At 36.5% G+C, this 70,237-nt stretch overlaps 7 protein-coding genes across 15 annotated transcripts in view; 2 read left to right on the forward strand and 5 right to left on the reverse strand.

Moving 5' to 3' along the window:
- Nucleotides 1–7,042: 7,042 nt before the first annotated feature.
- On the reverse strand, nt 7,043–9,779 carry LOC103927991 (B3 domain-containing transcription factor NGA1). Of its 5 annotated transcripts, none has more exons than XM_009336993.3 (3): nt 9,095–9,779; nt 8,758–8,878; nt 7,043–8,611 (listed from the first exon to the last, which is right to left on the reverse strand). In XM_009336993.3, the coding sequence occupies exon 3, from the start codon at nt 8,595–8,597 to the stop codon at nt 7,323–7,325; it is 1,275 nt and encodes a 424-aa protein (XP_009335268.2). In that variant the 5' UTR covers nt 8,598–8,611; nt 8,758–8,878; nt 9,095–9,779; the 3' UTR covers nt 7,043–7,322. The 5 variants fall into 5 exon arrangements, with proteins under 5 accessions (XP_009335268.2, XP_009335266.2, XP_009335264.2 ...); XM_009336991.3 differs by having other exon boundaries at nt 8,746–8,878; nt 9,095–9,778; XM_009336989.3 differs by having other exon boundaries at nt 7,043–8,644; nt 8,746–8,878; nt 9,095–9,777.
- Nucleotides 9,780–27,214: 17,435 nt separating this feature from the next.
- LOC103927990 (endoribonuclease Dicer homolog 1) lies at nt 27,215–36,810 on the forward strand. Its single transcript, XM_009336986.3, has 20 exons — nt 27,215–28,857; nt 28,977–29,090; nt 29,734–29,944; nt 30,070–30,464; nt 30,544–30,775; nt 30,886–31,058; nt 31,179–31,301; nt 31,401–31,561; nt 31,757–31,990; nt 32,079–32,229; nt 32,312–32,494; nt 32,611–32,772; nt 32,851–32,946; nt 33,054–33,685; nt 34,146–34,246; nt 34,333–34,532; nt 34,609–35,520; nt 35,683–35,847; nt 35,965–36,335; nt 36,458–36,810. The coding sequence occupies exons 1-20, from the start codon at nt 27,736–27,738 to the stop codon at nt 36,633–36,635; spliced, it is 5,916 nt and encodes a 1,971-aa protein (XP_009335261.2). The 5' UTR covers nt 27,215–27,735; the 3' UTR covers nt 36,636–36,810.
- A 616-nt stretch (nt 36,811–37,426) lies between these two features.
- Nucleotides 37,427–40,433, reverse strand: LOC103927989 (soluble inorganic pyrophosphatase 1). Of its 2 annotated transcripts, none has more exons than XM_018642756.2 (9): nt 39,959–40,433; nt 39,326–39,446; nt 39,044–39,072; nt 38,853–38,918; nt 38,641–38,748; nt 38,441–38,506; nt 38,239–38,359; nt 38,050–38,131; nt 37,427–37,925 (listed from the first exon to the last, which is right to left on the reverse strand). In XM_018642756.2, the coding sequence occupies exons 2-9, from the start codon at nt 39,438–39,440 to the stop codon at nt 37,883–37,885; spliced, it is 630 nt and encodes a 209-aa protein (XP_018498272.1). In that variant the 5' UTR covers nt 39,441–39,446; nt 39,959–40,433; the 3' UTR covers nt 37,427–37,882. The 2 variants fall into 2 exon arrangements, with proteins under 2 accessions (XP_018498272.1, XP_048421953.1); XM_048565996.1 differs by lacking the exon at nt 39,959–40,433 and adding an exon at nt 39,594–39,809.
- A 4,987-nt stretch (nt 40,434–45,420) lies between these two features.
- Nucleotides 45,421–48,539, reverse strand: LOC103927988 (soluble inorganic pyrophosphatase 1). Its single transcript, XM_009336983.3, has 9 exons — nt 48,468–48,539; nt 47,966–48,104; nt 47,813–47,841; nt 47,656–47,721; nt 47,441–47,548; nt 46,565–46,630; nt 46,346–46,466; nt 46,138–46,219; nt 45,421–45,677 (listed from the first exon to the last, which is right to left on the reverse strand). Exons 2-9 carry the CDS (start codon nt 48,102–48,104, stop codon nt 45,635–45,637), a joined length of 654 nt encoding a protein of 217 aa, XP_009335258.1. The 5' UTR covers nt 48,468–48,539; the 3' UTR covers nt 45,421–45,634.
- An 826-nt stretch (nt 48,540–49,365) lies between these two features.
- LOC103928004 (probably inactive receptor-like protein kinase At2g46850) lies at nt 49,366–53,030 on the reverse strand. Its single transcript, XM_009337002.2, has 3 exons — nt 51,637–53,030; nt 50,570–50,653; nt 49,366–50,471 (listed from the first exon to the last, which is right to left on the reverse strand). Exons 1-3 carry the CDS (start codon nt 52,415–52,417, stop codon nt 49,399–49,401), a joined length of 1,938 nt encoding a protein of 645 aa, XP_009335277.2. The 5' UTR covers nt 52,418–53,030; the 3' UTR covers nt 49,366–49,398.
- Nucleotides 53,031–59,986: 6,956 nt separating this feature from the next.
- LOC103927987 (serine/threonine-protein kinase ATG1a) lies at nt 59,987–64,907 on the forward strand. 2 transcript variants are annotated; one of them, XM_009336979.3, is made up of 13 exons: nt 59,987–60,665; nt 60,765–60,882; nt 61,202–61,260; nt 61,406–61,473; nt 62,034–62,124; nt 62,216–62,296; nt 62,499–62,610; nt 62,778–62,832; nt 62,986–63,146; nt 63,228–63,568; nt 63,766–64,057; nt 64,138–64,211; nt 64,323–64,907. In XM_009336979.3, exons 1-13 carry the CDS (start codon nt 60,420–60,422, stop codon nt 64,557–64,559), a joined length of 1,935 nt encoding a protein of 644 aa, XP_009335254.2. In that variant the 5' UTR covers nt 59,987–60,419; the 3' UTR covers nt 64,560–64,907. The 2 variants fall into 2 exon arrangements, with proteins under 2 accessions (XP_009335254.2, XP_009335255.2); XM_009336980.3 differs by having other exon boundaries at nt 59,988–60,665; nt 64,141–64,211.
- Nucleotides 64,908–66,213: 1,306 nt separating this feature from the next.
- The window catches only part of LOC103927985 (protein LATE ELONGATED HYPOCOTYL), a 7,082-nt gene continuing 3,058 nt past the window's right edge, over nt 66,214–70,237 (reverse strand). For all 3 annotated transcript variants that reach the window (XM_009336977.3, XM_009336976.3, XM_018642749.2), the window contains 4 exons: nt 68,659–68,892; nt 67,303–68,565; nt 66,971–67,180; nt 66,214–66,870 (listed from right to left, as the gene is read on the reverse strand). In XM_009336977.3, coding sequence (XP_009335252.2) covers nt 66,457–66,870; nt 66,971–67,180; nt 67,303–68,565; nt 68,659–68,892 — 2,121 coding nt within the window. In that variant the 3' untranslated portion in view covers nt 66,214–66,456. The remainder of the gene's footprint in view (nt 66,871–66,970; nt 67,181–67,302; nt 68,566–68,658; nt 68,893–70,237) is intronic.

The following is a 70,237-nucleotide window of genomic DNA, read 5'->3' on the forward strand; positions in this document are numbered from 1 at the left end:
GTTCATTATGTTTATATAGGGTCAAGGAGTGTAGCTGTAAAAAATCATCAAAATCGAAGTTGAAATTAAATCATAATTTTTCGTTTATAACCGTAAAAACGTTTTGTCTCATTCCTTGATCTCTGAATGTTTGTTTTTTGCAATTTTTGGCGTATATGATCTTGAATTATATACAAACAAGTTTGAAAATTGGATCGTTGAAACTAGTTTCGTAGAATGCGTATCCCATCAAAACAATAGATTCACTAACACTTAAAAGTTTATTTATACTTTCATTTCCACTAATGTAAATATTTTAAATTGAAGATCAAATTTAGTCATTGTATTCATATAGGGTCAAGGAGTGTAACTATAAAAAATCATCAAAATCGAATTTAAAATAACCGTTAAATCGTGATTTTTCGTTTATAATTGTCGAAAACTTTTGTCCCGTTACTTGATTTCTGAATGTTTATTTTTTGTGATTTTTGGCGTATGTGATCCCGAAGTATATATAAACAAGCTTAATGGTTGGATCATTGAAACTAATTTCGTAGAATGCGCATTCCATCAAAAGAATAGATTCACTAACACTTATAGTTTATTTATACTTTCATTAAGTATAACATAAGATTTTGTGGTATCCATTAGTGTAAATATTTTAAATTGAAGATCGAATTCATTCATTGTATTCATATAGGGTCAAGAAGTGTAGCTGTAAAAAATCATCAAAATCGGAGTTAAAATAATCGTTAAATCGTGATTTTTCGTTTATTCATATAAGTGTAGCTGTATACATGCATCGCACAAACCAATTTATTTTTTTTATTTTATATTATAAATTTTAAAATATAGTTTTTTTCATAAGTTTTTATTATTTTTTTAAAAATTTGGGCGACAAATATCAATATTTCGTCGCCTAACCGTTATTTACTTATTTTTATATTTTATATTTTATATTGTTAAACTATTTTTTTATTTTTTATTACTTTCTTTGTGCGATGAATACACATTTGGTCGCCTAAACCTTATTACTTTCTTTGTGCATAATCCTTAAATTTGGATGAGAGCCAAAAATGAGAAGTGGGATTTTTTTTTTTTTTTTTTTTTTTTAAGACTTTGCTTGACCAATTTTTCATCGCGCAAAACTCTAAAAATTTGGGCGGACACCAAAAATGGGACGTGGGAAGTTTTTTTTTTTAATTTATTTTTTTAAGACTTTCCACGACCAATTTTTCGTCGCGCAAAACTCTAAAAATTTGGGCGGGCACCAAAAATGGGACGCGGGAAAATTTTTTAAGACTTTGCGCGACCAATATTTCGTTGTGCAAACTTGTATCCTTCGTCACGCAAAGTGATACGACTTTTAAAACCAAAATAACTCCTCCACCATTTTCTTAATGTCTTTCTCTACTCTTACCTCTCTTCTCTCTTTCCCTCTCCCCAAACCCAACCTCTCTCTCTCAGACTCATTGTCACATCCCAGTCTCGACTCTGCCGTAGCATGATATTGTTCGCTTTGGGCCCCGGCCACGCCCTCACGGTTTTGTTTTTGGGAACTCAGATGAGAAATTCCCAGTGGGTTACCCATCCTAGGAATGCTCTCGCCCGAACTCACTTAACTTCGGAGTTCCGATGGAATCTGAAGTTAGTGAGTTCCCAAAAGGTCTCGTGGAGGTGGGCATGTACATATAAGGCACATCATTCCCTCTCCATTGGTCAATGCGAGATGTTACAATCCACCCCCTTAGGGGCCCAACGTCTTCGTCGACATACTCGCACACACAGCAGAATTGCTCTGATACCATTCTGTCACATCCCAGTCTCGACTCCACTGTAGCACGATATTGTCCGCTTTGGGCCTTGGTCACGCCGTCATGGTTTTGTTTCTAGGAAATCAGACGAGAACTTCCTAGTGGGTCACCCATCCTAGGAATGTTCTCGCCCGAACTCGCTTAACTTCAGAATTTCGATGATTTTCGAAGCCAATGAGTCCCCAAAAGGCCTCGTGCTATATGGAGGTGGGCAAGTACATATAAGGCACATCACCCCCTCTCCATTGATCGATGTGGGATGCTACACTCACTCCTCTCACTTAATCTCTCTTCTCTTTCTTCACTTTCTCTTTCATCTCTCTCTCACTATCTCCTTTAATTCTCTCACACTCACTCTTTCCTCTCATTCTCACTCACTCTCAATCTTGCCAAAAGGTATAGTTGTAACGCCCCGCCCCGAAATATTTATTTTGGGAAATAATATTGGTGATAGGCCCAAACTAAACTTCGTTTTATTTAGCTACTATTAATCACGATTCTTTACTTAAATTCCTTAATTCCTCATAACACTATAATCATATTTTAATTACCAAAGCATATGTTTGGATTACCAATTAAATCTCCATATTTCTTCTATTAAATCAACTTCTCAACAAAAGTTTAATTCTTGATTATCCAATTATGAGGTACTCCCAAAATATATAACCCAACTCATTTACCAAGAATATAAGGTAAATTTTGTAAATTAATCACCCAATTACTCTTCTTAGACAAATTTCAACGAAATATTAATCTCGGTTATGTTAAGGCTGCATCTAACCCCCGTTAGACTGCCTACGTACCCTTGAACGGGATCAAATCTTTCGTAGTTCACCATTCCATTTCCTAACTCATTTCTGAAAAATATTTAAGTAACTCACAATCACTAACTAGGTTCAAACAAGTGAATCACACCAAATGTATATTAAATATGGATTCAAAACATCAAAATTAGCGTAAAAAGATGGCATTAGCTCACTGGCCATGCACCGCCGCACATGGGGGTCGGCCGCCTTGACTGGTCGAAACATTCAACTATTTAAATAAAATTACCAAATTTTACAGGAAAGTAGATCTCAATGAGAGGAACAACTTTCATACCTAGGTCGAAATCCAATTCGGCTGGGAAAAGCCCCAATTTCACTCAATTTCACCAGAACCCTAGAATTTAGGTGTCCTCGATTCAACTCCATAACAACTCCAATGCCCCCAAATTTGTTTGGGCTTTGTTCCTGGGCTCAAGAGGAGGGTTGTGGTGGTGGAAATTGAAAGAAATTGTTTCAGAATTGGTGGTTCTTTGACAAGGTACCACCGCACCCACTAGTGTGGGTTTCACCAATTCAAGGCCAATTCTTCTCATTTTTGGGGTGGAAATGGTAGATGGGTCGATGGGAAATGTTTTCCTGATGGTGAGTGGTGTCAACTCGCCGGAAAACACCATGGATTGCATCGGAAATCATGGATGCCTCCGGGTCGGGTTACTGGGGTCAAAGGGAACCCGGTTCCCTCATTGTCCCCTCTCTCCTTTCCCTCATTTCCTCCTCTCCTTCCCTTTTCATCTTAGCCACCCACGTGGCACTCCCATTGCTCCAGATTTTCTGGAGTCTTCTAGTTCAAGTCAAAATTACAAAAATGTCCCTAACTTTAAACGTTAATAACTCTTTCGTTATAACTTTGTTTTCACGAATGGTTTGCGCATACACGTTCGTGAGATCGAGTTCTATTCAAAAATATAAATTGTGACCTCGAACGGTCGATGGATTTTAAACAATTAGTTTCCAAAACTTCACTCTTTATAACTAGTTTTAATTAAAATCTAAGTTCAAATAAATTAATATAAATTCCTGAAAAATAATATAAAATCTCAATTCAATTTTTCATAACCTTACATTTCTTTCTTTTCAATTTTTCTCCACATTTTCGTATATTTAAAATTTCAAGGTATTACAATATTTTCCCCAATTTTTTTTTTTTCATTAATATGTGTGTTTGGAGTTAGTTTTGACTTTGGTGCGGGGTTTGGGGTCGAGTATAAGATGAGAAGTGGAATTTGGGGTCGGATTTGGGGTATACCAATTTTAGGGGAGATTATGCCAATTTTTTGTTATTTTTCTGTTATTTGACCATTTTTTTTTTTGTAGGGAATTGTTGAGACTTTGACAACTAAAGGTGAGGATTAGGACACTATCGAAACATATCCCCCACCACTAACACCACAATAGACTTGTATTATGATTTTATTAGTGTACTTTGTTAATTTATGTGTACATTTTGAATATATTATAAATATTAGATAATTTGATCACTAGTTTTCATATGTAATTTTATTTTGAATATGTCAATTTAAATTAAAGTAATTAAAAAAAATAAAATCATAGAAGTAAATTAAATTAAAAAAGTAAAAATTCGAAAAATCCTACGATCCCAAATATTTGTTGTGTAAACAATTAATATAAGAGAAATAATAAAACAAAAGTCAAAAACCTTGCGCAACAAAATATTTTGTTGCGCAAAATATTAAATTAATTTATTTTAATTAAAACAAAAATTTTAAATTTTAAATATTTCATCGTGCAAAGTTTTGCACGACGTTAATCTTTGTCACGCAAAGCTACTTTGCGAGACAAAGATTAATTTTCGTCACGCAAACTCTACCGTCACGAGCTTTGCGAGACGAACCATGCGCGACCAAACTTTCGTCGCGAAAGGTTTTGCGCTATGAATTTGAACTTTGTGCAACAAACTTATTTCGTCGTGCAAAGTGTTTTTTGTAGTAGTGTCTACCTTTAGCCATGTGACATGTTCATCACCATCATCATTGTGCCTTCTAATATTAAACCTCGATAACGTATATAGGATGGGCACTCTCAGACCATTGCTAGACTTGATTACTAGTTGGCATGGTATATGATCGTTCCAACAAACTCACCAATTGCTATAATTAAGCTTTTCCTTCTATACATAATGTCGATATATAGACGTTTAGTTGTGCTTCTAAATTTCATTTTTCAGGTTTGGATTGTTGTTGATGCATCGTTAAATTAACCAGCAAATTGCTAGGGTTGATTGCCAGTTGAATACATTACCAACAATTTAGGGTTTTTGCTTTCATAAGCAACCCAGTGACCCTTGTCCAAGTTGAAGTTGATCAGGAAGATTAACAGCAGCTGCGAACAATTGAGGGTAACTGCAGCTGTGAAAACAATCAACCATAATCCAGATTTTTCATGGCCGGCACCACAATCTTGTTTAGTTACACGAGAGGGATTGATATTATAACAATGGAAATCTGCAAATAAATCGAAATAAATAGAAAATAAATTACTTTATGCAGTTTTAGTTTGTACACAAAGGCGGATGCACACTTGGACCTAGGTCCTAGGACCACTCGGAGTTCAGAAAATATACATGTGACGGTCTTCTAAGATCCCTTAGATTGTTTTGTACGGGTCCTTTTGTACCTACCAAGTGTTTAATGTAATATCTGCTAAGCATATCTTGACAGGTTACATAGACAACACTTCACAAATTCTATCGATATCATTCATCAAGTGTTCGATAAACTTGAAAAAAAAATTGCACACTTCGTGCTCTATTTTTATCTAAAAAACTTGGACCTTTAACATTGGGACTGCCTAAGATTTGAATCCTGGATCCGCCACTTTGTACCGTTCCTTTGGAAAATATATATGTTGTATTATTTTCTAATTTTCTTATTGATTAGTAGTTACGAAGTTTGAAAACCCCATTTATTTGAACAAAATTTGAGTGTCAAACAGTTAATTAATAACTCATTTCCAGGAGGAGAACTGTTAAAGAGTACTAGTACTACTGTTACTGATAACTCAGAAACAGCATTTCTATTAATCAGCCCTGACATCAAACAATTTAATTTACGTTACATATAGAATAAGTTCTGTTAAATGAACCCTACAAGAAAAATGGCCTTTGGGTATAAAAGTAACGACACAAATGAGGAGTTTGTGTCTCAGCTACAAACGTACTTATACCAGTTTATAAATACAATTTTGGCAGGCCATTACCATCTGCAAACGTTCACATACCAGTGAAGAGAACAAGGAAACCTGTTAGAGTGCAGTGTTTATATTAATTTGGAAACTAGATTAGATATATAGCTAGAGCATGAAGTGATTAATGAAAGGAGATGGGATTAATTAGTAGTTACAAATTACTAATTAGGAAGCAAGAGTTATATAATTATATTATATGTATACATTCTCATATATCTATATATATAGATATATATATATATATATGACTGAATTGCACAAAATATAATTGATTCTTTTTGGCAAAGGTTATTACAAATACACTGTTTAATTTACAGAAGAAATTATTTAGACTAGTAGAATTTCTTACAAAAGGAATTACTCACATATATATAGAGGCAGACTGTATGTTATATTAATTTACACCTAATTAAACTCTATCTACCTGCAGGTTTTTGCAGTATCAAGACAAAGTCAAAACAGGCTGGATACATATTAAGAAAAATTAAACAGATGAATTACCTATTAAGGTGATAAAAAGTAGGGCAACAACAATATGTCCTTGGCCATATATAACACCGGAAGAACTTTGAATAAAGTTGATTAATTTGGACTAGTTAAGAACATAGATGATAGATGTACCTTTTTAACATCAATGAGCTTTCTGCACCTAGCCTTACCTGTAAAGGGTGCCTAATCTAATTAGCTGCAGCAGCAAATAGTAATACATAATAAAGAAACTAATTTTAATTAAATTGTTCATATATATCAAGGATGTTCCAGCTACTGCTATATATATATATATATAACAAAGTCATTAATTCAAACTAGTAAGTAGAAGAAAGTTTGAACCTCTAATTATCAATGTAATTACGAATTACTAGAGAATAAGTGTACAATTAATTTGTTCAGACCAAATAAAAAAGTACTATCTTTAACGGGCAAGCTATATCATCAAAGTGGATCGGCCTTTTCTTCCTTAAATTGTGGTCTAATATTGAAAATTAGGTGTGCATTGTGCAGTAGTAGTCAAAGTAAGGACTAAGTAGCTAGGGTGCCCTTAATATACAAAAATAGACGCACACATACACACATATATATATATATATATGTATGTATGTATACTGGAGAGCTCAAGCACGAACCAGTTATATATATAAGGAAAAAAGAAATGCAGTAGTAATAGTAGTAGTAGTACTCTGATCAATTTGAAACTGCAAATTCGGGTACTAGTGTAAATTGATGTAAAGAAAAATGCTTGTTCACTTTTGTTTATATATTTATTTTCCTGCTAATTCACGGCAAATGAACTCTTTTCTAGCGAGCTTGGGATCATCATATATGTCCAAATAAATCGACAAGTGAAGTAGATTGCTCCTTTATTTGGAAGGCAGCTGATCTACAGCTAGACCTGTGTCGCTGGGGGGACCATTGTCCATTGGGGTACCTTTAATTCAAGAGGAAATTGAACTAGTGAAGATCGAAAAGTCGTTATTGACACAGCAAACGATCAAACTCTCTAGGGATCCAAATAAAACGAAGTTGTAGATTTCCCTTTGTTTGAGGGGAAGTGATGATCTGGTGGAGTACTACTACTACTTGTATTGGGCAGCCTAATGAATTCGAGTGGAGGAAAAGCCAGTGAAGATGTCGATGATGGAAGATGATGATGATGAGGTTGATAAGGTATTGCTGTTGAAGACAATATCTGACATTCTTGATGATCATCCTCTTCAATTGGACTACTTGAGCATTCCATGTTCACACCAAAAAGCCTAAGCTTCTTACCAGCTGATGAAGCAACACTAGCACTACTGGTACTAGTAGCACTATTCTTATAATTACCATGTTGATAAAAAGGCACCGAATCGATCACCATTGGATATTGATGATGAATCACATGTTGATCCCTCCCACCTTGCAATTGATGAAGCTGATGCGGTAAATATTGTTGATTCATGATCTGATAGTTGTGATGCTGGTGGTGGTACGGATGATGAACATTGTTGTTCGAGTGAAGAAAATGCTCGTGGTGTCTAAGAGGCATAGATGGCATCACAGAAGAAGGCAGCGGCCGCTGCAGTAGCGAGTAAAGCCTGCCTCCGCCATAATGGTTATGAGGATGTAGTTGAGGCGGAAGAGGAGGGGGAGGACGGCGCCTCCAGTCAATGTACAATCTGTCCTTCCCCAATTCCCCAACCCCTCGCTCAAACGATACAATGTCACCGGCATCCAGCTTCTTCTCCTTCACAAAACGGCTCCACCCTTTTGTCATGACATAGCTCTGGCTGCTATTCCAATAAGAGTACCTAAACCGCCACGGCTTTCCCGTCCGGTCTTGGAAATTCAAAAGCAAGCCCTTGTCGTTCGATGAGGAGTCAAGTGGGAAGTACCGCTCCGCGTGCTGCTTCGGAATGACCAGGCGGTTGAGCTTCCCAACATCGCTTGGCGTCACAACCTTGTCAAACATGTGCTCTCTTTCAGAATTAGGAGGCCAGTAATTCGGGTCCGTACCACCATCAGAAACCTGATCTTTGTTTAGTGATAAGTCCATGAAATTGATGGCTTCCGGAGAGCTGTGATTCTGAGCATCAAGCCACGGCTTTTGCTGGCCGTACTGTTGGTGGTAGTGCGGAGGAGGCGGAGGAAGAAGGATGCCTTTGTACTTTGGTGAGGACCCAGAATTGCTGTTACTTGTGGTGATTATATCCTCCTCTTCCTCTTGATCTTCTTGTTCTTGATCTTGATCTTCTTTGTCAGAATACCCCTTTTGATCTCTTTGCATAAAGTCCATGATCTTGTTATATTCTATCACAATGATTTGCAATATTATCCAAAACCCTATCACCTGATTAGTGTAGGAAATGAATAATTGAATAAAATAATAATAATAATAAGGAATTTTATGTATTAAAAACTGGCTTGCATGTAAGAACGCTCACCTCAAATTATACCTTTATGAAAATTGTTATCTTTTTGTGCTTCTGATCAGATCTCTGAGGCCCCCAAGTCTGAGGCCATCATCCACAAAAGAGGGTCGGTGCCTTCCTTGACCAAAGCCGAAAAACGCAAACCCTAATAAAACGTGACAAAATTAGCCATGGACGGCTCAACCATAAGGTCAGGAAGTCGTAAACTAGCTTCTTGGCATATAAGTGTTGACCAAACTATGCTACTAAACTAGAGGGATAGAGAGAGACAGAAAGAGAGAGATGGATACACACATACATACATACACACATATATATATATGTTTAAATTTACAGGTTAATTGAGTAGCTAATTAATTACCTTTTGTGAAGCTTTACAATGAGAAGCAAAACATCAAATTCCGTCTTCCATTTTTCTTGTTTAGAAGAAAAAAACTGTGTCTGAGCGGGGGAGAGAGAGAGAGAGAGAGGGATCGGAAGAAGGAGGAGAAGAAATTTTTATACGTAGGGGCCCATGACAGATGAGGTTTTGGGTCATGTGAGGTTGTCCTTTTCTTCAATAATTTTTTGGGTGCAATCTCTCTCTCTCTGTCTCCCTCTATATGTATATATATGTATATGTGTATATATATTTCTGCGTGTGCTAAGTAATTAAGAACCAGAACCAGAGAGAAAGATCTAGCTCAATTTACTGTGCGATGAATTTGCCAGTAAAGAGTACTTAACTATTATTTTTAATTGAAGGCCACTTGTCTTCGTAGAGAGGACACGTTTGTATTGTATTGCCAGATAGATAGTTAGGTTTGGAGTTTTTGACTTTTGGTGTCATCGATTGTACGTGTAGTGCTTGCTGCTGGTCCTGCCAGCCAGTGGCAAAAGCTATGGGCAAGCCAAGCGCCCAGGGGATGATCAGGCACACCACACTACACCAAACTTCTCACCATATGGTCGGATGGAGTCCCCTTAATCTTAGACCAATGCTTTATGAGTCGTTCACATCTTGCTCGTACAATTCCGACCCTCTCCGTCGACTGTAATGATTAAATAAAGTGATGAGTAAATATTGTACAAATAATTTTATTTTAAACGCTATTTAAATTCATCCATATTACTTTGACGAAGTTTATTAAGTTAAACATGGGTTCTCTTTGAAAGCAATTTTGTTGTTAATTTGAATGGAGGACATTCTTAATATGATAATCTTGGTTTTATTTAATATTCTCTTTAAGAAGGGGACCAGCTGGTAGTTTCGCCACGGCAGTCCATTTTTCCGGGGGCCGGAAAAACTCACAAAGACATTTCAGCCTCCCCTAGCCCTTATCATGTGATTCACCAGAGCCAGGAATTGACCCAGAACGTGCCGTGTGGAATATGAGCCTGAAATTCTTGGTTTTATTTGACTTTCACTATATTATGTTGTATACTAATGTGAACCAAATTATAGTGCACATGTCTGGATTTTCCATTTTTGAAAATAAAAGTGTACTAGTCAAGCCCATTGAATTTGTGATATATCTTTCAAAATTATGCACAAGTTTTGACCTTAAGCAATGCCTAGCTAGCAAGTATACTATTTTTAAGGCTTTTTAGCCAAAATAGTCTTTGAGATTTGCATAACTCCTCACTTTGGTCCCTGAGATTTGAAATCAATAAAAATGGTCCCTGAGTTTGTCCACCATCACTCATGTAGATATGTAAATTTTGTTGCATACAAATGATGCTTCACAAAGCTCCACGTGGCATATAACTCATCACAAATGAACAAGTCATCGAAGACATGTGGCACAAGTCAAGCAAAAGAAGTAGAAAACTTCCCCCAAATGCGGCAAAGGGGAGAAATCTCCCTTAAATTTGGCAAAAGGGTCCAAATTAATCCTCAAACCGGAAAGAAAGTTAATTAAAGCATCTTCATAAAACAAGCAAGAATTGAAGATTGCTCATAAAATAGGCAACAAGGGCTCTTAAATTCGGCCAGGCAAGGGAATTAAGACACAAAACATGCCTAAATTCTCCCATGGATGAATTAGGACATAAATCAAAGCCAAATACATCCAAAGGCAAGCCTTGAAAAGCCTATAAATACAAGGTCCTCATACAAGCATAGGGTCGAAAAATCTCTACACAGAAGAACCTCTGCCAAACCTTTGAAGACTAATACGCTGCCAAAGCTCTCTTCGAAGAACATTCAACCAAAGCCGAAGCTTCCTCTCTACCAAAGCCGAAGCATTCCCTTGAAGAATCAACAAGTGCTCGTGCCGATTCCTTCAAGACTTTGTTGCCAGCTTATAAACTTGTAGCAATGTTCGTTTCAAGATCAAGTCGCCAAGACCCTTGAAGCAATGAAATCCCGCATCAAACACTACCCTTTGCCGCACCCTTGAGGTGAAGATCATCCACGCGTTGTTTTCAAGCTCAAAACTTGAAGCAATTGTTCAACCGTTCGTCCGAGATCAAGTCATCGCGACCCTTGGATCAACAATCACGCATCTACATCAAATTTGAAGACTGAATCAGAGGAAAATTGTAAACAGAGATTGTAACCTACAAATTTACTTTGTACGCATGTTCTCGTTTCATTCAGTATAGAATTTTCGTGTTTACAACTCATTTTGGTGCTTCCTTGAAAAATCTCCATTAAATAAGAATAGAATGACCAAAATACCCTTAATTTTTGTCAAATCATTTTGTCCTATTGTTTATTAAATTGATGGCATATTTGTCATTTTGATCCTTATTTAGCGTAATTTTGCACAGAAGGACCAAAATGATTGATGGTGGACAATCTCAGGGACCAATTCTATTGATTTCAAATCTCAGGGACCAAAGTGATGTGTTATGCAAATTTCAGGGACTATTTTGGCTAAAAGGCCTATTTTTAATTATCAGATTAATAGATCATTTATTTTGACCAAAAAAAAAAAGATTAATAGATCATTTATAATTGAAGGATAATGCTTGTATTCCCTCTGTTAAGGGGGATAAGCTCATTCGCCCACTTACTTATAACGTATATTCACCATAAAACTTTCATAATTGAAACCGTTCAATTTTCTAATTTTCATTTGAAAATCAACTCTACAAAAAAATCATTCGAATAGGAAATCATTTCTAAATGTATGAAATAAATCAATGGTTTATCATGAATATGTTGCTTGATACCTACACTATTGATTTATGTGATATATTTGGATGACTATTCGATTCGAATGAATATTTGTAGGAATAATCTTCAAATGAAGATTAACAGATAACAGTTCCGATCATAAAAAATTTACGATGAAGATACATTTTTTAGAAATGGAGGAATGAACTCATTCCCTTAGAATGCAAGTATTATTCATAAATTGATAGCAACAAAAGCATAATTAGATAGGACCCTAAACTCATATCTCCAAGCAAAAAAAGGGTTTTGGTTTATGAGAGGAAAAATGCATCTCACGAGTCAGGACTAACCAAAAGAAAAACATATGATCGAGAAGAGCCGGACAATTCAACCTTGCATCTGAATATCAATGCTTAACAAAGTTATAGTAGTCTAAAAGGGAAAAAGGACTTTTGGCAAGAAAAAAAGGGGAAAAGGACTAAGAAATAACAGATTCTATATATAGATCACTTTCAATAAGGCAATCCGAAGAGGAGGTAGCATTCCTTATATAAAGAAAAATCTTGAACATTACTCTAAACGAAACAAAATTAAGAATAATACTTGGGTACTCACCGGTGATCAGTATTCACCTTTTCATTTTGTTCAATAATATATGAACACATGTTTTATTATTTTAAAAATAATGAAATGTTATTTGATTTTTCTTGGCCTTTAAAAAACAAAGAACATGTGAAATTTTTATTGGGAAAAATAAAAAAGTGAGTACATTACTCACTAATGTGAGATATTTGTAATTAATGCTATAAGGTAACTCTCTTGTAAAGTTTGGTTACATTTTTTTTGTCACAATATTTAAATGTGTTACATCTTATATGTGCATGGTAATTGCATATCGTTTTCATGCGGCCTTATACAAGTGATTTGACTATACGCTCAACATTAACTTATGCAATTACAACAAGTAAAGAGAACTATTATCGGCACTCAAAAAAATTGCACAATAAACACAACACATTTTAGAACTAGTCATCTTTCGGTTGAATTGGTTATTAAATATATATTATCTTAAAAAATCTGGAAAAAAAAAAATTGTACGAGGCCATATTTGATTATTGTGGTCCAGTATTATCTTCAACGTTATGGCTTGGACAAAATTTCAGGGGGTACCACATTCATATTAACTTTTCCTGACCTTGAAATCGGGTTTCCAAAATTCTTATTGCGCTTGCAACTCTCAACTCTCATTTACATTAATCACCAGCCCCACTTCTTAATTAGAACATTGAAATTTATAATGCAGGCCTATATATCTTAATTCGTATGTTTGGAGGATTATCAAAACGAGCTAGCTATTAGGAGAAGTTTGACATGTTGGATTAAGATTCTCTTCCCATGTATTGGGTTGAAGTAATTGATTACACATAAATCATTCTCCTCGGGTTTAGTTATATCTGTTTTGAAGAGAGAAAAATCTAGTCTGTGGTATGGGTCTATGAGAAAGCTGCCACGAAAGTGAATTCTAAAGAATTGAATTATACGAAGAAGTTGTAATTGCAAGGGTTTAAATTGTTAAAAATTGACCATCTTTTTAAGATTGAGGAGACAATTTTCAATGTGTATGTCACACTGTCATGTAGTATTATAAATTCACTTATCTAATAATATGTATATCAATTTATTAATATTATAGTTTAGATCCATGACATATCATCTATGTCGTCTATCCATATGATAATAAGTGAATTTAGTACATCACAACATGTCTGTCACATTAAAAACTTTCTCATCATTCGTGCTTGAGTTGAACAAGGACTAAAAATCTATCCTTTTATTTCAACAAGAAAAGATCAATACAAAGTTCTAGTCAAGCATGCTTTGAATAATAAGGATATATTTAAATTAAGGGTGAGAAACCACTCAGTACTACGATCTGGTAGTATTATTCTTCATTTAAAAATGAGAAATCTTAGGTTCAAATCTTGTAGATAACGAATTTGATATTAGGCTGCATATTATGTGGATTAGTCAAACTCCTCCTCCCCTAATGTAAAAATATCGATGTATTAAAAAAAAAAACTAGCTAAATATCCCTATATCATGTGCGTTGTAGAGCGGCTTACTTTTCAAATATCGATTATTTATATGCATACATAGCATTTCACAGAAACAGTTGGTAACCTTTTACCGAGAATTTCCGATGAAATGTCACATGTATACATCAAATTAAAATTAAGCTCCAGGGAAAGGGTATGGGGATGATGCATGCATGGTCATCACTGACTCACTCACTGTTTAGTGGTGCCGCCCTGCCCTCTCTCTCTCTCTCTCTCTCTCTCTCTCTAGGTATTGCTAAAGGCTACATCTCAGAACCCCTAATCCTAATGGGGTCGGGGAACCGACCTCTCTCTCTCTTCTTTTTTCGTTTATTCATATATAGAAGTGCAGTTCCTGCAGTAGTGATGCTAACTCTTGCTAATTGCTCGAGCACTATTCATCTTTTGGATTTTTTCTTATTATATGATAATTAGGGCAACGTACTACTGTTTTCTGTATCATCGATGATCTACGGATAGCTATAGCTAGCTATCTAGGTCGAGGGCCATGAGCAGGAGCCCTAGGGTTTCTAGGACCACATGCATGCAACAATATGCCCCACTCGCTCTTTCTCTCTCTCTCTCTCTCTCTCTAACCAAACCAGAATCGCACAACAACATTCTGACTACCTTACATACATACAGTTGGTGGTTACCTTCCACAGTTTCCGCCATCATTATTCTGGTGCTGGCATTTTGTCCCCCACCCGGCCTCCTTTCTCGACTCCTCCTCCTCCTCCTCCTCCTCCTCAGACATATACTGTCATTATTCCAAAACCGTAACTATTGTCCCATATCATCGTGGTATGCACATCTAGCTCACAACCAATTAAAAAGTGAAGGAAAATTAATAAAAAAAGGTTTAAAATTTTACATTTTAATCAAAAATCATCTAATAACTTTATTTAATAATAAGAAGAAAAAAAACATAAAATATAAACATACGTGAGCAACATAAAATATAAACATATTGCCCATTTTCATAAACAATGTAGTACCATTAATTTCATAAACAATGTAGTACCGTTAACTTTCATAAACAATGTAGTACTGTTAGGGGGCGTTTGTTTGCCCTCACTAAGTTGGACTGGACTGGACTGGACTAGCTATTAGTCTAATACTGTGTTTGTTCCATGCTGGGACTAACATTAATGAGACTAAAGGGGACTAGCATGGACAAAACACTTCACTAAGAGGTCTTAGCAAGACCCCCCAATAACCATGGGACTAGCTAAGACTATCCTTTCTTTCTCGTCCTCGTCATGCTCAACGACCACTCTCGACAGACTCTTCGTCATCTCCAGTCACCTAGATCAATCATTAACTTTCCGACTCTTTTTCAGATCCATTTCACAACCAACTTTCATACAAAATATACCAAATTGAAGCTGGGAGTGACAAGATTACGATTTTACCTGAATCGAGGCCAAAATGTGGTCGAATGTGGCTGGAAAATGGCTTGGAAGTCTCGGCCCGTTTGGGCTTCTTCAAATCCATGACAGATTCGAGCATTCAAAGCTAAGATCTCGGTCCAGGGATGGTGATGAATTTTTTGGCGGTGCTAACTTCATCCAATTTAACGAGGGTTGGCCGGAAAACACATCGGGAAACCTGCAACTCGTCGAGAAAATTGGAGCCGTGAGGTCCCATTTGAACAACGCATAGCTAGAGAGGGAGGGAGGGCAGAGAAATAGAGACTGGAATCAATAAGGAGTTTGACCAGGAATGAGAAAGAGACATGAATTGAGAGGTCTAAGAGGAAAAAAAGAGGGAGAGGGTGGGACGATGAGAGAAGAGGAAAATAGTGGGACGGAAATGGTAGGAAAAATGAAGAAAAAGATAAGATCATAATAAAATATTAATAATTTATATATTAAATAATATAATATTATAGTTTGTTATTATCCAGCTTCTTAGTCCAATACTGCACCAAACGCTTCACTAAGTTAGTCCAGTTTAGTCTAGTCTAAGCCAGTCCAGCTTAGTCCTTGAAGCTAATCCATTCCGAGATAGTCCGGCGCAACAAACGCCCCCTAGTTTCATAAACAGTGTAGTACCGTTAAGTTTCACAAACAATGTAGTAAGTTTCATAAACAGTATGTGTGAGGACGCGCGGTTCCCGCACGTCAGTTTCTTTAAATTTTTTTTAATATTAAAATTATATCTTTTTCATTAAAATTTAAGTTTTTTTGTCATTTTTATTAAAGTTTAAGGGGTTTTCATTAAAATTTAAGTCTTTTTCATTAAATAAAGTTAGGGAAATTTTATGTGAACCCATGTAACTTCTTTCTACACCCAACTTACTCTCTAAACCCATATTACTTTTAATCAAACTATTAATATCACTTTAAACCCAAATTTACTACCTAAATTACCCTCATAAAGCCACTTCAATATCTAAATTTATCTTTACACCCATTTAGAAAATAAAAACCCGAAATCAATATTCTAGAACTTGTTCAAGGTGTAAAGAGAGTAATATATCTTACCTATTTGTCTCATACTTAATCTTTGCTACATATTTGTCATTCTAATATACAAGGGCAAGGACCTAGTGGGTACCGGAAATGGTGCAGTACTTGTCACTCAAATATACAATTAAGTTGAGTTTAAATAATTGTGTCATATATCTCAGTGCTAATGTTTGATCCTTGCTTTTGCATTTGTCAAGTTCAAGCTTAATTAATTAGAGTTCGGTATAAATTATATTCAATGGTTGAGTTATATAAAATAGACAACGTGTAGTTTAGAAATCATAAAAATAGTTTGTTGTGTGTCAATGTTTAAGTCAATTTTGCATCTTATTTGCCCAAAAGATTAACTGCTTTCACATAAACAAGTAGAAGGCTTTGGATAATACATGTTGTAGTTGTCAGCCAAAAGCCAAGAAAATTACATCTCCAGTATAGGCTATAAATTGAACATTTATTGTTACGAACTTAAACTTAGATTTAGTTTATGGGCAAGTGTAATAGAAAAGGCGTTAATTTTGTTTCTAAATCCTAAAAAATTTGAAATCAAATGAAAAGAAACTTGCATAAATCGATTCATACCTTACTTGGAGGATTCAAAACTTCAAAATCATAATCCATTGGTCAAGAGAAGATCATATTTTTCTCTATGAGAGCGTTTTAAGGGTTTAGCTAGAATGAATGTATGATAAATATTGCGTGATCGTAAGGTTTGATGTGATCATAGAGTTTGATTATTGAGTGGGTTTATTAATAAAATTTAATTTTATTGTTAATTTCATCTTGTATTTGATGGTAATTATGTAATAGGGTAGAAAAGATAATTCACGTTTAAAATTTAAGTTGGGTGTATAAATAGGTTATATGAGTTTAAATAAAATTTTCCATAAAATTATAGCATGGTTTTTGGTTAAAATAAACTTAGCCCAAGTCCTAAAAATTCCTAATTTAATGTACTGCGGCAAAACTAGCTCCGCCTTTCATATATATCTTGAGAGTGTGTTTTATTCCAAATTAAAGCTTTGAAATTCAAAGAGTTGATATTTAGGCTATATGTGGATAAGAGATTTTCAAGGTCTCGGGAGATTAAAGATAAATTAGTAATTAAAGAATAAATCGCAAAATGTTAGATAAGGGGAATCATTTTCAAAAACCTCTTGCATACTTTTGTGGTTTTATATACGGTGCATTTAAATTAGAACCCTTCATGTCTAGCATTTTGTAATTCATTCCTTTTATTAACTTGGGCTCAATCTCTTCACACTTGAAAATCTCTCATCTAAACACAGTCGTAGAGAGTCTCGCATCGAGAGTTCAATGTAACAACTACTTTTGCGTTAGATGTGAGACTGTAAAGGTAAAAGAGTCCCACATCGATGAAAGGAAAAACTTTGTAAGGATTTATAAGAAGTTGGTCATTCCCTATATTGCAAATTGATTTTATGTGTGTGAACCCATTTTACAATATAAATCAACTAGAAATTTCATTCGTTCATATAAAGTATATGTAGTTTATTTGCCACAAACCATATGTAGAGCGGCATGCATCCATATTTCATATGAAGATGATGACATGAAGTTAGGATTTTCAAATAATGAGGTCATAATTTCTACCAAAAAATACTTCATTAGACCATTTCAGTTGAGTACCTGGTAGAAATATGTCGATTCTTGCCAACATCTACTAAAGGCTTATGCCAACATAGTAGAGGCTTGACAAAGGTGGCTATAGGAAACTATAAAGTAATGTTGAAGATTGTCAAGGCTTGTCAATTAAGGCACTTCATCGAGCATTTGATGTCCACAATAGAGTTGCACGCAAGAAAAGGGAAAATGAAGACATAAATGATAAAGAAAAATAGAAGAAAAAGAAGTAGGAGAAGGTTGTATTTAGTTTGCCTTAGCTGTTTATAGGGTTCGATACAATACACATACAAATATACATAAGATTTTTGAAGTTGTTGAACTCATGAACAACCAATGATCCCATGCTAGCTCTGCCACTAGTGATCGAGTAGGACTATACATAGGAAGCTATGGCCTATATGTATTATATAGAAGATCCTATCATAATATATAGGAGGAGGGTGCTAGCTAGCTAGCTGTGTTAAGTAATCAAATAACACATAATATATATAAGGTTAATGGGAGACACCATATGTGAGTGTGGGTAAAGTGGGACCATGATGTAAGGCAAGGGGGACGCAACCGAATCAACCGAAGAGCATCAAAGTGAATGGGAAAGGCGATATTACCCAAATAATTCCTTTAGAAATGTGTTAAAAGGCAGTAGTATTGTGGGGGCAACATTTATCACTTGCTGGGATGCACCACAGCTACAACCCTAAAACAGCACAAGATCATATACTATAAGGATTAACAAGCATCAACTTTCAAGCACCAGCAGAAGCAGAAAGCAGAAAGCAGAAGCGGCATATTGCTGTGCTGATCAAAGCCACCATTCCCTTGCTTTTCTGTCTTTCCCTTTTATCTCCTTTCTCTTTCCCCTCCTACAAAGTATGTTTATTTGTAACCCCACTCTAATGGTCTATTTATACTAGCTAGCTACTAATAATATTTCTATTCATTCATGCCCTCTCTCTCTCTCCCTCTCTGCCCGCGCGCCCTGCCTTTTCTGAGAAACCGTTGGGGCTCTCAGTCTCTCTCTCAGGCTGTTAAGTCGTTTTCCTCTTCATTACATTACACATGGCATGGCCCCTGTCTACGTAGCTAAGGCCATACCTCTCCCTATTTATTCATGTTTAATTAATCGATTAATTAACATATATAGCACTATGACCTGCCAACCTGTGATCCCGAATAATACCATGCCTTTATGTACAGTACTCTACTGTATTATTTAGTTTAAAGAAAGAAAAGAGCAAAAACTACTTGTCTTCCAATTGATCAGTCTCGATTGTGTAACATATATTTTCTGCCCTAATACTTCAACGGTTTAACCTTCACGTCCGAACCAGGAAGTTTTACATGGGTGGGCTAGCTGGTTTTTATGGGGTGTGACCCGGTCAGCGCTAACATGATTTTTTATGACAAACAGAGTACAAGGTGAAGATTAGAAACTAGAGTTAGTGTTTATAAGAGATTGTTTTGGTCGTTATATTATCGATACTAGGAACATACAATTGTCAATATGTGATCAATATGTTGTCAATATTATATTCAGGATAATGCTAGGGAGATCAAAATTTTAAGCTAAATTTGCAAACCAAATAATATGTCACAAATAGAAAATAAGCACGTTAATCAATACTTTAGTGATAATCCAGTGATCAACAGCTACATCATTTGGTTTACAAAGTTTATTTAAAAATTTGGTCTCCTATCATTACCTTTTTATTCGCAAGTGCAATATATATTTAAGTACAACATGGAATAACTATATAAAAGTATGTGTGTTATATTTAAATTTTTAGAAAACGATGTAACTCGTGGGAGCTTCTTGCTCACTAAGTAGGTCTTTTGTAATTGAGAGCTTTGAGATAAAGTACAAAATCTCACAACACTTATAAAATACCAGCATTTTAGTTTACGTATTAATTTATTTTTTGAAGAAATTAAGTTCTTATCCTTCCTTTTGCTACTCCATTGATTAAAATCCTATTCATTTATAATTTTTGATCAAGGTCCTTGGTTATTAATAACATCATTAATTATTTCAATAATAAATTTTTTTTATTTCTAAATATATTCATTTAATGTTAAAAATGTTACAATTAGTATATTTATATTTATGACTAAATTTTTTATCATATATTTTTAGTTTTAGTTTGTACCCATTTTTAATTTGTACCAATTTTCTTTTCAGTTTTAATTTGTACCCATATATTAATTTCTTTTTGTGCCCATATTTTTTAAAGTTTATTTGTATTTGTACCCATATATATTTTTTTTATTTGTACTTTTTATTTTGCTAAATGTACCCATGCTAATTATATGTACCCATTCATGTAAAACTTTTTAATCTTAAAATGTACTCATTCTTAAATATACCAATTTGTTATATGTAAAATGTACAATTTTTTATATAAAATCTATTCAATTTTTTTCTAATCCATTTTTAAACTTATATGGGTACATTCTTTTTTCTTTGATTTTAAAATGTATCCATGCTAAGTTTAATCGAAGAAATTTACTAATGTTATTAAGCCTGATATCTTTTTTTTTTTTTTTTTTTTTTTTTATTTTGAAGAATGTACCCATGTTTTGATACAATTAATTTTTTGGTTAATTTTGATGAATGTACCCATGTTTATACACACACACACACACTAGTATATTTATATTTTCATACTTTTAATCCCACAATTATGGTTTTTTTTATTTAAAATCTCATTTATATAAACAACTAAAATTTCTAATTTTTAATTTAAAAAATATAGTAACGTACATAGAAATAAATTATCATATTAATTTCAGGAACCTTGATCAAAAATTAAAAACCAACAAGGTTTCAATCAAATATTATTCATAACTAAGGACCGCATCCAAAATCTCCCTTATTTTTTTGTTACATGGAAAGTTTTGATCCTAGATCTAATATACTCCTACCCATTACTCTACACAACCTCACGACTAGGATATCCCTAATGGCATAACTTACTAATTGAAATTCAAACAGAAAACTAATATAAATGCTACTAAAGTTCAATATTAATACTTAATACATTATTTGTCACACGTACAAAGACAAACCTAGCTTCATTCAACTTTGAGCTTAGTACATCCTCAATTTAGGTGATTCTACGTGTCCATGCGACAAAATATATATGACGAAACTGTGACTACAGTGCAAAACTATTTGTACATGAAACTGTAACTACAGTGTAGAAATATATATCCTAATTACATTATGTATTTATACGAAGAAAATGCCACTACAATACAAATTGATATGGATTTGAAAATCTTCAAGCTCCATATAAGTTCACAAAGAATTCTTTGTGAGGATCATTTTATTGCATTACATGTGAGAATCACATATACATAAAATATAGCATATTGATAATAAACTTGTAACTGCATAGAGTGCGAGAAAAATTGGAGAGGAAATAGTTATACTTACCACCTTTAATTATGATGTAGCATTATCATTTCACTCAAAGCCTGTCACATATTATACGAATATTTATTTACAAGAATGCCCATTTAGAAATACTTATCTAAAAACATTTTCGCTTAAGAAACTCTTTCACTAAAAGCGCTTTTATTTAGAATACATCGAAATTTTAAGAAAAATACCTCTCTACAATTTCTTATAGAGTCGGTTTTGTAAAGAAAAGTACTTCTCTAGCCACTGGCTGTTTCTCATTTTTCACCATCCAAATTAATATTTACACATAATTAAGAACATTACCATTTGATTCCATGGATGTGATTAATTAATTGGGTCCATATAGACACATGCATATAGGAAAGCATATACATGTGACAAATTTAGGTATAGAAAAATATATACACAATTTCAATAATTCTTCACTTAGTAGTTAACTTTGGCATGTAATATGAGGACCTCTTGCGACAGCTGGGTAGATAACCCACTAAAACCCAGCTACAATTCCTGCTTAATTGGTATCGTATATATATTTTGATGTACAAGCTTGTTAAAGATCATGCCGATCATGAAATAATCAGGTCTGTAGTACGTTAGCAGTAACCATCACGAGGTGGTTCATTGATTGGAGATGAATTCAAAACCCATATTCCACACGGCATGGAGGTTGAAATGTCTTTGTGAGTCTTCTCAACCCTCGAAAGGGTTGATTATCGTGGCACTGCCATCAGTTGGTCCCTTTTTAAAAGAAAAAATAAATAGTATGTTAGCAGTGGTCCAATTTATAATGCTGCGCACATTGCCACTAAATGCATGTGGATGTCGTAGATCACCACATGCTCAATGTCAAAAATTGAGAGAGGGTTCATCTTTCCACTGCTAATGGATCAAGCGTTAATGTCGTCTCTAATTTGATGATCACCTGCTAGCTAGATCACCATGTATGAAATTTCATCATAAAACGTCTCGATGCAATTAGAAGTAAAACCACTAATATAGATTATGTTTTTAAGTTGTCAAGTTTCGGACATGGGACTTCATACATTCTTCAGCATGTATGGGATCTAGGGTAAGAACTTTTAATCGAAAGTAAGCAGCACTAATAGGGAACAAGATCAAAATATGGAAGATCACCACCTGCTCGATTTTTTTTTATTAAATTAAAAAAAAATAAAAAAAAATGGACCAGGTGGTCACCTTAGTTATCCTTTCTTTAAAAACACAAACACCTTAAAGGTGGATTTTTGAGTACTAGAATTGCATATAGAAAGGGAAACTCAATTTGTACATCTGCAGGCTGTCACTATTATTTGTGCATGTGGGAACGAAAGCGTGCTCCACATGCAGCAGCAAATTTTGAAAAGTGGGTTTGGAGGATTTGGTGGAAGATATTTTTTTTGAAGTGTTTTAGAGTATTTGGTATTTTAAATGTCTAAACGGTTAGATTTTTATTTAAATATATAAAAATTAAGTTTTATTAGTTAAAATACTTGGGGTACCGAATAATAAATAATGTGTACTTATGTTTTCAGCAAAGTCGACTTACTGTTGGGTAGTTCCTTTTCAACTAGAAATTAAACTGAAAGTGGAAACCGAAACCAGAACAGGGTTCCAAATCCACCGACCAAAGTACCCAACTTCTGTTTTTCTTCTCTTTGTACGACTTTTTTGGTATGTTTGCTTGAGTTTTAGCTGAAGATGTTAATGAAACTAGAGGGTGGATCTAATTATTTGATTTGAGATATTTAATAAAATCGTTAGTTTATTTAAATGTAACTTAGAAAAAAACTTGGATACAAAGGCGGAACCGCCTCTAAACTTGGGTAGGCTCAAACTCAATGCAAATGTCTAACATGCTAATCACTCAATGCAAATGTTTAACATGCTAATCTCGTGATAGAAAAAAGTAGTGCATTTCATATTGCTCTGGACGTGTAATAGAAAGAGCAGTGGTTAAGTTACTACCGAGTCTGTTTGATCTAATAGAATATTAAAAAACCAAGAGTGAGCTTTAATATCTCTTCAAACCCAAACCTTAAACATCATTTTCAAATCAAAGACCCGGTTGTAACTCAACCATTCATTTTTCTACTGACAATCAAGATTTGATCTAACCGTTCCTATTCAAATGTGTACGAATCCTCGGTTGCACTAAAGGAAAATTGGTAATATGTGTGTGATCACTTTTGTTTTCATGTTAGGCCCATTTACCAAAACACTCGGAAAAGGGCTTAGGACGTAGTTCAAGTCTCAAAAGAATATTTTTGGGCCCAGTCCACATAGCTATAAGCCGGTCCATGTGAATAGAGGGCTTTTTTTTTTTCTTTTTTTTTTTTTTTCTGGGTAAATCATGTGAACTGGGTGAATGGAGAATGCATTGTGTATAGAGTGTACCAAGAACCATGAGGAATGGATCATACTGGTGGCATTATTGAGGATATAATTTTCTTTGTTACAAGGCAACTTTCATGTCCTTTCACTAAAGGGTTGTTTGTGGTTGCTTAAATTTTTTAGAAAGTAGTATTTTAAAAAAGTTGGGGATGAAATTGTGTTTGTAGATAAAAAAACAAAAAAAAAAACGCATTTTTTTATAGGAGACGGGTGAATAGTATCATTTAATGAAACTTTCATATTGACAATCCTACCTCCGTTTCCTTGTTTTTTTTTTGGTAAAAGCCCTTTTAGCACTATAGGTTACCAAACACTTACATGCTTTTTTGACAGCTGTTTATTCGCATAGAACAACATAAGCAATTTTGAAAAAAAAAAAAGTACAAAGAATCCCAAACTAGCCCTAGAAATTTACATATTTTCCCTTTGATTGCACAGAATATTTAGTTATGAGTCGTTTAATAACTATTTCGTTTTCAATTTTTTTCTTCTAAAAATTAAAAACAAAAAAAGTATATTTTTTTTGTGTTCTCAAAATTTAAAACTGAAAAACTAAATATTAAAAACGAAAATAGATACCAAACGAGTCCTTAATTAGTTTAGCCTATTCAATCTAGTCGTCCATATCGAACATTGGCTAAAGAATAACTAGTCCACCCACCAAAAATTAAAAAAATAAGAAAACTAGTCCACAACGTTCTTTGTATTTTAATTCCCAGCATTTGAGTCCACAACATTAAAGATAATTAATATATGGAATCACAAAAGATGGGGACCAGATATTCTGGAAGGCCACAACCAAAGCATCATCTGTACCATGACCAGTCGCATTTCGGGGCCCCACAACACAAAATCTAATGGAATAAAAATGTTCAACCCGATCTCGCGAATTATTCCCATCTCGTCCACTGTCTCGGATCCAACGGTCAGGAAGTCCCGTCACCGTTGACTTCGTGAGGAGTATTGCGGTGGCTTCACCATCCCATGGATAGGGTCTGGATCTCCTGTTCCCAAAATCCCCTCTATCCACATTCTCTCCGCACTGTGGTTGTTACAAGTGTCCCACGACTTCACTACCGCTTTTAAAAAAAAAAAAAAAACGATATTATCTATACAAAAAAGGAGGAAGTGAACTTAACCTCACAATAGACTCACAATAATATGGTTCAAATGCAAGAATCGAACTTAAGATCTCTTACTTACAAATGAAAAGAAATATCACTAGATCATAGTACTAAGTGACGACTTCACTGCAACTTAACTCTCTATCCTTTGTAAAATAAAAAATAAAAGTAAAAACTCAAATGAAAAATAAAATACCCCTACCCAACAAAGCTCCCCTACCCACCCATTTCTGTTAGACAATTTTCAACCGAAAGGCTACATGTATCCTAGTCCAAAATTATAGTCCTATAGAAAATTATTTTTGAATGAATAGTGTTAGTTCATATTCATATATCATATACTCATATATCACTTCCAACCGAAGGGATCAAACATAACTTCCTTAATAATTTATTAGTTTTAAATTTATACCCTAAATTTATTGCTTAATTAAATTAAATTACAATTAGATGTCAAATTTAGTCATTGAATTGAATTAATTATTGCAAGTGAAAAACTGATCCCAAAAATACTAAAAGTGAGGCTACATTTAACCAACCTGATGGCAAATGGTCTTTTACCACAGTGGTGAAAATGTGTTGAGCCCTTGCATGACGGTATGGGTTCGAATCCCGATGGTTAATCTAACATCTAATCTAACAAAATCTATTATTTGTCAAAAAAAAAAAAAACTAACCTGATCCTCTTTTCGGCCAAATAATAGTCCGTAGCATTCATAAAATTATATAACCCACTAATGAGTTAGCGATCAGTTTTTGAAGAATATTTAGCTTTTGAACCTTTTATAGCTCAATGGCCCCACCTCTGGCCACAAATCTCATTCGCACCACCACGTACACCAAATGAGTGCCACCACCCCAAAACCAGTCATTACTTATTCTTCAAGGCCCAACCAAAACCCCATCGCGGTCGCCGCCGTCACCATGAACACCAAAAATAAGCCATAACTTTATATAGACACCCAATTCTTCGCGGCGAAAGAAATAGATGATGAAAATGATGTTTTGCCGGCGGCAAGGAGGAGTTAGGTGGCCGAGGCCTGAGGCTTTTCTGGTTTTCTATTTAAATTTTTTTGGTTTTTTAATTTTACTTTCTATATGGGAGTTAAAGAGAAGGGACAGATGTCGCCAACTTCGTGTTGTGTTGGCAGTGGAAAATTGGTACAGGAGATCCGAACTCCCCTAGGTCACGGGTATGATTCCACAGTCCACTCAACAGCCGAGTGGTTTAAGTACAAATCCGGTGGGAAAGTAGGTTGTCCGAAATCCGAATGTTGCTATCCAACAATTCGCCACGTTCAAAAGGGTAAGATCGCCAACGAATCAGAACAACGTCGAACACCCAAGTGGCGGGGCTGATTGGCGCGTAGGACCTCGCTCTTCCGAACACTGTCATGTAACGTTGCTGTTTCGGTTCATAACATGTGTTTTTTTTGTTTTATAGGTACATTTGAAGAGTGAGTTTGGTATGTGAAGAACAATACGTAGAAAATAACTTTTAAATTTACCATGTTTGATAAGGATAGGAAAAAAAAAAATGGAATACAGGGATAAGTATTTTTATTTCTTAGTAGGGATAAAATTAAAAAAGAAAAGAAAAGTATGAAGATCGTTATTATGGGCTAATTAGTAATTATATATATATATATATTTAATAGAGCGATAACGTTAATGGTTTAGATAGTTATATGTAAGAAAAAAGGAAATTTGGTGAAAATTGAACCGCACTAGATGCAAATTCATGATTATTTTCTGCCACTAATAAAGCTGCATATGCAATATATTTTGAGGAGGTTTGCAATAAATGATGGAGAAGATGAGAAAAATGCAAATCCTCCATCTGCAAGGGTTTGTTATACCGACCTCATTTCACAACATTTATTAATTTTTTCCGTCTCTAATTTATTAAATATTATTATCAAGGAAAAATTTGGAACTATTACAATATTTTAGAGGAGAGAAGTTTCGAACTCATGATTCATGGGTAGAATTTCAATATACAATTCACTAGAATATTAGACCACTTGCAGTAATTTATCAAACATGGAAAAAAAACAGTGATTTTTCATCCCAAGCCTCTTTTCTCGTATCAAACACAGCCTAAAAATGTAACATACAACGCTGTCATACTCATATTATCAGACGTAGAATGATAAAACCACATGATAGTGTTTTGGAAAAACGAAAAAAAATCTCTAGAGGGGAAAAAGAGAATTTCCCGATGTTGGAAAAAAGGGTAGAAAAGGAATATCAAAAGTACATATAGGGAAAGTGTCTGAAATTTGCCCTTCTCTCTCACTCTCTCTCTAAAAATCTGAAAGCAGAGGGAGAGGGGAAAGGAATCAAGAGTGAGAGAGCACGGAGGAAGCGTGAGGGTCCGGTCAAAGAAGAAGAAGAAGAGAGATAGAGAGCAGAATAGGCGTAGATAGACCGTGGGAACCTCAGAAAAGAAGAAAAAAAATCCCCACAAAAAAAAAGGAAGAAAAGTTATGGTCTTTAATTAGGGTTTCTTCATAAAAGGCCGCCATTGTTTCTTCAATCGTTCATTCATTCTGCGTATCCGAACGGTCTATCCACTCCTCTCTTACTCTCTCCCTCTAACAATCTTCGCCTTTCGATTTCGATTTAATTGTTGTTGTTGTTGTTTGATTGGATTCAGCTGAATTTTAGATTTTTATACAATATTTTAGTTATCTAGGTTGTTATACATATAGATATAGTCTGAAATATATACTGGGGTTTAGCAATGGAGGAGGCTAGGGTTTCTGGGGACACTGGGAATGGTGCTCCCAGTGAGGAGGCGGTTCGGCCTTCGTACTGGCTGGATGCTTGTGAGGACATACCGTGTGATGTGATTGGTGATTTCGTGGAGTTCTGTGAACCTCCAGTCTGTGGTCCTCCTCTGGTGGCGGCGGTGGCCAATGGCAATGGCTGCAACCAGGAGGAGGATGGGTTGGTGGGCGATTTTTTCGGGGGGATTGATCACATTCTTGACAGTATCAAGAGCGGTGCTGGCCTCCCTTGTACGACTGGTCCGAATTCAGATGTGAATGCCAATGGTGGTACTGGCATTGCTGTTGTTGAGGGTTGCGATAAGATTGAGCCGCCGGTGGTTGTGAATAGGGAGAATGCTGATGACTCGGTTGGACCCAATGTTCGGAGTGGAGGGAGGAGTTTGGAGGCTGATAATGGAGAGAGTAAGGGTGATCGGAATGGTTATCAAAGGTTTGAAAAGAGGAGGGGTAATGGGGTTGTGAGGGAGAGAGATATGGATGGTGAAGAGAGGTTCTCCAAGAGGGTTGCTTTGGATAATGGAAGGAATGCGAGGTATGGTTCAGGCAGAGGGCAATATAACATGAGGGACAAGAGTTTTGGTAGGAAGAGGCCTCGTGATTCCGAGGATATTGATCGGACGGATAGAGATAGAGATAGAGATCGGATTAGGAGAAGAGAGAATTATGGTACTTACAATAGGAGGGAGGGTGGTAGAGATAGGGAGGCAAAGGGTTATTGGGAGAGGGATAAGTTGGGAACGAATGAGCTTGTTTTTCGATTAGGGACTTACGAACCTGATCATAACAAAGAGTGTAGGATAGCTGATATGAAAAACCAGCAGTTCAATGGGAAGGCTGAGAAGAAACCGGAAGAGGTTAAAGAAAAAATTCCTGAGGAACAAGCTAGGAAGTATCAATTGGATGTGCTCGAACAAGCAAAGAAGAGAAATACAATAGCTTTTCTTGAAACAGGTGCCGGAAAGACACTCATTGCTGTGCTTCTCATGCGAAGTGTTTGCAGTGATATGCAGCAAAAGCAGAACAAAAAGATGCTTGCTGTTTTTCTCGTTCCTAAAGTTCCCCTTGTTTATCAGGTAATGCGTGTGTAAGTTGAAGTGCTTGTTTTCTGCTTAGAAGTACTTTATGCTGTGTCCATCCATTGCAATTTGCACTTTTTGAGTTTGTGATATGTTTTTGTCTTGTTCATATTCAGCAAGCTGAAGTTATTCGTGAGCAAACTGGTTTCCAAGTGGGCCATTATTGTGGTGAGATGGGCCAAGATTTCTGGGACACCCGAAGATGGCAGCATGAATTCGACACGAAACAGGTAGGTCTTACCGTTTTAGTTGAACATATCCCGTATATTTTGTTACTCGTCTTATGTTCTAACGCTGTTACTTTCTAATGATATATTTTGGTAAAACTCTGGGTATCATTTCACTTGCTATTACTTGTTCAACTTCTCTTATGCGTTTATAATGTATATTTGTTTGTTGTGACCTGTACTTGGTGTTGGCATGCGTCATCTAATTTCTGTCCGCATAGTTGTCCCTCTGATGTTTTCTAGTGCACATTAGCATTTGAGTGATAGTATTATAGGGGAAAAGTGAGAGAGTCCAAAAAGTACACTGGCAGTGTACAATAACAAACTTAAGTTTGAAAATACAAGGAAATGAAATCGAGAAAGGAGAAGAGCAAGCAATCTAAAATGAAAAAGGAGAAGAGCAAGAATTTTTCCAGAAGAATAACAAACCCTAAAGTGTAGAATTAATTTCTAAAACTGAATGCTCCGCTCCCTTGAAAAATCCTATGGGGGTTTAAGCTAAAAGGTTTTGCGTCCGATAGCAATACATTACTGTATCAAGAATAGAAGGTTGATAGGTTACTCCACTCCCATCAATCCTGTAGCTTAGGATGGTTCCTGCTCGGTCCTCGGTTCCTTGATTACAATTTGACATTTTCCCCTGCAGGTTCTGGTAATGACAGCTCAAATTCTGTTGAACATTCTGAGGCACAGCATTATAAAAATGGAAGCAATCAATCTCTTGATTCTGGACGAGTGTCATCACGCTGTGAAGAAACATCCATATTCTTTGGTGATGTCTGAGTTCTATCATACAACCCCAAAGGAGAAGAGACCGTCTGTATTTGGGATGACTGCTTCTCCTGTTAATTTAAAAGGTATTTTCTTTTGTCGAGTTATGAAATTACTCAAGATCGTGCTTCTTAAATTCAACTCTTATATTTTCAAGGCGACATTTTAAATCAAAATATATTGATGATTCTTATGGTTATGTTTCATTCAGGTGTTTCCAGCCAAATAGATTGTGCAATAAAGATTCGTAATCTTGAAAGTAAACTAGATTCCATTGTTTGTACCATAAAGGACCGTAAGGAGCTTGAAAAGCATGTTCCGATGCCTTCCGAAACAGTGGTGCAGTATGATAAAGGAGCTAGCTTATGGTCCCTTCATGAGCAGCTAAAAAAGATGGAAATGGAAGTTGAAGAAGCTGCAAAGTTCAGCTCTAGAAAAAGTAAATGGCAGTTTATGGGAGCCAGAGATGCTGGGGCCAAGGAAGAGCTGCGCCAAGTGTATGGTGTTTCCGAAAGAACAGAAAGTGATGGGGCTGTTAACCTAATTCAAAAGTTGAGGGCTATTAATTATGCGCTCGGTGAACTGGGTCAGTGGTGTGCTTACAAGGTACCATTTAATAATATTTCTGCCTAAGTTAGTTATATGATCATTTATGAAACTTTTACTCACGTGGTTTCTTTCCCAGGTTGCACAATCTTTCTTGACAGCTTTACAAAATGACGAGAGGGCAAACTACCAGCTTGATGTCAAGTTTCAGGAATCCTACCTGAGCAAAGTTGTAAATCTCTTACAATGTCAACTATCAGAGGGAGCTGTTTCAGACAAGGAAACAAAAGTAGCAGATTCAGAAAATGGCATTTCTTGTGATGGAAATGACCCTGATGAGATGGAGGAAGGAGAGCTACCTGATAGTCATGGTTAGTCGGGTTGTTTACTTTTTTGAGCATGCTCTTCATCATTCATTCCCCGAGTTAATGAGTTCATTTGATCGACATTTCATCTAAAGTTATCTCTTTGTGCTGTGTAGTTGTCTCTGGCGGGGAGCATGTAGATGTGATAATGGGAGCTGCTGTAGCTGATGGGAAGGTGACTCCAAAAGTGCAGTCACTGGTGAAAGTACTTCTCAAGTATCAGCATACAGAAGATTTTCGCGCAATCATCTTTGTCGAGCGAGTTGTGTCTGCTTTAGTTCTTCCCAAGGTAGTATTTGTTATTAGATATTGTTCTTTTCGAATTAAAGAATGCGTAGATATTATTTGTCTTTTTTTATTATTTCTTGTTTCAATTTCCTCACCCATTAGTGTTCTTCCAAACATGCAGGTCTTCGCAGAACTTCCTTCTTTAGGTTTTATAGAGTTTGCCAGCCTTATCGGCCACAACAATAGTCAGGAAATGAGAAGTTGCCAAATGCAGGACACTATTGCCAAATTCAAGGATGGCCGTGTATGTATAAACGCCATTTTTTTTTTACTAAATTGAATGGAAGGCGGTCTTCATGATTCAATCTTCTCCAATCTAAAACTTTCTTTTACTTCTTTGCAGGTGACACTGTTAGTTGCGACTAGTGTTGCCGAGGAAGGACTTGATATCCGGCAGTGCAATGTCGTTATTCGGTTTGACCTTGCAAAAACTGTTTTGGCTTACATTCAGTCCAGGGGTCGTGCTAGAAAACCCGGGTCTGATTACATCTTAATGGTGGAGAGGTATGCTTGGGCTCCATATTTCCATTAATATCAGTAATGGTCACCACTGATTTTTCATATAACAATGGCTAATATTACTTAAACTCATGTGTTTCTTTGTGTGAAAAATTTGTCACATTGTACTTTGATCAGTTAATTATCTTTCGTAGGATAACTGACATCAAACCTTCTCTTCTTCTTTTGGGTGCCCTGTAGACGAAATCTGGCGCATGAAGCATTCTTAAGGAATGCCAGGAATAGTGAGGAGACTTTACGGAAGGAAGCAATAGAGAGAACTGACCTGAGTCATCTGAAGGATAGTGATAGGTTAATTTCAGTGGATACAACGCCAGGGACAGTGTACCAGGTGGAGTCAACTGGTGCTGTTGTGAGCTTAAACTCTGCTGTTGGACTCATCCATTTCTACTGCTCTCAGCTTCCCAGCGACAGGTTCTTCTTTCGTCAGAGTAATGTTTATGCCATGACATCTATAATTGTATGTCCATGTTACTGATTTTGCTTTAAAATTGTTGTTCAGGTACTCAATTCTTCGTCCTGAGTTTGTTATGGTGAGGCATGAGAAGCAAGGAGGTCACACTGAATATTCATGCAAACTTCAACTCCCTTGTAACGCACAATTTGAGACACTTGAGGGTCCCGTGTCCAGTTCTATGCACCTTGCACAGCAGGCATGCTTTTGTTTTTTATGATCATGATACCTTTGCTTCACATCATCCAAGGATTTGGGCTTATCTTTTCCTTATCGTGCAGGCTGTTTGCTTGGCTGCTTGCAAGAAACTCCATGAGATGGGAGCCTTTACCGACATGCTCTTGCCAGACAAGGGAAGCGGGGAAGAAAAAGAACAGGTTGACCAGAATGATGATGGAGATCCACTTCCTGGAACTGCTAGGCACAGGGAGTTCTATCCCGAAGGTGTAGCTAATATTCTCAAGGTAATTTCATCCTGCATGTCATATGCTTTAGCTTATCTCTGCTGATCTTTGGTTGAAGGTTCCTGCTTTTTACATATATGTGTTACAGTACTCATTGTTTACTCTCTGGCATTCAGGGAGAATGGATCTTATCCGGAAGAGATTTGGGCCGTGACTCGGAATTGATTCATGTTTACATGTATGGCGTGAAATGTGTAAACTCTGGCTCTTCAAAAGATCCTTTCTTGAATCAAGTTTCAGATTTCGCAGTTCTAGTAGGAAATGAACTGGATGCAGAGGTACCTTATTTCCATTTTGGGCGTGATGACATCTATTTTTCATTCCCTGTTCTTTGCTAACTGGTTTTCTGTTAATAGGTGTTATCGATGTCGATGGATCTATTTATCGCTCGAACCATGACTACAAAGGCATCCCTTGTCTTCAGGGGTTCAATATATATCACTGAAAGTCAGGTTGATAGTCTCTTACCCCACTTGAATGTGATAAATTTTATTACGGTTTTACTGTTTAGATTTTCGGCTACAGATTTTTAAACAAATTTTCAATTTCTTGTGTACAGTTGGCGTCCCTTAAAAGTTTTCATGTAAGATTGATGAGTATTGTACTGGACGTGGATGTCAAACCTTCCACCACTCCTTGGGATCCTGCAAAGGCTTATTTATTTGTCCCTGTGGTTAGCGATAAGTGTGTGGATCCTATGAAAGAAATAGATTGGGATCTGGTTGAAAATATAAATGGTGCAGAGGCTTGGAATAATCCCCTTCAAAGAGCTCGACCTGATGTTTCCCTTGGCACAAGTGAGCGTACGCTAGGTGGAGACAGAAGGGAGTATGGTTTCGCGAAATTGCGTCATGGCATGGCTTTTGGACAAAAATCCCATCCAACCTATGGTATCAGAGGAGCTGTGGCACAGTTTGATGTTGTTAAAGCTTCCGGACTGATGCCTGATCGGGATGCCCTAGAGATTAGAAAGCTGGTAGATTTGCCCAAAGACAAATTATTTATGGCTGATCCTACATGTGTCAGTGTCGAAGGCTTGGTCGGGAGGATTGTGACAGCTGCTCACTCAGGGAAGAGGTTTTATGTGGATTCAATATGCTATGATATGACGGCAGAAAACTCTTTCCCCCGGAAAGAAGGCTACCTTGGCCCTGTGGAGTACAGCTCATATGCTGATTATTACAAGCAAAAGTATGATACACTTTTCCATTCTAGATTCTGATGTTTTTTTAGTTATTTTATTATGCCTTTCTAGATTTATACTCCTAAACCTAGAAACTAGTCGATTCTTAATGGACGGCTACAATGCACCCGAGATTATGTGCTTGAAGAAGAGGAAAGCTAAAGGTGGTGCTTGGTTCCTGAGTAGCATTTTGTTTGTAGAAATGTTAGAAAGTGAATGAAAACATTTTCATTTGCACTTGTCGGGGTAATGAAAATTTTATTCAAGTCACGGACCAAACACCACCTAGTTTTAATCTGGAAGGAAGTAGTTAACTATTGTCAGGTGGAAAATTTTGATTCATCAATGAAATGTTCCAATAAATTTTCCAGTGCCAATAGTTGCGAACCCTTTACAGATTGGAGAAGCTTTCTTCTTTCTTCTTGCACAGTGAAGGGTGCATTTGGCTATTTGATCTTTTTTATATAGGTATGGAGTTGAATTGGTCTATAAGCAACAACCTTTAATAAGAGGACGCGGTGTCTCGTATTGCAAGAATCTCCTGTCTCCACGATTTGAACATACGGAAGGTATGCTCTATTCTTTACCCTTAAATTAATTTACATTTCACCCTTTTTATTTATTTATTTTTTGAGCTAATGGAGCTTTTATGCAGAACAAGATGGTGAATCTGAAGAAACTCTTGACAAAACGTACTATGTTTTCCTCCCTCCTGAGCTTTGTTTAGTACACCCATTGCCCGGATCACTTGTCCGTGGTGCCCAGAGACTACCCTCAATAATGAGAAGGGTTGAAAGCATGCTGCTTGCAGTCGAACTTAAAGATATGATAAACTATTCTGTCCCTGCTTCAAAGGTATTTTATCATCTCAAGTGCTTATTCTAAGTGGCTATTAACTACTTGATTAATGTGTGTTGCCTGCTATCTACAGATCCTGGAAGCCCTGACAGCCGCTTCATGCCAGGAGACATTTTGCTACGAAAGAGCAGAACTTCTGGGTGATGCTTACCTGAAATGGGTAGTTAGTCGATTTCTCTTTCTTAAATACCCTCAGAAACACGAGGGTCAGCTTACTAGGATGAGGCAACAAATGGTTAGCAACATGGTTTTATACCAGTATGCATTGAAAAAAGGACTTCAGTCATATATCCAATCAGATCGCTTTTCTCCATCTCGGTGGGCTGCTCCTGGGGTGTTACCTGTCTTTGATGAGTATACAAACGATGGAGAATCATCCTTGTTTGACGAGGAGGAAAACCCTGTAGGGCAAATGGATCGTCCTGGTGATATATATGAGGATGATGAGCTGGAGGATGGGGAGCTTGAAGGTGACTCGAGTTCTTATAGAGTCCTTTCTAGCAAGACACTAGCAGATGTTGTCGAAGCACTTATCGGAGTTTACTATGTTGAAGGTGGGAAAAATGCTGCTAACCATCTCATGAAGTGGATTGGAATTGAGATAGAGCTTGACCCCAATGGGCTAGAGTGCATACCGAAGCCATCTAGCGTTCCAGAGAGTGTACTTAGGAGTGTCAACTTTGATGCCTTAGAAGGTGCTCTGAATTTTAAATTTAGTGATAGGGGCTTTTTGGTAGAAGCCATTAGTCATGCTTCTCGACCATCTGCTGGAGTATCCTGCTATCAGCGGCTGGAGTTTGTTGGTGATGCCGTCTTAGATCATCTCATTACCAGGCACTTGTTCTTCACGTACACAAATCTACCTCCAGGCAGGTTGACTGATCTGCGAGCTGCTGCTGTTAACAATGAAAACTTTGCACGTGTTGCTGTGAAACATAATCTCCATGTGCACCTTAGGCATGGGTCAACTGCCCTTGAAAAACAGGTACTCAAGTCTCTTTCTTACACTTAAAAACTTTGGATTCTCATACTTGAATGGTGAGCTGATGTTCTGCCATAATTATCTTATTTTGTTTACGGATTAGGCAGGTTAGCTGCGAGCACAGAGCCTAGATCCTAATTTAGTGTTTTTGGATTCTGTTTACAGATTCATGACTTTGTGAAGGAAGTCGGAAATGAATTATCAAAGCCAGGGTTCAACTCCTTTGGTTTGGGAGATTGCAAAGCTCCAAAGGTTTTGGGTGACATTTTTGAATCTATTGCTGGTGCCGTATTTCTTGACAGTGGACGTGATACCGGAGCTGTTTGGAAGGTAGATCTCTGTCAAGGCACATAGCTAATCTGCATTTTCACTTTTCGATGTTCTTTTGGTGATGAGTTTGGGAAACTAATCCATGAATTTCTGGTCTTTCCATCTCTGTGGTCATAGGTCTTTCAACCTCTGCTGCAACCAATGGTTACTCCAGAGACACTGCCAATGCATCCGGTGCGTGAGCTGCAAGAAAGATGCCAGCAACTGGCTGAAGGCTTGGAATACAAAGCCACTCGAAGTGGAAATGTGGCTACAGTCGAAGTCTTCATTGATGGCATCCAGATGGCAATTGCTCAGAATCCGCAAAAGAAGATGGCACAGAAACTGGCTGCTAGGAATGCACTTGCTGTTTTGAAAGACAAGGAAACAGCTGAAGCAAAAGAGAAGGAGGAGAATGGGAAGAAGAAGAAGAATGGTAGCCAAACATTTACTCGACAAACTTTGAATGACATATGCTTGCGCAAAAATTGGCCCATGCCGTTTTACCGGTAAGAAATTTTGAAGTCATAGTTTCGTAGGGATTCGAGATAAAAATTTCTAGCTCGTACTACGTTTTAAATTTAGTTGGTTTTCGACTGTTTCAAAACGTATGATATGTTTGCATGTTTAGGTGTGTGAATGAGGGTGGCCCTGCACATGCAAAGAAGTTCACATTTGCGGTACGTGTGAATACCTCGGACAGGGGATGGACAGACGAATGTGTCGGGGAGCCTATGCCCAGTGTTAAGAAGGCCAAGGACTCGGCAGCAGTTCTTCTCTTGGAACTTTTAAATAAGTTATACTCGTGATGGCACGACGGATGCTGGTGTTTGCAACTCTATTTTTCTGGTTGTGAATGCCTCGGCATTGCTATTTACCATGAACAAGCTGTAACTTAGACCTTAAGTGAGGTTAAGTGTTTAAAATGTACTGCTTTAACGAATTGAATACAAGTAGACAATGCAAGCAGGGAATTTGTTTTAACAATGTTTCGTTTAGCTGTTTGCAACTTGGGTCCAAAATATAATGTGGTTTTACCTATTCGAACCCACGAATATATGCATATGACCATTTGGTTTAGTAACACTCAGTCTCTAATTTATCGGGATTAAGTCACAAGTTCTAGTCTCATGAACGAACTGCATTTTAAAAATTTTACTTCTCACACAAGCAATATGATGGCAGAGAGAAGTAGACAGCTTGCCATAATTTCAAATGTGGCGATGGCTTTTTTATGAGATGAAAAATAGTAGAGAGATTTCTATGCATCTCGTAACCGGTGGCCTTCTAATTAGTAGCAGCATTTCCCTTTGTAATTACGTACCTTGTACTTTCTCCCTTTCTCTTTTGTATTCTCCGTTAGTTTGTGATCCTTCACAGTTATTCTTGCAAAATATTATCTAAATCGAAAAAACAGTTTTCAATTTGATTTATATTTTGTAGATGAGATTTTTAAAGAGTGACCTAAAAGACGAGCAGTTCCTTTCATCAAACCTAATTGTAGAATGGGAACAGCCACTTAGTACTATGGTCTAGTAGTGTTCGTCTTCACTTGAGGTGAATTTTCATGAAAGTTGTACTGCCTCTCTCAATGTCCAAATTGAAAACAAATCATCATTTTAATTTAGGATTGGAACACATCCTCCATCCCAGCTGGATAAAAATAAATAAGCAAATTAACGAAGGAAATTCGTTATAATTGTTTAGACAAATTCTAAATCGAAGAATTTTTGAAGATAGGTAATCTTTTCCATTTTAAAGTCCAAGGACGCAGAGAGCAAGAGTCAAAATCTTGTCGTGAATACAGGGGGCGAGATGCTCTACCACTGAAGCAAGAAGATCCGAACCAGAAGATGATACTGCTTTCAAACGGTGAAACCGCACGTAATGGAAATGGAAACGACATTCTCTAGTGACTTCCTCTTAACTTTACTAATCAACCAAACAATCACCAATCGAATCCAGAACAGAAATAGTAAAACTGGGGAAGTTCTGCATGAAATCTTCCTTCTGCCATTGATAAAAATGGCTTATTTGTAATTAGTGGTTTGTATGTTTACCGCCTTAAGGTGTGCATTATGTACTCAGCATAAAGATCCCTGCACCAAAACATACAAGTCAGACACTGCATCAGGTTTTTTATCTCTTTCTTAAGCAACAAGAAACATTAGAGCTTCGATCGCCATGTCTCGGAAGCTTGTGGATCCTAAAGATAAAACTTACATTGAGTACTGGATAGCTTCAAGAGCAGTGCTAGCGGGCAAGAAGGCGTTTACTGCAACCTCTTTGTTCTCATTCTTCTTGTCTGTGCAGTATGTTAAGAAAAATGGTGCAGCATTGTAATTCCATTGAAGTCTTAAAATCTAAAGCGATGCATTAAGTTTTAAAGTACGAATGTGAACTGAAGGATACAGTCTTCAAAGAAGCGACGAATCTCAGAAAGGCGATGAGGGGGGAGGTCATCGAGTGCAGTGTAATGTGTGTACTCTGGATCATCGGCGCAGACTGCGATGATCTTATCATCTTTCTCTCCCTGGATTAAAAACATGAATCAGTAATTGTGAAAGTTCATGCACAAAACTGAACAGTTATAGAAAGATGGTAGAGGCTCAACCTGATCAATCATGGGCATCACTCCAATGGCTCTGGCTCGCAGAAAGCAACCCGGAAGCACAGGTTCCTGTTTTAATTCATTTATTTAAATAAATACTCATCAATACTTCATGAATTATACTCATTACTTTGTTATGTTCGAATGGATTTGATTAACGAAAATTTCTTCAAAAAGATGACTTGTGAAAATCTGAAAACCACCTGCATGAGGACTAAAACATCCAGTGGATCATTGTCTTCACACAAGGTGCGAGGGATGAAGCCGTAATTGTGAGGATACACCACCGACGAGTATAAAATCCGATCAACCTGAGAGTTTATGCGAAACATTTAAGGACAATCTGAACTTAGATACTTGAGATACGAGAAAGTAATTCTCAAGGTAATTCAGAGCTGTGAATTTTTTTTCATACCTTAATCATTCCTGTCTTCTTGTCAAGTTCATATTTGACTTTGCTTCCCTTTGTTATTTCGATAACCTGAACCAATCCAACAAACAATTCAATTAATTTGCAACTTTATGGACAACATTATGATTTCGTGCAGTCACTTGTTTTGGCTCAACGGAAACTAATTATTTGATAAAGAAGGAGCAGATACATACAACGTTGAAAATATCGGGTGCACTAGGTCCTGCAAACAAAGATTTCGCAACATGATCAGTTTCTTCCAGGAAAAGAACCGAAACGAAAGAATAAAAGAAAAGGGCTAGTGATTTTAACGCTCATTCTTTAGCCTCCTGCACTCCATCCGTGAGCGTGGGACAAATAGTAAAATATTCAGTTTAGAGTGCAGAGGGCTGAAAAAGGCGCGTCAAAATCGCTACCCAAAAAGAAAGGTATAAGCAAAAGCTAGAGAGATCTAGTAAGTGTGAAACTGTAGGTACCAATTTCAAGATCATGCCAAGGATGTGCAGCAACTGATCTTCTTGACAGAGATGAAAGGATCCTCTCATTCAATTTGGGAGCTTTTTGAGTTCTAGTTTCTTCTCCTCCAGACATCTCTAACTATATGCAGGTAAAAAGTAAAAGGGTAAAACATCACATTGCAGCTGTTAGTAAAAAAAAAAAAAAACATTCAAACAACAAATAGGATATTGATGAGTGAACCATCAACACACTCGAATAAATCATGGCCTGGGAAAACAAAATTACCAATCCAAATGTTGAGCTAATATAACAGGATGACTAGGAGATTTGAGGTAAATATTACAGGATTACACATGGTGATTAAAGATCAACAAGCCCATTTAAATCCCTATATCCAAATCCCTCATAATTCATACATTTTGGACATTGCAATTTATAGCACCGTTGATTAGTCAAAGACACGTTTTTACTGTGAAAAATGGGATGAACAAGAACAACCCGATAAAAGACAAGATCGTTAATTACAAGATTAGGAAGCCAAAACAAAGATCTCAAGCAAAACTAAGACAAAGGTTTTGATAATAATCATGGTTTATTTATGATAAAACATAATACAGAGTCATGAACTGAAGCAAAAATATAATAAACACCTTGAAAGTGCAAAAAGGGCAGTTGGGGAACTTTGTTGATGCAGAAACTTGAAACTAAGAAAAGGAGGATTGAATAGCAAATGTGCTTATAAGGCTGGAGTGATTGGATGAACATAAAATATTTATATATTAGGTGGATAGGAGCAGAGAAGGAAGAGGCTGGTCAAAACGTTTGAGGGATTATTGCCTCGTGTCTACCTACGAGAGAAGGTAGCTACCTGAAGACCCAACCCTTACGTTGAACCTTCGAAGTTGGTTAATCTTTTACTTTGATTATTTGTTTTTGTTTTCGTTTTTTTGTTTGTTTTTGTTTTATGTTAAATATGAAAAAGGATTCAGAAAATGAAATGAAAATGTGTTTATTGCTTCAACATACAAGGGTCTGAACTCGTTGTAATGAGTATTATTTACCCTGCATTAATTTGAGATCGTGTTTTGCCTTTTTACTACGGTGTGAGTTCGAATTTCATCGACTCTTTAATCTAACAAATCTATTGTTTGACAAAAAAAAGAAAAATCGAGATCGTGTTTAATTTTTTACTTTTCTATGTTAGTTGTTAAATAGGAGTAACCGCAATTAAAGATAAAATGAGAGAACATCAATTAAGGTGGTTTAGATATGTGAGTTCGAGATCGTGTTTTGCCCTTTACTATGGTGTGAGTTCGAATTTCGTCGACTCTTTAATCTAACAAATCTATCGTTTGACAAAAAAAAAGAAAAATCGAGATCGTGTTTAATTTTTTACTTTTCTATGTTAGTTGTTAAATAGGAGTGACCGCAATTAAAGATAAAATGAGAGAAAATCAATTAAGCTGGTTTAGACATGTGAAACAATTACCTATGAATGCTATGGTTATAAAATGCGATTATGAGACAGGTTCTAGGAAAAAAGGGTAAAGAAAAACCAAGAAAGACTTGGAAAGACATTTTGAAAAAAAAAACATGGAGTACTTAGAGCTAACGGAAGACTAGGCACAAAATCAAGGGCAGTGACGTTCTAAGACTCATTTAGCCGACTCCACTTAATGAAATAAAGCTTTGTTATTGTAGCTCAGTTAGTTAGCATTATTTTTGCAATCAAATTTAAGAGAAATGTGTGTGTGTGTGTGTGTGTATCATCCGATAATGTGCCTCCTCTCAATATTTCCTTGTGCAAAACCTTATATTAAGCTTGTTAGTATATATGAGTAATAGACTATTAACACAATACGTGAAAAAAGAACAATAAAGAGAGATTTGAGAATGAGAAAAAAGCAACGGATTAAGACATTACACCAAACGTAGATGAAGTGGTGAAAACTATTTTGATTTGTCTCAAAACAAAACACAAATTTTTTAAAATGCCTCCTTTTAGTTGAATATCTCCAATCCTTCTCGAGATCATACGTTTGAACTCCCCTTTTATCCGAAAAGTTATTCTTATTATAACAAATTAGCAGAGAGCACACACTTTGTGTGTGTAAACAATTTCTCTTAATAAGTGTATAATTTTTTTTAGGGAATTGTTATTAGCACAAGGGTAAAATTGAAAAAATATGATTGTCATTATCTCAAAAAAGAGGGTAAAATAGGAAAAATATGGATATGATTGTCATTTTGTCAAAAAAGTACAAAATTATTATTTTGCCCTCATTTTGTCAATAATGTATATCAAAAGTGAGAGCAAAATAGAAAAAACAAAGGAAAAAAAAATTGACAAAGAGAGTTTTCTTGATAATAGCATAGATAAGAATTAACTAAGTCAAACATAGAGAAAATCTCAATCTATAGTAACACGTACAAGATAGGTGAACCTCACCTGGATAGTAAAAATTCAGATGGGATTATTTGGGCAAATCTCAACTAACTCAACATCAATCTTTGTAATATAATAATTTTTTGACGGTAATCTAATATAATAATTTAATTCCATTACTTTGGCATTACTATTCAAGATTTGGTACTTGTCTAATATTTTGTTGTTTATGGTTCTATCACTAGAGAGTTCAGTACGTGGAAATGACCATAAACATGGTTCTAGTAGCTTTTATATTATTTGAAAATTTAATTGGTCAACCTTGCTATTGTTTCCATTTCCAAAAGGATGATGTATTTAAATATTTAGTTATGTGCTTAAGAGGGTGTGAACCAACCACTATACCAAAAGACGGTGTTTTTTTTTTTTTTCCTGTCGTTTTTGATAAGAAAATTTTGGGTATAATAAAAAATATATCTTGATTCTCTCTCACTTAGTTTATGTGTAATAATCTTCTCAGGATCTATATCATGTGTCATTAAGACCAAGGAAATAAGAGATGTTGTTAAGGGGTGTTAGTGTTTGCAACCCTACTTGTTGCCTCAACAGTGTTAAAAAGTGCAAAATCAATTTCGAAATGGGTGAAGATGCTCAAAATCCTTTTATGGTCGTTACATATTGGATTTTTATTGCTTTTTTGTGTTAGTTTATTGTCAAATCTGCTAGGCTCCTAGATAGGATTTGATGTGGCGATCTCTTGTAATTTGTTCTCAGAGTACCAAAATGTTTAGGCATTATAAAGACCACATTAAGTTGATGCATTGCACTTTATTTTTACCAATTCTAGAACAGTTCAAGTGAATAAGGTTCTTGTTGTGTGATTGTAAAAGTTGAGAACTCATTTCTTTGTTTTCAAACTCAACAGTTCCAAACAGATGATTTTATTTGACGAGTTTGAAGAAGCTTTAATTATTAAAAGATCTCTAATCTTACTTGTCCTAAATAAGCTGTGAAACCAAATCGGGATAGGAAATCGATTTTACTCCAACAATTGAGTCGACTGGAAAGATGGATTGCTAACTTTTTGTACTTCTGCAAGCTTCAGTTGTCATTGATTTGATGTAACCAGTCGAGATGCATTCTTATAAAGCAAGGCATCATTTTCTCTCATGTTCAAGTTGATATAAGACACCATTATTATAAATCAGAACTGAATCGAATTTATTTTTAGGAAGCGAGTGAGGGAGAGGAGAATCAAACTTAGGATATATGATGCAAGAGAGAATGCTGAACTAGTTGAATATTAAAGTGCACAGCGAATAAGACTATATAATAATAAAAATATTATTAAATAAACTAGAATGCCAACATGACTATAAAACCTTAAGAGACTACATTGTGACGAACTTATTCTACGGAGTTACGAAGCATTATATTTATAACGAACAAACCTAATCCCAATACTAACAAGCTAGGCCCAAACAAAACTTATAAGAAAACACAAACAATATAATACCTAAAATACTAATATTTCCAATATCATCCGCCAAACTCATGGCGGTATGCGACATAAGTTTGCAAACAAGCAGATGTGGACTAGCAGGCATGCAAACTTGACTTGACTTGATCTGATCGAACTGGCGAACTAATTCATATTCAGACTAGCCACTGTTAAGAACATGGACATAACCCGTTACTGAACGGATGAGATTTCCATATCTCACTTGTAGCAATGAACAAACAAAAACAAAATATTATCACTCAAGTGGTCGCTGATTCAAGCACTCTAGTGACTGCTACAAAACAAACCAAATAGGCCAATGACTAGTGTGGGCCTCACTTTAAACCAAAAATGGGCAAACATCGCATTTTTCTTTGCCCGTGTGGGGCTCAAAACCTCAAACTTTTTATCTTTGCCTTTTCTTTTCTCCTTCCTATTTCTCCTTTTTTTTTTTCTCCGACAAGCGCCGCAATCCTCAGACTGCATTAGAACTCCAATACAACCGTCAAATCAACAACAAAAAAGGCAAGGACAAGAATTTGAAAAGCAACAGCAAGTGCAAACAATTCGATGGAGGAGACTTTTGGTTGCAGGCGGCAAGGGTGACGACAGCGTGCAGTGGCGATGGGATTTTGTTGCAGCGGTGGCTCAGTGGGTTCAAGACTGCAGCGGAGTACAGGGTCGAGCAGCAGCGGTGGTGGGGCAGCGGATGCAGGCAACAGGCGGGTTGGATTGGGCAGTTAAACACTGGTGCAGCGTAGCGGGAAGGTTGGCAGCAAACTAGTTTGTATTTGCAGTGGGTTGGTGGTGGTGCGGCAGTGTTGATCAATGGCAGGCGGTGGTTCGAACTGGTGCAGATGCAGAGCAAGTGCAAGCTGAACGGTTTCTGCGCAGGATCTGGTACGAGCGGTGGCTTCGGTTACGTACGTTATGTTTTGGCTTGGCTCCAGTGCGGTGCGGCTCCGGCGGCTCAGGGCGACGACATTTTTTATAATTTTTTTTCAAACTAAACCAACGACAATCTAAACAACGAACAAGACGGACAAACAAACTGATACGAATCAAGGGTAGATAAATCTTAAAGGATCAACCAAGTTGAATATCAGAGTGCATACTACACAATAATAAGAATATTATTAAATAAATTAGAATGACGAAATGACTATAAAACCTCAAGAGACTACATTGTAATGAACTTATTCTACAGAGCTACAACGTATTATATTTATAGCGAACAAACCTAACCTTAATACTAATAGGCTAGGCCCAAACTAAACTTATAAGAAAACCCAAACGGAACTTGTAAGAAAACCCAAATAATATAAAGGAAAATTTCATTTGAATCCATGTAACATCTTTCTACACCCAACTTATTCTCTACACTCATATTATTTGCAATTAAAGAATTAATATCTTTTTAAACCCAAATTTATTACCTAAACTACCCTTCCAAACCCAATTCAAAGTGTAAATTATCTTTATACCCATTTATAAAATAAAATCTCAAATTAAATAAGATCTAACAGGGGGAAAAAAAATCCCCATATAGCTAACTAGCTTGAATTTGGGTACATACAAAAATGTTCTATATATTATTGGCTTATTGAATGTTAATAATTTGAAATTTTGATCAGTTTTTCACTTGAACTGTTCCAAAATTTTCTTGAAAATTCCCTTCTCCACAATTCGAAGCTCAAGAGACCGGATCGAATTGCTTCTCCTCAAGACCACATAGCCATGATCCAAAAATGTTGCATCCATTTCTCTACAACATTCACTAAGAACTCTCTCTTCAACTTGTCCTTTGATCTCCCAGTATATTATGTAGTGGCCTAGTTTTGGGACATCAAATCTACATGGCTTGTGAAATCGATCAGCTCGGCTTTCGACTTACTCAATAGTTCAAATCTTTTATGGACCACCATTTGCAGGTTCTTTTCAGTGTTTTTGTCCATGTTTATTGTCAGTATTGATAGTGTTTTGTAAAAATGGTGATAGAGTTTGATTATTAGGGGTGAGTTTATTGATAAATTTTAGTTTTAATGTTAATTTCATCTTGTACTTGATGGTAATTATGTGATAGGGTAAAAAAGATAATTTTCATTTATAATTTAAATTGAATGTAGGAAGAGATTATGTGGGTTCAAATAAAATTTCCCTAATATAATACCTAAAATACTAATAGTTCCAACATAACTACAACCCCTCCAAATTGAAGCAGATTATTAAGAAAAGGGAAGTTATTATAACACACTCAAACCTTAAACACATGATGTTTAACAAACATTCTCCGGTGATATGATTAATCAACCGAACAAGGTTATTTAATCATAATCCGAAATACAAAAAAGTAAAAAACTTGAAGTTTAGCCTGAAATCTTCAGCTATATCATTGATGAAATGACTTATTGTAAATATTGTAGCCACCTGTATGTAACTTTATCGCCTTAAAGTGAGCATTATGTACTCTGCATAAAGGTCCCTGCGCCAACAAAATTACAAGTCAGGGGAGTGAAATAGTGTTCTTTCAATGTTTCTTATGTTTTTGGCGTAATTGGAAGACTTGATTTTGTTTTTTATTTTGTACGAGCAATATTTAGGGAGGGGAAGCAAACATAGAAATTCAGGTGTAGGGGTAAATACTCTTATTGACGCGAGCTATGATCCCCAAGTGAGTGGGTTGATATTGTGTTTAGAATACGGATCCTCACTGGATCATCTTTGTGAAGATCCCGGAGATCCGTGAATCGTATCAGTTCATCGTATATCGTGTGGTCAGAAATCATTTTAAATATTTTTATTTAAAATTAAACACAAATAGTATTTCACAAAAACTGACCACACGATATACAATGAACGGACACAATTCACGAATTCCCAAAATCCTCACCAAAAGGATCGGGAGAGGATACTGTTCGTTGTGTTTAGATGCAAAGACTTACATGGAATACTGGATAACTGTAGCAGCATTGGGAGCAGGCAAAAACTGGTCAACTGCAACCTCTTTGTTCTCATTTTTCTTGTCTATAACAATGTGTTAAGCAACACCACTTTGCAATTGTTCTTCAAAATGTTATAACCTCCAAAATAACATTCAAATATACATCTAGAGGAATGCGTTAAGTTTCAAAGTAAAATTGTAAAGGATACAGTCTTCAAAGAACCGACGAATCTCAGTGAGGCGATGAGGGGGAAGCTCTTTGATGTCTGTGTAATGGTTATATGCTGGATCATCGGCGCAGACTGCAATGATTTTATCATCTTCCTCTCCCTGGATTAGAAGCATAAAGCCATAAAAGTGAGGGAAAACAAATAAAAGCAGAAAGTAGTGGTAGAGTTTCAATTCGCTAGAGAGCTATGAAGCAGTACCTGGTCAATCATGGGCATTACTCCAATCGCTTTGGCTCGCAGAAAACAGCCCGGATGAACAGGTTCCTGTTTAACTTCACTGATTTAGATAAATCAACTTGCTAATATGAAATTATGATGGATTAGTTGGCTAATTAATGATACTAGAATGGAAAAGCATTTTGGCTATATTATGGTGCCTATTTACCTTGCGACCTGTTAACCCAAAATGAAACGACACAAATATAATAGGTTTCGAGATTTAGGTGTGTTATCGAGTCAACCCGTTAAGAACAAGTTAAATAAAGTGTTGATTTAGGTCTACGTGCGGGTAACCCTTTTAAATCCGTTAAACTAAAAGCTCTAGCTCTCTCATAAGCATAGTATATGTAAATTCACATATAATACGCGTATTATATATGTACTTATGTATACTTCACGCATTATACTCGTTCTATATTTCACGTATTCAACCTGTTCTACATTTTTCACGTAATATGATATGTTTTGGAAGTAATATTTATGTGGAATGTAGATCTAAACTTGAAGTGCTTAATGAAATTGTAGTCCTATTGTTGAATCAAAAGAAACTTACGCAACAAAAGAAACTTATGAAGTTTGTTCTTAATGATGCAAACGGGACAGGTCAGGTAACCCCATTAATTTTAACGGGTCAAGTTGGGGTTTGAATTCTTAAACCCGTTAAGATAGTTCGTGTGCCATGACACGACCCGTTAGAATAACTGGTCTGATACGAAATCAACATGAACACAACTCGTCTGCCAGGTTTTTGGCCTATTTGGCAATCTGATTCTGTTCTACTTCCATCACCATTCGATGTAGTTTGGCAGACAGATATTTTGCAGAATCGATGGATATGAAAATTAAGCATGTCACCTGCATGAGAACCAAGACATCCAGGGGATCATTGTCTTCACACAATGTGCGAGGAATGAAACCGTAGTTGTGAGGATAGACGACTGAGGAATACAAAATCCGATCAACCTGAGAAATTGTCGGAAGCAGTAAAAACAATCTTAACATATATAGATAAGTATAAAACATAGGGAGAAAGTAATGATCTTAGAAGAGAACTCTGAAAATTTTCATACCTTTATGAGTCCTGTCTTCTTGTCAAGTTCATATTTGACTTTGCTTCCCTTTGAGATCTCAACAACCTGTACCAATCCGTCAAACAATTCAATTTGCAAAACTTCAATAAATCCCCCTAGTTCCTAGTTACTTGATAAAGTACAAGCGGATGCATACAACGTTGAAAATATGGGGAGCTTTAGGTCCTGCAGACAAGAATTTGCAACATGATTAGTCTCAATATCATGGTGAAATTATTATATATAGGTACCAATTTCAAGATCTATCAATGTGTATGTATATCATGATGAAACTGTTATATATAAGTACCAATTTCAAGATCATGCCAAGGATGTGCAGCAACTGATTTTCTTGAGAGAGAAGAAAGAATCCTCTCATTTAACTTAGGAGCTTTTTTGTGTTCTTGAATAGCTGCTTTAGCTTCTTCACTTTGATCTTCAGAAGCCATCTAATTAAACATAGGCAGAAAACATGCATTTAATCATAAAACATGAACAATTGATATGTAAATAGCAAATTTTGAGCATATGCCACTACGCAGGCCGTCATAATTTACACATTTCGGTAAACATTTCAGTTTATAAGATCTTCAACATCACTGACATGTTGAAACAAGAAAAGGTTATAACCAATTTTTGGACTTCAAAAGCTTGAAGTGTCGGGAGTAACCCATCAATGTATATCAAGCTAACACCCTTTCTCGCATAGTCGCATGCAAACATGTCAGCTAAATAACTGAGAAGTAAGTATTGGAGCTATCAAACCCAAGGCAAGATCATTGATTTACAAGATTAGATTAAAGCATACGCACCTTAAGGACGTATGGGGGTTGAGATAGAAATTAGAAAGACAAAGATTAATAAGAAATAAGTGCTAAGAATATATTTAGTCTTTGCATGACATTCGTATTTATAGTAGATTGGGAGGGGAAGGAAGAGAGACAGAGAGAGAAAGGCGGGGATTGGTTAAAAATTTGAGGCAGTGCCACGTGTCAGTCTCAGATAGAAGGTAGCAGCAAACCCCATCTGTAACGGTTGAACCCTAGAAGTTTGGTTTTATGATATCCTAGCTTAATTTTCTCAGACTCATGGCGATGAGGCCTCTAATATTGCTGGTTTTACTGCCAATATATTGATCAAGATTTCAATGCAATTCGGGTGCATGCACAGGAGGATTAACAATTTAAATTGCATCATTTGACAACTCACAAATGAATAACATAAATTTATTAGCATATCCAAATCCACTGCATTTAAAGACTCGTGAAGGTTGTCCATAAAAGTCTTAATCGACCTCCAATTGATGTTACTAATTTGAAAGAATGTTGATTTTTTCATGAAATTAGGAAATTCTTTTTTTATGTGTCACACTAAAACATTTCTCGGCTATAGAGGAAGATACACAATTTACCTATTTCGAATTGCATCAAATTATGGTTTACTATTATAATTTGCATTAGATTTAAAACTCATGGAAAGAGTGAGTTTATATCATGAGGGTTACAATATTTTTTCAACTCCGTAATCCATCATGAGAGTTTCGTTTGATGAACATAGACAGGCAGGCAGGCATGATTATATGAGATGCAAGTTTTGAAGTTTTGATCTATTTGAATTCACTTCTGATCCGCTGATGTACAACACATAAAAGCAGCAAATAAATGCATGTAAACTTCTATGGAAAGTGAAATGAACAGCAAATTGTTGAGCTGCAGTCACATTTTTTTACCAGTCATAACAAATTCAAGGCACATATTTCGAATCAGGAGACATCGAAATCATCTGAAGCAGGCTCGAGTTTGAAAATGTTTCCTCTAGTCCAGGCCCTCTCCTGCTCCCTCCATCACTGCTGTCTCTTCTAATATGTACTAATTCGCGCGCAATGTCATACATGCCCAGCTTCCCATTTCCACCAAACAACAGGCACCTCATGGCAAGGTCTGCAACCACCTCTATCTGCTCACGCATGTGTGAAGGTTGCTCGTGATAGTAGAGAAGCGGATCCACAATCTCTTCCACCTTCCCACTCCTTATCTTTTGCAGAGCTACTGCCGGCAAGTCCAAGCAATTTGAGCCTGCAATCATCTCAAATAGCATGATACCAAAGGCATAAACATCATTGCGCTGAAAGCGCAAGCCTTCGTAATTGTGTGACTGAGAACTATCTCCAGGACTGGAATTCAGTAGCGCAAATCCGGCAACTTTGCTAGAAAAGTTATCGTCAATGAAGATGCAGGCAGATTTGAGATCACAGTGGAAAATGGGAGGAGAAATTTCGTATTGCAAAAAGGCAAGAACACTTGCTGTTTCAGCGGCAATGTTCAGCCTCCTGTACCAGTCAAGAGCAACATTTTGTCCTCCATTTTGATGCAAATGATCCTCGAGGGTACCATTCGCAGGATGTTCGTATACCAGCAGTGAAGTGTAGGCCAAGTCAATGCAGCATCCAATGAGTCTCGCAATATTTTGGTGCAAAACAGCAGATAAAACCTCAATTTGTGATAGGACTTGAATTAGGTCTTTTTCATTTTCACATTCCACCTTGTGCACTGCAATGTGCGATCCATCACCAAGAACCCCGGCAAAGATTGTGCCATTGTTTCCATGTGCAAGTTTCTGACCCTCCTCAAACCCTTTCGTAGCTTCCTCCAGCTCATGGTAAGTGAATAACCGCATCCCACTAGCTTTTCGGAATGATATTGTGTTGTGAAAATGGACTTTCTGAGCAGGATCAAATGTCCCGGGCTTAGCAGGCCGCTTTAGTATATACAAAAGTGCAATCAAGGAGGCTATGATGAAAACTGGAGCTAGAACTCCTGCAGTTCAACATCTCATGATATTATTCCACAACAATGAATAGGAAGCTTTAATAATGCTGACATTGGTTTATTTTCTTTATTCTTCCGTCACATACCGCCTAAAATTACAAGTTTCCGGCCACCATGCTTTTTCTTTATGCAATCACTGCCATATGCTTCCTTTCTGTCCTTGATGCATGCTGCCAAAGGCATGTCAATTGTAAGTAATGCCATGGTTATACTAGTGGTGGTTTCAAAGTTTACAGCGCAACACCAACAACGTGAAAAAATAAAAGGGCTTTTGACATAGAGGCCTATATAAATAATAACATTACAGCGTAGAAAAATACATTTCAATTTCAGTACTTCTTAAAAGAAATAATAAACCGTGGCGACATTTCAACGGAAGAGGGGCACCAAAGGAACTTTAAAGCTAAGAATCATATAAAACATGACAAATAGTTAGTCGAAGAATTGTTCTCCAATTGAACACGCTGACATAGTTGTCAGTGTTTTTTTTCATTTTCCTAAAAATAAAGTAAAATTTTCTTCAAATTGATTAAAGAACATCGAACTTCTTTATCTTTATGAAAGAACATGTTAGATTTGCAATAGACCACATAAACAAGGAAATGAATAATCTGCAGAAAAAAGAAAATGAACTTTTTTTTTTTCTTCCAATAATTTAGAGTTGTCTGCATCATGAAAGCAATCATGGTATACACAGAGATTGTAACATCCTACATTAACCAACGGAGAGAGGGTGTTGTTCCTTATATGTACATGCCCACCTCCATATACAACGAGGTCTTTTGGGAACTTGTCTTTGGGTTTCATTGGAACTCCGAAGTTAAGCAAGTTTGGGCGAGAGCATTCTTAGGATGAGTGACCTATTGGGAAGTTCTCGTGAGTTCTCAGAAACAAAACCGTGAGGGCGTGGTCTAAAATGGACAATATCGTGGTACGGCAAAGCCGGTCTGGGACGTGACAGAGATAATCATACGCACAAATTAAAACTAAAAACTAAAAACTGAGAACTGATATGATTATTCCAAAAATGCACCAATAATGACTCGACGAGCTCGGAAGTGCTCAGTAATTCAATCTTAGATGCAATTAATAGTCAAAGTATGATTTTTAAAGTGAAAAATAGATATTTAAAACATTTTCATAAATTACTCACATTTCAAGCATCCTGCACCGGCTGCAAAGCCATCACCAAGGAACCCATCTGGACACATGCATCTCACCCCTCCTTCAACCACTGTTGCATTAACAATATAAGCATTGCTATCACAAACTCCCTTGGATGAGTTCTTTGGCACTGCCCATTCCAATTTTATCCCCCTCTTCCCCAGGTTAGACCCTCTTTCCACAACCCAACTGGAAAACCCCCTGCATCCAAACTTGGCAAAAACCGAAAACTTGTCACCGAGATGCCACACGCTATGATCAGATAGGGGGTAGCAGCAAGCAGGAGAGCCATTATCATTGCCATCACAACCAGGCAAGTCATTTGTTTCACAATCTGTCTTGCACAAAGAAGAGTCCTCACAATCGTACAAGCCAACCACGTTTTCAACTGCGACTCCTAAATGGTCATTTCCCAAGAAATCGAAAGAGTTCAAGTCGTTGTACTGACTGCACGAAGAGAAGCCCGGAAAGTCCACTAGTAGACCATCTGAGAAGAATTCTAGCACGCGGTAGCTTGCAGAACCAATGTTGAGGAAAAGAGTTGTTGAGTTTTGGCAAGAGAGGTGGAAAGCATCAGAGACTGAACTGCAAGACTTGTTCAAGTGAAATGGGAAGGGAAGTTGAAGTTGTCCACATTTTTCATGGCAAAGCTGGTCGGGAAGTGAATTGGGTTGCTCTAGATTTTGTTGCTGATCATGGAGGGAATGAGAAAATGGTAAGGAATTAATGAGTCCAAGGAGGAGAAGGGAAGGTAGAAATAGAGGTAACATTGCCAGTACTGAAACCGCTGAGAGAATGTTTGGAAAGAAATATCTGCTTAAGGAAGAAGAAAGGAGTGCAGGTTTGATGAGACTGTACCTAGTAAGTACTTGGCCTTTTTGTTGCCTATGCTTATATGCTAGTGGCAAATAGAATAGTGAGAGAGGGTTATTTATTTATTTATTTATTTTTTGGGAGGAGCAAGTGGGAGAGGGTTTAAGTAGTGTAATATGAGTCATACATGGATTCAATACAAAGTGAAGGTCATGAATTGCCATGTAAAATAGGAGAAGTATTTGTGTGGGGATGCTATCTCCTCAAGTGGCACTGCTGAGTAGTATAACCATTCAGTTGAAAAATCGTATGCTATTCAATATTGTCATCTTTACACAAGATCAAGATCAGTTGGTCTAATAGCATACGGTCTCTATTTAGTTGAATGAAGTCTCAGATTTGACTTGCATAAATCCAATGACAATACATGTTTTGTGAGTTTAGTATCAAGTTGTGACCTATTGTATTTGTTGTAGGTGGGTTCACAACCCATTAGCGTAGGTATCTTTGTAAATGTCTTATTGTTTCTCAAAACATTGTCATATTTAACATTTTAGTTAAAAATCATGGCAAAATACATGAGAGTTTTAATTGAGTTGTAATTAGCTAGTGTCACTTATCACTCACTTGACAACAAAAGTGTTCCTTATAGAAATTATTGTATAATATAAAAATATCGTCGTATGATTTATTAATAATATGCGTATTCTAAAGTATATCGTTGTGTGGTTCAATGATAATATGCAAACTCTAAAATATTGAAATATTTCTTCTCCAATTTCCTCTGCCCTTTATGCTTCACGATAATCATCATTATAACACGTAAAATGATTATACCACGCGACGATATTCTAATACCACACGATACAATTTCCTCGTGTGGAGTCGGGCCCCACAATGGTGTAGGACTAGGTGATTAGCAAGGTGAGGAATGCAATTGGATGTTGATGGAGGGTAGCTTGGGAGTTTGAAAAAGAGGAGACGATTTATGGTCTGTGGAATGGCCTACATTCATACCGTATATTCATATGGAATGCCGTGCATGCTATGGGCGTGGCCGAAGTGTGAGATTTTCGATTCACTCCAAACGTTGATATTATATGTCCACATATATATTATTTATTTTGCATGGGCATCGAGATTTGGTATTTATAATGCAATAACGTACAATTAAGTTACGTAGTTTGAGAATTACGGAATGTCAGATCTACACAATATTATCACACACAAAATTATGTTATCTTTGCTCTTAAAAAGGTGGTCAATATTTTTGCGTATGGTAGATTGTCTTAATGGTTAATTAAGATCTTTTTAAAAAATATTATGTTACAGGTTCAAATTTTGCCTCTTCCCTTCAATGTACATTATTGTAAAATATCACTTGTACTTTCGACTCTTTCTTTCATCCTCTAAAAATTAAATTTGTAAAAAAATTATCCAAATCATGAACCTTTTAGCCATTCGATTAATGTTGTTAAAATTTCATTGTTTAATTGAAGAACATAATTCGTCTATTTATTAGATAAAAGCATTTTAGATAACTACGAAATTTTGAATTTAGTTTATTTGAAAAAAAAAAAAAGGGTTAAAAGAGTGATTTAGAAAATAAGCAATTCGAATCATCATACAATATTACAAACAAAAAAGTTCAAATGAAAATATTTCTAGCATTCCTCATTATATAATCTGCTGCAATATACTATGCAATCAAGTTGTTCTCTAACCCCAACGCCACGCTTGGTGGGTTTTCATAGCCGCGTTTGTTGCAACAAGGCTGTGACATCTGTAATATATTTCACAGTTGAGTTGAGTTCACTCTCGCCCTAATTTCAAATTATGGTCAAATGAGATGACAAATTTAATTTAATTTAATTTAATTCTGGGGTTTAGCAATCTTGATAATGTTACTGCGAGTGGTGAGTTGTGACCGAACTCTATGTATGTTGGGATGCCAAATTTGGCCTGGGTTACGTGGCTCAATCTTACATGTTCCCAGCTCAGATATGTTTCGGTTTGAGCAAAGAATCAAAAGTTTTGGGGGCTGCTGAAATTAGTACTTCTTGTAATTGAAGGGGTCTTGAAGTTATTTTGAGACATGTACGTCCATCTCCAAAGATGAGTTCAATAATTCCTTGGTATGTTGTCATAGGAGAAATTTTTGAGTAGGGTTGCCCCATGTGGCTACACACTCACAAAATAAGCGGGTTGCGTGGGTCCAACACATTTTTAAAATGTCTTTTGTATGAGACAAGTTTTTCTTTCGATCGTTGCCTAAAACCTTAGCAGTAAAAGGTAACAAGGTGTGAATACCTAAAAAAACTTGTATCTTAAACCGCAATGAGATCAAATCCCCCCCTTAACCTAGCTAGCCAATGAGATCTATCACCAAATTCATGCTTAATAGAGCCAGGCCATGAAGCTTATCAATATGCTAATGCAGCTTATATGTCTTTCTTGGTCTACTAAAATCCTTTTGGGCCGGGGTGGGTGTGGTGCTGCGTGATGAAGGTTGATCGTATTAGGGCTGCTGAACATGTCAAATTTTTGGCAGCTCAAGAAAAAGAATGGCAGTCGGGGCAAAGTTGGATTTCACAAGTGTAATATGAGGAGAGTCACCTGCGTGGAATATATTTGTGAGACGAATGTTTGATATTATGAATTTTGTTACGAAGTTTGGTGGATTTTTATGGAGTCCAATGGAGTTATTGGGCAATTCGTTTTTTTAATTTTTTTTAAGAGAAATCTTTATTGAACTCATTGGAATGCAAGCCTCAAATTCAATTCTTCCTCTAATTTTTCGTCCTCCATTTCATTGTCTTGTTCATCTTTGTCAATTTATTCATCTCCTATTTCTCCTCAGTGTCTTCCTCCTCCAACAAATCTTCCTAAATTGTTTTATTACCCCATTCATATTCCGAGCCATTTTATGTACATAATCACTTAAGAAAACTACATGAATAGAATATTAAGAAGTTAACAATCTGCATATCTTCAAATTAAAGCCATGTACTTTTTTTTAGAATTACAACATTGATAAAATTGCTAACCACATGACTTGTCTTGCAAACTATAAAATTGCAGAAATAAAAAGAGAGATTTATGTAATCAAATTTGACGCACTCAAAATAAAAATCATTGACACAAACACATCGCATATTGTGTGTATGGTACCTGGAGAAAGGTTTTAGAAGCTGTTCATATTTTATTGGCTTGAAATATGGAAGAGGGGTGTTGAATTTGTGAGGGCTTTTGATATTTATACCTCACACTCTAGAATGCATCAAAATCAACAAATTTATTAAATCCTACAAATTCCATGACTTTTTGAAAACTCTCAAATTTGAAAAATCACTCTAAAAATTTGGATTAAATATCGTCAGACTTTGACCAACTCTTTATAAGTCCAAATTGAATACAACTTGCATTTCACTAATTCAATTAAAATCTTAATTGAATACCCATGAATTTTTAAACTCTCACATAATCCTAATTGAATACAACCCCCCCTAAGGCTATATTTGGGTGGGAAATTTTCAAGTCTATAGAATTTGAGTCTAAATAAGGAAGAAATCGACTATCATGCGTTCATGACCGAAAAAAAAAAAGACTATCATGGTTGGAGTACAACTCAGGTAGGTTTGAAAGTCAGCTTACAATTCGGGTTTCGTATAAGGGGTTGCTTTTACGGAGTGAGGATCCTTGTCAAATTCTCTTTGTGAGGATATTTAAGATCATCAAATCATATATGTGTATCATATATCATACGATCAGAAATTGTTGTAAATATTTTATTTAAAATTGAATATAAACAGTACTTGATAAAGACTGACTACTTGATGTACGACAAACGAATGTGATTAGATGATCCTTGAAATTCTAACAAAAATGATCCGGTGAGCAAGGGCGGAGGCAGAAAATATTTTATGGGTGGGCTAGCTAAAAAAATTACCCTAAAATCAAATTTATTTATTTTTTGGTTTTTGCTACATACGTATTCTATGCAAAAATTTAAGTTTAACTTTTGTATTTATATACTTAAAATTTGTCTGGCAGGAACTCAATAAGCTTCGTAATTGCAAACTAACAAAATTACAATGAATCATCAAATTTCACATATATTTAGATTTAAACACAAGAAGAAGATAGAAAACTTGATATCTCAATGACAATCACACAACTAGATCAAAGCAAAACACTGAAAGTAGAAGTAAAGACAATATTAAAAAAATTGGTTGAAACTAATATAAACCCCACTATATCAAAGCAGAATAATCTCGAACAAAATGACATCACAATTTTCGTGGTAATTTTTATATTTTTAGTTGTGTTAAATACTCACTGGGCTAGTTTCATTAAAAATAATTCTTCTTACACATTTTTTTATCAATTATATCTACACACTAAATTATATATACATATTGCTACAAATCCTCCCTGAACTACAACCCACCGTAGCTCTTAGTGTGGCTACGCCATTGCCGATGAGGATCCTCTCACGCTTTTACGATATTGAATTTGACGCCACTATATGAATTTTTTTTTTTCCCTTTCTTTCAATGACCTATAAACGAAGAGGGGCAATTTGAAGTTTCTTTAATAGTGAACCATAAGACTTTTCTGCCTTAATAAAATAAAGTGGTATTGGCCGATTTCTCCTCTTGTCCACCCTTCCTGGGAACTTGTAAAAAACTGCAAATTTCTCATATGAAGTTTAACTTAAACCGTTTATCCCCTGAAATTTAACAATTGGTCAATTCCCCTTTTGAATTTTAATGTTAGTCGATTACCTTTGAATTTTATAATTGACCAATTTTTTCCCTAAAGCTAAAATTCAAACAAAAAATGTACATAGTGAACACAGGAAAAGGAGAAGAAGAAAAAATATATATTGTTCATATCAGGGATAAAATTACTTTTTTGCAATTATAATATTAAAATTTATGAAAAATTTGCCAATTATAAAAGTTCAGGAAGGTAAGTGACTAACATTAAAATTCATGAAAAAAAATTAACAGCTCCTCACAAATTCGAGAAGAAAATCAACAAATATCTCTAATATAAGTGAACAACCATTTAAAACAAATGAAATTATTATTTTTTTTAATACAGTGATATTACTCTTAGGCTTTAAACCACATTTAAAAAGAAAAAAGTAAAAGCCCCAAATTGTTTATGATTTTCCCAATAAAATGAGTTAAATATGAGTGGGTCCGGTTTATGAGGGTAAGGCATCAACCCAACCGCACTTAAAAAATAATTGGATTGGGGTTGATTGGGATTAGCCAATTTTCACTTAAAATGCTCGTTTGGAAGAATTTTTAAAATGACTGAAATCATTTTTAGAGAATATTTCTGGGTTTCAAAAACACTTAAAATGCTTTCTGTAAGAAGCATCAGTTATGTGATTCTTATAAGAAGCACTTCAAGTGTTTGTTCAGGATTCACTTGCATTTTTATTAAAGATTGTTCCAAAAAGATTGGGTTGAAATTTATGTTGGTTTCCGAGTTGAACCAACTCAAATTGCACTCAATGCATCGCTGTGTAAAAAAGTTAAAACACATTATAGGTGATAGGTTTGACGTACAAATTCATTTGGACATGAAGAATGCGACACACATTGTCACTAAGAGTATCTCCAAGGGGAGTCCCTATTTAGGGATTTCCACCGCTACCTTTAAGGACTTATTTAGGAACTTAAAGAGAATCATTGTTCCCTAAAAGAATAGTATCTCCAATGCAAAAGTCTCTATAGTATATACCCTAAATTTGAGGTTTATATAATAAAAATCCAAGAGCAAATTTAGACATTGATTTGCAATAGAAAAAAAAAAACTAATGAAAAGGGCTTGAAAACTTTGAGTTTTAATGACAATGACAAAATAAATGGTAAAGTGAATAGTAGCATGATTGACTTTTTCGTGTAAAAATGTGGTTTTTCGTTAAAGTGAACAGTACCGTGGGCTTTTCATTAAAACTCCCATAAAAAAAAAAGCATGTGCATTGCAGGGCCCATGTTGTAGCTGAGTCAGTAGCTATCTGGCGATTAGTAGGACAACACGCGTTTGGAGAAAGTAGCTCCAGAGTTACATGTAAGCTTTCATGTGGGTGTGCCTCATTTCCCACTCAAAATCCCAATGGGCTCCATCATGGTTGTCCTTATATAGTCCTCAATTGTGAAGAAATTTTTAGGGCTGCGAGAAGTCCCTCTATTGTAGGGATTGGAGCTCTGCCCATTAGAAACACTGTTCTAAAAATCGGCCTAGGCGGCGCCTATTCACTGGGCGGTGGAGCCCCACCCCGATTTTGGGCAAGGAGTTTGGAAAAATCGGTTGGAAGCTAGTCGACCGCCTAGGCGGAGAGCTAGGCGGCCCTAGGCGGTCATAGGCAGTGTTTTTTTTTTTATATATTTTTTTTTTATTAATTGTGTGCCTCTTTCTTTTTTGGTTTCATGACGGTATACTTATGGAAATGATGTACCTAATTTGCAAATGATGAATTTACTACAAGTTCATCCAATACTTATGGAAATGGCATACCTAATTTGTATTTTATCATTATTTTATTATCTATACAAGTATAGTTTTTTTTTTAGGTGTAAATGAGCACTTATTTACAATATATATAATAAATTTACATAAATCCGTTTATACCGCCTGCCTAGCTTTCTTGGTGCCCCTTCCCACCGCCCGACTAGGGCCTAGCAATTTTTAGAACCTTGATTAGAAACCACCAAGTCCTTAAATTTAAAGACATATGATGGTATGGACTGTTTTTAGGGCACCATTGAAGATGCTCTAATGATTTACAACTTGTTCTATTTTCTTTTCTTCTTCTCATAAAATAAGTACTTTGATACCATAAGTCCTAAGTCGGGTACACAACAGAAAACCAAACCTGGAAATTCGTTTTCAAGCCTCGGTCACTTGTGGGTGGGCCTTTGAGTTCGTATTTGTCTAATATTTGGGCAATAGTGCAGTAAGTTCACATCAAATCAAAGCCTGTTCTGTGTGTATCCATATGATCAGGGGCTTTTCAATCACGTCAGTCCCCCTTATTCTCCGTCTGTGCGCTTACCATCGCTTTAGCCATACGATCAAGGGAATTCCAATCTGGGCCAGTGTCCTAATCCCATCTGCATTAGGACTAGAACATCATTAATAATGGTTTTTGGACAAGGATATCTCGCATAAAAACATACACAATCTATGTTTATAAGACGAAGAGTTTAAATCTGAGACGCAGTGGATTGAAAAGAAAGATTATAGTCAATTGACAATGATCACGTGGAGGTTTGAAGTTCTAAAATCTAATGAATTTTAAGCTAGCCATGATTGCTAAAACTGGATGGAGAATATGATCACACCAATACTCTGTAATCATTGGTTCTTTGTTTTTGTTTGTTTTTTTTTTTTTGGTATAAATCCTTATTGTATACAAAAATAAACAAGAACAAAATCAAATTAAAAACATAAAAATAAGAAGATTACCACCATACCAGTGTAGGAGACGTATCAAGGAATTTAGCTTTATATTCTCTGCTCTTGCCTCTAGATTTATAGGCTATCCATTCCACTCGACATCCCTCTCTCAGCAAAAGTGTTTGCTTTGGGACTCTCTCTCTCTCTCTCTCTCTCTCCCTCCCCCTCTCCTGGGCAAGTGACCATTGACAATCGGCGTCGTTTTTCCACACACAAAATGTGATTGAAGTCTCTCACTTTGGGTTTTGTTTCCGAATTCCGATATGACCATTGCTCCCTCTTTTATCCTCACAAAACACAACCACCACTCCCACTTACGCAACAGCCACCGTCATCGCCACCGTCGACCTGCTTCCCCAAAACCCACACTCAAGTTCACACCTTTAGTCAACACCCAAATTTTAAAAATTGACCCATGATCTTCTCTCGCAGCGACGACGATTAGTGTTTCGACCCACCACCCCGGCGGCGGCGGCGGATATGGATCACCGCGACCCCAACCAGTCCCGCCTCATCGGAGACTACATACTGGGCCCCAAAGTCGGGTCGGGTTCCTTCGCGGTTGTTTGGCGCTCACGGCACCGACGACTCGGCACTGAAGTTGCCGTCAAAGAAATCGACAAGAAGCCGCTCAGCCCAAAAGTCAGCGACAACGTACTCAAAGAAATATCCATTCTCAGCACCATCAACCACCCCAACATCATGCGCCTTTTCGAGGCCATCGAGGTTGTTTTCCTTTTTTCCGAGGTTGTTTTGTTTTTGTTTCCTTATTTTTTCCGAGTTATTTATGTATGTGTAATGTTGGTGGTTTGGGGATTTTGGCAGACCGAGGACAGAATCTACCTTGTGCTGGAGTACTGTGACGGCGGCGACCTGGCGGATTATATTCGCCGACATGGGAAGGTTTCAGAAACTGTTGCCAGGCACTTTATGAGGCAATTGGGTATTTTTCTTTTTCTGTGATCAATTCTACTTTTAATCCAAGTTTTTAATGGAAGTTCATATTTTTGGGGGATTTAGATAATTGGGTTTGCCTCCAACGCTTTTCGGATTAAATTCGGGCACTTTAGATGGATAAAAGTTGAATGGTTATTGAATTGTTGGCCAGTTTGGTTTGTGTTGTTTCTTAGATATGGAAATAATGTTTGGATGATTAGGTTAATTAGGCTGGTGGGAATGTTCTTAATTTGATGGTTTAGCTGTTTTCTTCCTTTTTTGCAAGTGGGAATTTTGACATGTTTGATTTGGATTCTCCTGAACAGCTGCAGGCCTGCAAGTGCTTCAAGAAAAGCACCTCATTCATAGGGATTTAAAACCGCAGGTACTGCGCTTTTTTGTTTTGTCGCGAGTCATGATTCTTGAGTGTGTATGTTTATGAAGTTTGAGATTTTTGTCGATTACTGTTGGAAAAATTGGATTTTGTTTTTCTTGGTTCGTGACTTGTTGATTTCTGGCTGAAATTGTAGAACTTACTCTTGTCAACGACGGTTGAAGATACCCCACTGTTGAAGATTGGGGATTTTGGTTTTGCAAGGTAAACGACTTATATTCTTTTCGACTTTTCCCTATTCCACATTGTTTTTTTAATTTATAGCTGCAACCTGAGTAAAAAAGTTTACTTATTAGGCTTGTGTGATATCATGCTTTGACAATAGTTTCCAAATGGAATGGTAACATATCCAACCAATATGAATTCAGCACTATCCCAATTATTTGGCTTTCTGATAAGCAGGATAAATTATTTTTGTGCCGTTTACTTATATTGCTAAGAAGGATTTTTCTGTTGTACATCAGTTTCTGAGTTCCCTCTGTTATCCAAATCTTCCATTCATAACCTGTGGTTTATGAAATTAACATCAACTACTGAGAGATGCAGATATATTTTGTAATTTGTAGAAATTTGAGATGGCATGAACTGTTTCGATGGTACGTAGAGAGATTTATGAAATTTTTCACCACCTCCTCTCTGAAGATCAATTTTTAAAAATGATCTGAAGCAACTTCAGTTGACAATATACGAAAATAAAACATCAGTGACAATTATTTGTAAATGTATATTGCACTTGGTCATTGTCTTGATGTTCCTGTCTGCAGATCCCTCATTGGGGGCTTGGCTGATACACTATGTGGTTCACCACTGTACATGGCTCCAGAGATTATTCAGAACCAAAAGTATGATGAAAAGGTGATAGAATATGAAACTGACATTGCTGACAACGTTGCAGGGATCTCTGCCCTCTTTATTCATCTTTAATCTGTTATTATGGTCTTTGCAGGCTGATTTGTGGAGCGTTGGAGCAATTTTGTTTCAGCTGGTGACCGGGAAGCCACCATTTGATGGGAATAATCATGTACAGGTCTGTGGAAATCTTAATACATACATACATATATATATATATATATATACACTTTTTTTTTTTTTTTTTTCAGTCATAAGATTTTAGGATTTGCATCACATATTCTACCCAGGTAAGGGCTGACTATATGAAATATATGTTATATTTATGTTAGATTTGGAAGTGTTATCTTGTTTATTTTAATGATTTATACTGTATACAGCTTTTCCAAAATGTTCTGACATCGACTGAGCTGAGGTTTCCAGATGGTGCTTTAGAAGAATTGCATCCAGATTGTGTAGATCTCTGCAGAAGCCTGTTACGTCTAAATCCAGGTCATGATTGTTATATAAAGAATTTTCTTTTGTTATGCTCGTAGTTTAACTAATTTATAATCAGAGTCAAGAAAGTGAGAGTTCACTGCTAGTGTCGTGTGAATATCAAGAGTTTACTTAACCCTTCAACAAAGCTACCATGTAAAAATTAATACTTCAATTTGCAGCTGAGCGACTATCATTTACGGAGTTCTTCAATCACAAATTCCTCAGAGATTCTAGGTAAAGCATTTGGTTTCATAGCTTTCAAAGCGCATGATTTATTAGTTATAGTACATTTGAAATTTTGTACAAGTTGGATATCCAGTAAGGAAGATATCTTATACCATATACCCATGTAGTCATTACAATAGTTTCTTATATTATAATCTGTAGGTATCAAGTGGATGTTGGTCACCCTTCAGTGCTTCCACCGCGTCAATCCACGGTCGAACAGCCTAGTTCTTCTGTCTCCGACAATATACTGCAAATGCATTTCTGGCAAACTACCAACTCATCTATTACCCGAGATCCAAACTCGCAGGATCAGCTTCGAGGTCTGTAATTGTGTTTGGGATTCCCTATTTATCCTTGTGCTTCTTTTGAATTATTTATTTTGGTTTTCCTTGCTTGTCCAGTTTCTGATTCAATGGAGTCCATCGAGAAGGACTATGTTATGGTTGATTCTTTCTCTCATTACCTTGAATCTTCCCTGCCACTTCATTCCACAACGGGAGCTTCTCTCAAGGCTTCAAAGCAGAAAGATCGTGATAAAACAGTTATAGTGAAAACCGAGGAGCAGCTAGCTAGTTCTGTGGGTGCAGAAAGTTCACAAACTAGCGGATCAGCTAAATTACCAGCATCTTGTGAATCAACACTGTTACTAGAAGTGCAAGGACTCTCTATACTGCATCCTTCTACTAGGCTCCATCTTTTACATCAGTATGCTCAGGTTCTTGCAGACTTGTCGCAGGAAAAGGTGCGTCAGTTACAGTTATACATTGTGGAATGTGCTCATCTCATTTTGTTGCACTGGATATCATGTATTTAGTTCAGTATCATAGTATGTTTTATTTACAGGAGTGTATCAAAGAACTTAATTATATTAGCATGATTAGACAAAACTCTTGACTTTTTTGGGGTTTGTATTAAAGTAATTGTTACTTTTGGTTGCAGTACAATGCAGGACTATTTCTAGACTCGTTTTCGGTTCAACTTCTTGTTTTGGCCATATGGAAGAAATCTATTCAAATTTGCAGCACTTGGCTGGCATCATCTAAAGAGGATAAATCACCTGAAGGTAGCTCAGCGAATGAATCCTTGCAGGGAGGTGCAGCCTTATCAACAAAAGCCTCAGAAAATGTAGATTTTAGCCGGCCTTCATCTGTTTTGATGTGGGCAGAGCAAGGTTTCATTGATGCTGTTGATCGAGCAGAGAAGCTATCCTATCATATCCAAGAAATGGATGGTTAGTGTGTCAGAAACTGTCTGTGATCACAGTTTTTAGTTTTCTGCTTATATTCTGCTGATTAAGTGATATATATATAGCAGGTGCTGCTGAATTGCCGGATGCCATGGAAATTATTTACCAAAAAGCGCTCAAAGTTGGCACAAGTGGTGCTGTAAGTAAACTTGCACAAGTGCCCCCTTCTTTCTTTTTCAAATTACATCTCTAATAATGTTTGCAGATTGCACAATCGTTGACCATTTAGATTCTGCCCATGTATTTCCAGGTAGACGAATACATGGAGAACAAAGGCAGTGTCGAAGCATTGTACTCCAAGGCTATGCTTCTCCTTTCTTTTATTGCAGGAGAAGCAACGTCTCTGCCACTAACACCTCCGTTTTCCCTAACTCCTGCCAACAAGCAGCGAATCCAACAATATATTCAGAACTTGGAGTCCCGTCGGATCAACTTTCTGAAATCACAGCCTGCTCCTGTGCAAGCCCGCGGCTCCTCGGCAAAGTAAATATGACTGCCTCTGTACAGCCCTTATTGACAAACCGGCTTTTTCTGTGTATATTACTGGTATGGGGGTAAATCGTGGTCAGATCGGAGGGAAGTTTTGAACTCTGGGGGGATGATCGTGAGACATATATATATATATATATATACACACACACATATATCTACTGGATAGGGGACTGTATATAATATAGCCTGTGCAGGGAAGGCAAATGTGGAAGGAAGGAGATGGCCTTTTTTGCATGAGTTTATGTAAATTAAGTTCTCTATTCTTTATATGGAAACAGAACAACTGTAAATATGGAATGGTGGTAATTTCTCCCTTGTAAATTAAATGCCAAATTTCACGCTTTTTAGTTGTCTCCCAAAAAATAAAAAATAAAAAAAATAAAATCCACGCTTTTTAATTTTTACTACTGTTTATTCCTGCTCTTTCCTCTTTACTAAATACAAGGACTAACTGCATTTCACGAGGGATTTTGAAAATGGGTCGTCAAGTTTAATTGTTTCATATTACAGTCTTTGGTTTAGTGGACTATTTGATCTTTCATTAAATTGAGATGACAAGATGAGCGTGCAACTCTCAATTGGAAGAGCATTTTCAAAAGAGATGACAATAACATTAAAAAAGGATTACAATAATGTTTTCCAACTGAAATGTCAATTCTAATGTGGCAATGGCATGACGTGGATTGGCAACAAAGTGGTGGCTGCCAAAATTGACACAATTAACCAATCCTGCTCTAGCCACGACCTTTGCACATTTGGATGCTACTACCGTACTATCAAGAGGATTAGCTGCCAAGGATATTTATCCAGTAGTAGATCTCAAATTCATTTTTATTTAATTATTAAATGTTTTTTTACCATTTTAATTATTTTTTTTCCAAAAATATTTATTATATTATAAAAAGTAAATAATATAATAAATAATAGTTTAATTTGACATATCGGCTACAAAGAAAAATTTTAAAAAACATCAGACTACCCACATAGCCTTTCAAATTAAAATTTTATATTTAAAATTTGACGACTTCTTTAGAGATACTCTGAGCTGACACGTAAGCCATATTTGTTCCACATTTGAGAAAAGAAACTCATCCATTTAAAGAAGATTGGATGTTCAAATGGACAAAATGAATAAATTGATACAATTCCAAAACCTTATGCAAAGTAAGAAAATAGGAACCACGTAACTCAGTATGAAAACCATTTTAAACTTACAAGGCTTTAAATGTAGTTAGCCCGAAACATAATATTAGTATAAAACATATTATATTTTTACTTACAAAGGGATTGAAGTCAACATGTAAACCCACAACCCATTTTCTACAACTATAAAACGAGCTGAAGAAACACACAAGGGGTAAAGGGATAAGGGATCTAATGTTAGGGTTAGGGCATCAGCAATTTGGCATAGAGACTTGAAATGGCTATGAAAACATGAATGTCCAAAAGCTCCTTACATGACATGACAAAATGCGTGTGCCATTGAACTCGCAAGAACACCAGGGTTTCTGGGCAACCTTGCAGGCTGCATTTCAATAGCGATGATGAGTAAAATCGTCAAAACAAGAGTCTATAAACTCCGAAAAATTACTTGTGCATCAAGGATTTCTCTTAATAATACAAATAAAAGATGTAATCATCAAGGTCCATCAATCAAACACTTGGAATGTACTTTATCGAGGGTCTAATTACGCGAGTCTACAACTGCAGTTGCAGAGGTTCGAGATAGTGAAACGATCAAATGTAAATAGATTATGGTACACACGCCAAAGAAAAGTTTCTGATCTGCTGGAATCGAAATTAAAACACAAACGAACTATATAAAGGAGCGGAAAATACAACCTGCGTGCAAAAACAAAGGTTTCCATTGATTTTGCACACAATATGGAATGTCAAGTTTGAGCTTCCCCTTCTAAGCGTAACCTCTTCGGGCCCTTCTCTTCGCAGTGGCTGCCGGCATTGGCCACCCGGTTCTCGTTGGCCTCTACGGAGCACCTCTTGTAAGGCTTGAATCCTGTTCGACGGGCCTTGAGTTTCCCTTGGCTAAGTCCTAGTGTCAGTAGCCCTTCTGTGTTGCTGCCTCGTGCTGGTGACACAATTTTCTCCGCTTCTGGAGGATACGGAAATGACATCCACGAATAGAAGTCAAATTGTGATGCATATGCATCTCTATCTTTCTTGTCAGAATTTTGATTTGCTGCTTCTGTAGCATCCTGATGCTCATTAACCTTGAGGCAGTGTGAAGGCGGTGAAAAACTCTGGGGCAGTACCTCTCTTGCGAATAGCGCTTGAAAGGCCATCCGGCCCTAACAAAGGTATTTAACATGATAAGAGACTAATTGATTCACAAAAAAAAAAAAATAAATATTGATCAAAATCGATTGCTTCAGATATATGTTAAACTACCTCTTCAGAAACCTCTTTCCATGGATCATTCATGTTGCTGATACTTCTACTGCGACGATAATTAGAATCAGATGCTAAGAGATTTAGATCAAGTTCTTTTGGTTCTTTAGGTTCTTCTGGTTCTTCTGTGCCTTTCTCATGCTTCTCTAATGCATCTGTCTCTACTTCGCTGCCGGAAGGTGTGTTGGAGCCACACGAAGAATGGTCAACCTGACATTTGTTTATTATTTTAATAAGAAACACACGTTTTATTGAAAATACGTGAAAGGTACAAAGCATTGAAAGGAGGACTAGTAGTCAATACTATGCAACCGAACGATATCAAAGAAAACCTGTTTTCTACTCTTTGCATTGTCTGAATCATTAACTTGAGCAGTTGATGCCACAGCCTTCTCATCATCAGCAGACTTCAATTCTGTATTAGGCTCTGCACCTCCATTATCAGAGTGTGATGATGACCTGTTTGGTGATTGTGAAGCTAAATGCTGAGCATCCACAGCTTCCAAGTGTTCCGGCTCCAATTGTTGATCCTCTGCAGAAGGAATTTGAAGAGAATTCTCGCCTCTCTCTGTCATCACTGCGGGATCTTGATCAGTATTCACTGATGGAACCCCCCCAGTCATGGGCATGGGAGGGCAGCTCAAAGAAGTTTGAACAGGAGCGCACAAGGGAAGCAATCCATGGGCTGCCCACCATGCAGTTGCAGCAGCTACAGTGGCAGCAGCAATTGCTGCCATACTTGGAGGGGAGGTCGGTGGAAAACCTCCAGCAGAGGAGCATGCAGGAGAGTCTTCCGTATTTTCCACATTTGCATAAGGCCAAAATGTGGCTGCAAAGCTAGCCGCAGCATGGGCTGCAGGGTTTTGTAGCAGAGACGACACAATAAGGCTAGAAAAAGTTGAGGAAATGTGGTGAAATGATTGGTAGTCCTTTTGACCATGGTGGAATGGTGTGAAGGGAGGGTGAAAAGCTGGAAACGATTGGTGAATAGTAGATCTTGATGCATTACTTTCATGTTCAGTAGTAGTAGATGCCGCTGGATTTGCAAACAGGTTAGGCTGTCCATGAACCTTCCCCATAGGATGGAAACCGGAGTCAGGGAATGACATATCTGCAGGTGTAGTTTGATTACATGCTCCTACGCTGCCATCCAGTACATGTACAGGAACATTCCTTGGGTAGTTCTGAGTGCCTTGCATCCCATCTGTTGGCAATGCACAATTCAAATCATCTGCTTTCTCACCTTGAACCAACTTCTTATGAAGAGCATTAGTGTTCTCTGACACTGAGGCTCCACTTGTGCCATTAACTTGAACTATCTTTTTGGCATCATTTTTCTTCATATTCTGATTTCCATTAAGTTCAATAGTAACATAAGATTCAGTTGTTACATCTTGACTTATTACCTCTTTCAGCGAAGGCACAAACTCCTGAAAAGTGCAAGCGTTTCTCAGCACCACCTGTGTAGGTATAGAATTTTTGTTTGCAGTAGAATCAGAGGAACAATTATGTTCTTGGAGCAAAGTGAAGGCTTCTGAGCAATTTTCATCCTGATTTTCTTTTCCATTTTTCGGATTTTCTTCTTCAGTAGGTCTCTGATAAGGAAATTGCAGATTAAGTACTATAACATGAACCGTGAGAACATAAAAAGTCCTTGGATTGAAAAAATGGATAATATAAATAATAACCTCATGAGGTGGTTCTTTCTCCAAATCCACTACTTGTGGACAGTGTGAAGAAGATGCTGTAGATAAAAGTTTTCCATCCTTTGCTCCCACATGCGGAGTGGTCAATGTCGTGGCAGCTGAACTAGACTTTCGAGGGTAAGGATTGCTTGGTTTCCTCTTGGGACGTGGAGGCGGGATATCTATGTCAATTGATTGTCCCATTGGAACACCTTTATTGTGTGCCTCCTTCTCCAGCTGAAAGCAAAACCTTTTTGCGTCAGTATTCATATTCAAAGTTTGATATAAGAATTATTGGAATGGAGCGAAATGCCTCGATTACTCAGGTGAATTTGGAAGAGCTCGAGAATAAAAAATTTAACCCATTTTTTTTTCTTTTCTGAAATATGTATGTGATAACCGTACAGAAATTGTAGACCCAGAAAAAACTAGTGCATATCAATGTAATGTGTAACAATGCTTAAGAAATGTGTACTCTAGTCTCTAGGCGGAAGAGGAGAAAGAAAGAGGATAATGACCTCATGGTATGGTCTAGGAGTGTTAATATGAAGAGGACGATGGCTTGAAACTTTAAGTCATTTTCAACTATCCATAAGTAAGCGGCTAAAATGTACGACACTGGAAACTCTTGAATAAGAGCAGAAACTTTTTGCCCTAAAGTTCCCAAGACCATTCTGGAACAACTCCATTGTAAAGTTAAAAGGGTGACGTCCATTGATACCCTCAATAAATTGAACTCTATGTTTCAGATGAGAGATGAGTTCCGATTGAGGATACAACAATAATCAGAGGAAGTTGATGGCACATTAATTCATTGGGACCGACCAATTTACGACAACATCTAACATGGTCCCCCAGAGTTTACATTTGTTTACCTACCAAATAAATTTGTATACGATATTTGTTTCTCCCTTATAGCTTCTAAAATCTGATTCCAAACAAATGGAAACTTAAATATTCATATAGTACAGATAAGCATTAGAAAAAGTAAATGATCATATTCACGGTTTCAACAAGATTTCGGGTGGCTATGAGAACAAGTACGATGGAGGTACTGGAGCAAAGATTTTTCTGTTTATCTCTGCTGCCTGATGAATTGAGCTACGTTTCTTTAAGTTTAAAGCTTGTCCAAAGTGTAGTTGGAAACAAATCATGTGCGCTTCCAATCACCTAATCAAAGTCCTAGTAGACAGAACAATCTACGCTAATCATCTACTAAGTGCATCACTTTTTAGTCCAAAATTTGCCTGTTAGCCCGTCACATAAATGGGTATATTGCAACAGTTTCCCAGTCACTGATCTGTATGGAAGTAACCGAACTACGGATAGCTGCACTAGTATGATCATGTAAGAGCAACCTATATAGTTTTTCAAACTCCCTAGGGTCAAGCCCTCCCCTAAAATGAATGACTAGAAAACGCTCAGTAAGGACCATGACAGACATCTTCACAGCATGAACAAAAAACACACACAATCCATTAATTGATATTTTCCAAACTGCAGATCGCATATTACATCGTTTTCTAACAAAATGTTCCAAGGGGAGGGGAGAGTCATAAGGTCCATAGCGACTTTTTCATAT

Source organism: the organism of the source record quoted next, unplaced genomic scaffold (genome assembly GCF_019419815.1).
Source record: "Pyrus x bretschneideri cultivar Hongxiangsu unplaced genomic scaffold, Pyrus_bretschneideri_v1 Contig40, whole genome shotgun sequence".
In the NCBI taxonomy this organism is placed as follows: domain Eukaryota; kingdom Viridiplantae; phylum Streptophyta; class Magnoliopsida; order Rosales; family Rosaceae; genus Pyrus; species Pyrus x bretschneideri.

Coding starts and splice junctions, on each gene's coding strand:
- LOC103927987 (XM_009336979.3), top strand. CDS start 60,420: ATGGATCACCGCGACCCCAACCAGTCCCGCCTCATCGGAGACTACATA. Junction 62,833..62,985: donor AAATTCCTCAGAGATTCTAG/GTAAAGCATTTG, acceptor TATAATCTGTAG/GTATCAAGTGGATGTTGGTC. Junction 64,212..64,322: donor AAGTTGGCACAAGTGGTGCT/GTAAGTAAACTT, acceptor ATGTATTTCCAG/GTAGACGAATACATGGAGAA.
- LOC103927988 (XM_009336983.3), bottom strand. CDS start 48,104: ATGGCTTCTGAAGATCAAAGTGAAGAAGCTAAAGCAGCTATTCAAGAA. Junction 46,631..47,440: donor ATGTCTTGGTTCTCATGCAG/GTGACATGCTTA, acceptor GAAGTTAAACAG/GAACCTGTTCATCCGGGCTG. Junction 46,220..46,345: donor TCGTCGGTTCTTTGAAGACT/GTATCCTTTACA, acceptor ACATTGTTATAG/ACAAGAAAAATGAGAACAAA.
- LOC103928004 (XM_009337002.2), bottom strand. CDS start 52,417: ATGTTACCTCTATTTCTACCTTCCCTTCTCCTCCTTGGACTCATTAAT. Junction 50,654..51,636: donor CGGTGCAGGATGCTTGAAAT/GTGAGTAATTTA, acceptor TGCCTTTGGCAG/CATGCATCAAGGACAGAAAG. Junction 50,472..50,569: donor GAAACTTGTAATTTTAGGCG/GTATGTGACGGA, acceptor GTTGAACTGCAG/GAGTTCTAGCTCCAGTTTTC.
- LOC103927991 (XM_009336993.3), bottom strand. CDS start 8,597: ATGGACTTTATGCAAAGAGATCAAAAGGGGTATTCTGACAAAGAAGAT.
- LOC103927990 (XM_009336986.3), top strand. CDS start 27,736: ATGGAGGAGGCTAGGGTTTCTGGGGACACTGGGAATGGTGCTCCCAGT. Junction 31,991..32,078: donor TCTCAGCTTCCCAGCGACAG/GTTCTTCTTTCG, acceptor ATTGTTGTTCAG/GTACTCAATTCTTCGTCCTG. Junction 33,686..34,145: donor GCTGATTATTACAAGCAAAA/GTATGATACACT, acceptor TTTTTTATATAG/GTATGGAGTTGAATTGGTCT.
- LOC103927989 (XM_018642756.2), bottom strand. CDS start 39,440: ATGTCTGGAGGAGAAGAAACTAGAACTCAAAAAGCTCCCAAATTGAAT. Junction 38,919..39,043: donor CACCCGATATTTTCAACGTT/GTATGTATCTGC, acceptor GGATTGGTTCAG/GTTATCGAAATAACAAAGGG. Junction 38,507..38,640: donor ATGTTTTAGTCCTCATGCAG/GTGGTTTTCAGA, acceptor GAATTAAAACAG/GAACCTGTGCTTCCGGGTTG.